General features: G+C 34.8%; 1 protein-coding gene across 2 annotated transcripts; it reads right to left on the reverse strand.

Annotated features, from left to right (window-relative positions):
* Window positions 1–24,386: 24,386 nt before the first annotated feature.
* Window positions 24,387–60,536, reverse strand: LOC120079428 (diphthine--ammonia ligase). 2 transcript variants are annotated; one of them, XM_039033601.1, is made up of 13 exons: window positions 60,372–60,536; window positions 59,410–59,623; window positions 59,164–59,235; window positions 58,614–58,693; window positions 57,675–57,868; window positions 57,555–57,587; window positions 46,386–46,468; window positions 46,221–46,293; window positions 30,867–31,221; window positions 30,361–30,692; window positions 28,661–28,992; window positions 26,803–27,133; window positions 24,387–24,940 (listed from the first exon to the last, which is right to left on the reverse strand). In XM_039033601.1, the coding sequence occupies exons 3-13, from the start codon at window positions 59,202–59,204 to the stop codon at window positions 24,731–24,733; spliced, it is 2,064 nt and encodes a 687-aa protein (XP_038889529.1). In that variant the 5' UTR covers window positions 59,205–59,235; window positions 59,410–59,623; window positions 60,372–60,536; the 3' UTR covers window positions 24,387–24,730. The 2 variants fall into 2 exon arrangements, with proteins under 2 accessions (XP_038889529.1, XP_038889528.1); XM_039033600.1 differs by having other exon boundaries at window positions 57,675–57,900.
* Between the last annotated feature and the right edge of the window lie 7,669 nt (window positions 60,537–68,205).

A 68,205-nucleotide genomic window follows, 5' to 3' on the forward strand; every position in this document is an offset into this window, starting at 1 on the left:
CCTTATAGATATATAGATTGAAGCTCCAATAGTACTTGAATAATTAATTAAACGTCTTTAATTCAATTACTCAACATCCATTAACTGTCGGTCACATCACTAAAGATCAAAAACTGCACTCTTCGAACTACAGATATATTTCTGTGTCCATTGGATATAACCAATCAATAGTGCGATGATCCTTCACAATTTGCTCGTAAGTATAGTTGGGCAAAATTATCATTTTGCCCCTGTAGTTACATCGAACTCCTTAAGTGTCATTGATCCCTTTAATAAACAATAAGTCATAATTTGATCCCTTTAATAAACAATAAGTCATAGTCCAACTATGACCAAACCCCTCTTGGACCGAGAGAGAGTGTGGCGCAACATTGTTCAAGCCTCAAAATCAACCCTTAAGGGAGCAATTAATCTACTTACCCCGACATCAAGGAAGGAGTGAATTTCGTCCTATGTAGCTGTATACCCAACTCCCCAATCAGATGAATTCCAGAAATGGTAGGTATAATGAGTCGTTGAACTGGCCACTCTCATGCATGCAAATCAAAGGACCACTCTCATAGGCAGGAGTTCACAACTCACTCAGGATTCAGGTCATGTCACCTATGGTTATCCTGGTAAAATGTAAGTCTCTACTATTAACGGTGTTATATAATGAGACTATTCATTTCGTGGTCCAGTCTTCTACAAACTCTTTTTATAAGATACCTCCACTCACATGTCTCCATATGAATGATCAAGATCAAGATCAGATCATTTATAGTACTTTATAACACTTTATAACAACTACAAAGCAGGTTGTATTTATAGTGTCACTAGGATAAGGTACCTAGTCTTATCCATCTACTATAGATCATTTAGGTTATCATTTAAATATGATCCACCTGTATATCTCTACATACATGTTTAAATTACATAAAATAACCTAAGACCTTGTTTATTAGATTGAGTGTATGCTCATGAAATAACAATTTGTTTATACAGAGTTTACAAATTACAAGAAAATAGAAGATATTTAGGACACCAATCCCAACAATCTCCCATTTGTCTTAAAGCTAAGAGAATGAAATGTACAATACAAATAAAGTACAAAATGTAATAAACTAAGGCATACACTATACCCAGTAACATCTCCCGCTTGCCCTAAACAATATGTTGCATATCTCATAGACATATACTTTCTAGATGACCCTCGAACACTTTAGCCGTGAGCCCCTTTGTAAATGAATCAACAATGTTATCTCCAAAGCAATCTTCTTGACAATCACATCACATCGTTGCACAATCTCTCGAATAAAGTGATATTTCCACTCAATGTGTTTGCCTCTTTGATGACTCCTAGGTTCCTCAAAATTTGCTTAAGCACTACTGTTATCACAATAAAGTGTGATGGGCAAAGATATATTTGGAACAACTTCCAAATCAGTAAGAAACTTTTTAAGCCAAACAGCCTCTTTAGTAGCTTCACAAGCAACTACATATTTCGCTTCCATAGTGAATCGGTGGTGCATCCTTGCTTGATGCTCCGTTAAATTATAGCTCCTCCATTCAAAGTAAACACTGACCCTAATAAGGATTTCTGAGAATCCCAATCAGTCTGAAAGTCAGAGTTCATGTATTCTATAAGGATCAAATCTTTATCTCCATACACAAACATATAGTCCCCCGTTCTCTGAAGGTACTTGAGGATTGTTTTGACCACTGTCCAGTGAGCTAATCCTGGATTGGATTGATATTTGCTCACAATCTTTACTATATAGAAAATATCAGGTCTCGAACATAAATTTGCATACATAAGGCTACCAACAGCCAATGTATAAGGAATTCATCTCATTGCCTCAACCTCTTAAGGAGTCTTAGAGAACTATTCATTAGACAATACAATTCCATGCCTGAAAGGTAATAAATCCTTCTTGGAATTGTGCATTGAATATCTGACAAGCATCTTGTCAATATATGATGCCTGAAACAAGGCTAACCTTTTGTTCTTACGATCCCCGATGATCTGGATCCCTAGAACAAAATACGCCTCTCCCAAATATTTCATTTAGAATTAGGCGACTAACCATTTCTTTACATCAGTCAGAAAACCTACATCATTCTCAGTGAGTAAGATATCATCCACATACAACACAGGCAAAGTTGTTGATGATTCTTTTGTAAACACAAGTCTCATCAACATTTTGATCAAAACCATAAGATTTGATCGAGTATCAAATCTTATATTCCAAGATTGAGATGCTTGTTTCAGTCCATAAATGGACCAATTAAGCTTGCAAACTTTTTTTTCTTGATCTTGTTCAATGAATCCTTCTGGTTGATTCATGTAGATGGTCTTTCCAAGATTGTAGTTCAAAAAAGCAGTCTTGACGTCCATTTTCTATATTTCACAGTCATAATATGTGGCTATCGACAAGAGAATTCTAATAGACTTTAACATGAAAATAGGCGAGAAAGTTTCTTCATAGTCCACTCCTTCAATCTGGGTATAACCCTTTGCCACAAGTCTAGCTTTAAAAATCTGTACCTTTCCATCTACACCTTTTTTTCTCTTGTAGATCCACTTACCAACTATAGGTTTTACCCCATCAGGTTGATCTACAAGCTCTCAGACAGAATTAAAGGACATAGACTCCATTTCTTGGCTTTAATTCATTCATCCTTGTCAACATCTTCCATTGCTTGTTGTTAAGATATCGGATCCTCAACACCATCATCGGTTATGATGTCTTGGGCTTATGTTAAACCCATGTATTGTACAGTGGGTTCATGAACCTCTCACTACATCAAGGCAATCTCAACTCTTGAGATGGATATGTATGACTAGATGAACCGACATAAAAAACTCTTGTTGATGTATCAACCTCTTCAACAACTCTTGTTAAAGTTTCAATAGATTCATTAGAAATTTCACTTAAAACTATGTTACTTTATGGTTTATGGTTCCTCATGTGGTCTTCTTCAAAGAAAGTAGCATTTGTTGATATAAACACTTTGTACTCACTCGGATCAAATAAGTACTCACCTCTCGTTTCCTGAGGATAGCCTACAAATATGCATACTCTTGAACGAGGTTCCAACTTTTTGGGGTTTATCATTAGCATGGGTTGGACATCCTCAAATTCTGAAGTGGTGTAAACTACCTTTACGACCTCTCCATAACTCAAAAGGTGTTTTAGAAGCACTCTTTGAGAGAACGTTGTTCAAGATGTAAATAGCAGTCTCTACTGCATATCCCCAAAATGAGACACAAAGTTGATCATGGCTCATCATAGACCAAACCATGTTCAACGGGGTTCTATTTCTCCTTTCTAATACACCATTTTGTTGAGGTATACTAGGGGCTAAGAGTTGGGACGTAATTTCATGTTCTATCATATAGTTCTGGAATCTTAAGTCCATATACTCTCCATCACGATCAGACTATAGTGTTTTTATCTTTTTACCTAACAAGTGACCGTCTTGTACTCCTTGAACTTTTCAACTACTTCAGACTTGTGTTGCATTAGGTATAGATACCATATCTAGATGAAAGAGATGAAATATCCATACCCTTCTCTTGCTCTTACATTCATCGGGCTGCAGAGATACGAATGTATAAGCTTCAAGGTCTCTTTGGCTCTATAACCTTTTCTAGTATAAGGTCATTTTGTCATTTTGCCTTCAAGGCACGACTCACATACAAGTAAAGAGTATTCTTCTAAACCATTTAGAAGTCTATTTTTCACCAATCTCTCAATCCTATTGATATTAATATGACCTAATCTTAGATGCCAAAGGTGGGCATTTTCATTAGGAGAAATCCTCAATCTTTTAGCAGTTGTTGTCGTATTAAACATTTCAGTATTTAGGACAGCTTTTGTAACTAACGGTCTTAGTACATACAAGTTATTTTTCATTGAACCAAAGCATAGCTCCATTCCATTCTTAAAAATAAACACTTTATTTCAAAGAATAATAGGAAATACTTTTTTTCAATAAAATAAGAAACAAAAATTAAGTTTCTCTTGATATTGGGAACTATATACACGTCATCCAATAACATATATCGTTTCTTGTTCAAAAATAACTTAAGCCTACCTACGAAAACAGCTAAAATGACCTCACCAGTACCAACTCTAAAAGTCATATCTACAGCTATCAATTGTCTCCAGGAATTAAATCCTTGATAGGAAGAACATACGTGATTGTAGCTCCTGAATCAACTATCTAGACAAAATCATCATTCTCTACTAAGCACGTCTCCAAGACAATTAAATCAAATTTATCTTCATCATAGTTCTTCTTTTTCAAGAAAGTAGTGGGATCAGCTCCTAAACCCATATCATAAATTCCAAGTTTCACCTTAGACGACGAACCTCGTTGATTAACTTCGCTAGATTTGGCAACATTTTCTTTCTCTATTTTTCCTTTGACATTCAATATGGATTGGAGTTTATTTAGAGGGCTAATATTACTAGTTTCGTCGTCATCAACCCCATTTTACTTAAATTATGAGAACTTTCACTCAAACAATTCTTATATTGATTGCATGATCTGATATGCGATGACCATGCTCTCAAATATTTTGACCAAGGCATCATGTATGCTTGCTAAAATGTAAACTCGAGCCTTATTATTGGCCTTCATCCAGATTTTGTATGCCTCACGAACATTTCATGTTGCATCAGGGGTTAGGACTTGAGGGAAATCCTCAGTCAAGACGAAGTTGAGATCGTTAACCACGAAAAAGGTTTTAATCGAATCTTTCCAAGTTGTATAATTAAATATGGTCAAACAAGTAAAGGAAAATGACAGAAAAATACAATTTGACATTTTGCTGAAATGAAACAAATTGATCTACATTAGATTTTAGTATACCTTTAAAACATCCAATCAATTTAGCAAAAAATGAATGAACCCCATTTAACATCTAATTTTTGTAATGATGCTTCAGCTACTTAAGACAAAATCCACCGAAGGGTAGTCAGTTGTCCCTTCACTCAACTGAGACACTCTCAACCAATTATTATATCAAAATAGCTCTTTATTCCTATAATAATTAGTCATCATTAATTTGGTCAAGAAATCATTAACTAGTTTAACAATTTTCGTAAGTGTTACCCTTTACTTTAGACCCTAAAGTTCCGCCCCAATAAGCTAACCGAAGGGAACAAACTGATTAGGACAAAAACTAAAACGATCCTATCCATTTATAGAGTTCGCCTTGATATTGACCTAATGCACAAACCACCTGAAGAGGGACGCTCCCAAGGCGCCTTGAGGCCGTGCAAGAAGATCTCACAGTGCAAACTAATGAAGGAGACCATAGGACATGTTGACATACATCCCTCCCCTACTTACCATAAATACTTTCTCTATTCACCTTGATATTGACCCATGCAAATGCCATCCAAAGAGGGATGCTCCCAAGGCACCTCAAGGCCAAGTATGAGTCTCACGGTGTAAATATTAAAGGAGAAACATGAGTGGAAGATTGACATATCGTATACATCTTTTTTCTCCCACTGAGTATTTTAAAAAACTTAAGGTTTATTTAACTTAAGAAAAATATGGCTAATTATTTTTACTAAGTTTGTCCAATAGTAACATTTACTTTGGATAGTTAAATAATTTTTATTAATGTTCATTAAACATTTTAACAAACTATAATAAAAAATTGCATGCTTGTAGCAAATCTATCTAATTCACCTTCCAGGTCAGTTTCCAAGTAGGGGTGTTCCATTTTCATCAGCTTAAATACTACAGCCTAGACAGAACTAGCCTTAGACAAAGGTCCCTTATAGATACATTTGCTACAATTTTAATATTTTATTAAAACCAATTTAATCCTATTAAATTGATTAAAAAGATTAAAATAATTTTTAATCATATTAGAAATATTGTGAACTTAGGTTAATCATATGTTAACTATTTTTTAAAAATGATTTTGACCTAAGTTTGCATGCAATTCTTATTGATTCCAGTGCTCGCCTTTTAGTAGGGGCCTTTAGATTTTTTATTAGAGTAGGGGTCCCGAGAGAGCGGAGCGTACCGCCCCGTCATATTCACGAGTCTGTTTATAGTCGCAACTGTTGTCATAGTTAACAAGGTTGAAACTTCCAAGAAAAAACTTCTAATTGGGAGGGCGATCCTCCCGGTGAACTGACCGTACCCCAAACCGACACAGGTGAACAAGTAGAGTATACTAGGGCACTTGAGAGAACCATGTCGAAGGAACTCGGCAAAATGACCCCGTAACTTCGAATTTCTATTTTCATTTAATTATAACTATCATAAAATAAATGAAACAAATTAAAANGAATTTCTATTTTCATTTAATTATAACTATCATAAAATAAATGAAACAAATTAAAACCATACATTGCATTTAATGACATACGTAGTAAAATTATAACATTTAATAAAATTGTCTAAAGTAGTGTCAAGCTTCATGCAATCTCAATTTCATTATTCAACATACATAACAATTATATACTAAAGTAATGAAATAAAAATAATAACATTCATACATACATCTGACTATATAGTATAACTCTTATAATATAAATGATACATGATAATGTTATTACGCACGCAAACATATATTATAATACTTATATTATATGATGCATGAGCATTCTATAAAATAAATCATCCAACTATATTATAACATTTATAATATTTATGATGCATTATTAAATGCATAACATATAGTAGAATTTTACTATATGACATACATTATGACATGTAAATATATAAAGTAAACCATACATCAAATGCATAATTTAAAGAATAATTATTGGACTGAGATTGAACTTCTAAACAATTAAATAAATTAATATAACATTTATATTAATTTAATTAATTAAAAAACTAATTATTACATCAAAAAATAGTTGAACCGGTTCAAACAGGTGAATCGGACCTTGAACAGCACGAATCGGACCGCCTAAAACTCAAACCTCCCATAAACCGATTTCTGAACTGCCATACTCACGAATCTCATGAAGTTTCCATCTAGAGCGTCGCAACGCTACAAAAAATCATCTCCGTCTACCGCATCGCAGCGTCACGACGCTACTGTACAGTCGCCTACTGTACAGATGCGAACTCCTTCGTTTCTGCTCCGGTACCAATCGAAAGACTGTGAGATCTGATGCGGAAGTGCAGATCGTGTCCCAAATTTGAAATTTCACAGTAATTAAAATACACAGGGAACTCATTATGCATATCATACATATTTTACAGCATGCTTTTAAATTAAAAAGGAAGATTAGGGTTAGAATTTTACTAACACTTGAAGAACCAAGATTTTCACAAATTACCTCTCAATTGGTCATGAACTCTTCGTACAGAAACAAACCTCAATGTGGATACCACCACAAATGATCTTCCTGTATTCTCCTTAGGGATGAGAACTACATAGAGAGTTGTGGACTTCTCTGTTGATATTGGGAAAGGGAGAAATATTAGAATAAGAAAAAATATTTATCGTTCTTGGAGAGTACCAAAAAACATACAAACCTTCTGTCTGTTTTTGGAAGGAAGAAGATGATCTCATAAAAATTTTCCACTCTCACGTTCTAGAAAGAGAGAAAAAACAAGGGAGTGAGTTATAACTCTCTCTTTTATTAAACTCAAATTAAATTAAAACTATTTAAATTTAATTAAAAATATATNTTCAAATTTACGTAAAGCTATTTTAATTTAATTAAATATATATAATTATATAATAACTACTTTATTATATAGTATATATATTATACTATATGTTAGATCTAATATAACATATAACCTATAGTTTGAATTCTCTCAATCATATATGACATTTAATATGTATCAAATTTATATTAAATGTAATTAATGAATCCAATCCATATAAGTATTTGAATCAAATTCAAATATTTAATTCGTCTTAAAGTAAAGTTTATATTATAATGTATCAAATATGTTATATTAATTATATCACATATAATTAATTTAAATTAATTATATCATATATATAATTAATCCCTCAATTAATTTGAACAATTCAAATTAATCCAAAATGAAATCTCAATAATCCTAGTTGAACTACAGAGGGGACCTTGGATCTGTAGATTGAAGCTCCAATAGTACTTGAATAATTAATTGAACTTCTTTAATTAAAGACCTCAACATTCATTAACTGTCGGTCACTCAACTAAAGATCTATAGTTGTACTCTTCACACTATAGATATATTTTTGTGCCCACTGGATATAATCAGTCTAACAGTGCGATGACCCTTCACAAGTTCGTAAGTACAGATGGGCCAAAATTACTATTTTGCCCATGTAATTACATCCAACCCTTTAAGTACCACTGATCCCTCTAATGAATAATAAGTCATAGTCCAACTATGACCAAACCCCTCTCGAGCCAAGAGAGGGAGTGACGTCACATTGTTCAAGTCCCAAAATCAACCCTTAAGGGACAATTTATCTACTTACTCCGACATCAGAGAATAAGTGAATTCTGTCTTGTGCAGTTGTTTTCCCAGTTCTCCAACCAGACAAATCACCAAAATAGTAGGTATATGAGTCGGTAAATTGACCACTTTGACACATTCAAATCAAAGGACCGCCTTCATTGGCAGGAGTTCACAATTCACTCAGAAATCAAGTCATGTCACCTATGGTCATTCTGGTGAAATGTGAGTCTCTACTATTAACGGCGTTATATAATAATAATATTTACTTCATTGACTGGTCTTATACAAACTCTTTGTATAGGATACCCTCGCTCACATGTCTCTACATGAACGATCAAGGTCAGATCATTTGTAGTACTTTACAACATTTTGTAACAACTACAAAATGGGTCGTATCCATAGTGTCACAAGGATAAAGCACCTAGTATTATCCATCTACTATGGACCATTTAGGTTATCATTTAAACATGATCCATCTGTATGTCTCTACATATATGTTTAAATTACATAAAATAACCTAGAATCTTTGTTTATTTGATTAAGCATATGCTCATAAAATAACAATTATTTTAATAATAACAATTTGTTTATACAGAGTTTACAAACTACCAGAATACAAGAGAGATTTAGGACACCAATCCCAATAGAATAATCATCTATGAAAGAGATGGAGTTTTCTTCATTGAACCACAAAGATCCGAATGTATGAGCTTTAAGGGTTCTTTGGCTCTATAACTTTTTCTGCTAAAAGGTCTTTTAGTCATTTTTCCTTCGAGACAAGATTCACATGGAGGTAATGTATCATCTTCTAACTTGTTTAGAAGTCCATTTTTTACCAATTTTTCGATCATATCAAGATTTATATGGCATAATCTCAAATGCCAAAGATACATATCATTGTTACTTAGAGTAATTCTTCTCTTTTTGTTTGAGTATTAGCAATTTTAAACATATCATGATTCAAAAGTTCTTTTGATTCAGTTGGTCTTAACACATATAAGTTGTCTTCTAGTTTAGCTGAACAAATAGTCACACCAATCTTCAGTTGGTCTTAACGGAGCACTCGAGGCTTCAAAGAATAAGAAAGGGCAAGAATACCCTCAAAGCCCTTGGTGTCGCGTGGTGAAGCAGTAAAAATTAGACAGTGTCATGACACTACCCTATAGCACTGATGCATATCGTGAATGATTTGAATCCTCAACGAAAGCAAGTAATTACTAGAGGTGTTAAAAAAAACGGTAACCGGACCAACTTGGACTAGCAAAACCAAACTATTGGATTGGGTTAAATATATTTTAGGTTGGCTTAGGTTGGAAAATTTTAAACAAACCTAATTTCATTCTTCTCTTAATCTCACTCTCATAGGCTCAGCCTCGCTCTCTTCATGTTCATGCATCAAGCCTTCAACCTTCAGCTCGTTCATCGACCAGCGACCACTGTCTCCCTTCAACCTCGTGTCGTCTCTTCTCTCCCTCAACCTTCTCATCTGTTCTCTCCCTCAACCTTCTCGCCGAACGCTTCAGCTCGCTCACCGACTACCAATCTAAGATGCCTCACCGCCCACCGCCCACCGCCATCTCCCTTCTTTATCTCCCGCAGATTTGACTCGTCTCCAACTCACCGGTCTCCGTCTCCCTCAGTTCTCTTCACTGTCTTCCACGACCCATGCTCTGTCTACCTCACGATCTCAGATTGTCACACTCACAAGTACATTTCAAGTTATTTGTTACTTTACAATATTAAAATCTTAATCAAAATCCCTTTTTGTGATGTCACAACATCAAAACATACTACCACAGAAGCTGAAAATATCACCATAACATTGAAAATTCACGCTTCTGTTTAGGAAGTACTTACATTTCAAATTTTGGTGCACACTTTTGTCTGTAAATTAGTTTTTATTAATATAATTAATTTTTTTCATCCTCACAATTTCTCAAGAATAGTTGATTCTCCAAAAGTCGTCACCATGGACATGGAGTCGGCTACGGCAGAATCACTGTTATCTAACTTCATGGTGAGTTGAATATTTTAAATTTTAATCTTTATTGTATTGTATTTGTGATATGTGTGGTTGAGTTTTCGAGTTTTTTAACTCTTCTTATTTTTGTTTTTCTATTAAATTATGTTTTGGTTATAGTAATATGAAACTGTATACTTCATTACTAATAAATTTTGGATATTAAAAACAACAAAGTATAGCTGAAAAATTTGCTAACTAAAGAAAATTTTGAAAAACTATTTCGAATTACACGATTTCTATTCCTAACTTACAAAAAAAAAATAATAATAAATAACAATGAATATAAATGAATAAATTGGCTCATCAGTGATGATCCTATTTTTATTTGGTTTTACTCCTTGAAATGGTCTTGTATGTCTTCTTTGTGTTAGATAGATCACGTTTTCACCTTCTACCAAATATGGATAGATACATGTGGTTGAATTTTTGAGTTAATTGAGTATTGAGTGGTTGGTTTTTTTATTGTATTGGTAGGTATAAGTGGGTTGTTGTTTATTAGTTTCATTTATTTTATAGATGGACAAAAGTACCAGTAATAATGAAATTGCTTCTCCTCCTCCTCTTAATATAAGTCAAACTCCTAAACATATACCATTTCTATCTCTCAAGTCCAAATAAAAGAGACCTAATAAACCAACTTCTATGTGGATCATTTAATAAAAATGGAAGCGAGTGCTAATGATGGAGCTAAGTGTAAGTGTAACTATTGTGGTAAGGATTACGCATGTGATACTAGTAGTTGTGGAACTAGCACTTTGTGGAAGCACAAGAAATAAATGTAAAAAGTATCCATATAGAGAAGAAAAAAGATAAACCAAATTAACTCTTGTACCCTCAAATGATGGAAAATGAGTCAATGCTAGTAATTTTTTTCTACATTGTTCAGCTAACAAGCATGTAAATTAGCATGTGCTAAGATGATAATTACAAATGAATTGTAGTTCTTATTCGTTGAGAGTGGGGGTTTTAGACATTTCTATCATATATCGTGTCCTAAGTTTGATGTTCCATCGAGAGTAACAATTGTTAGAGATATATGTCAACTTTATCTTGAAAAGAAAAAAAAAAAGTTGAAATCATTTCTAGTTAAAAGCGCTTAAAGAGTTTATCTTACTACTGACACTTAGATTTCGCTAGAAAATGTGAACTACATGGTAATCACTACACATTTTATTGATTCTGAATGGGTTTTTCATAAGAAGATGTTGAGCTTTTGTCAAGTTGCAATCATAAGGGAGAGACTATTAGGAAGGTGATTAAGAGTTGTTTGTTGAAGTGGGGGATTGATAAAATTTTTACCATCACCATCGATAATGTAAGCTCCAACAATGTGGTTATTTTTTATATTACGAGAAGACTCAAAAGTTAGAAATCTATTGTTTTAGATGGAGAACTATTATACATGAGGTGTTGTGCCCATATAATTAATCTTATTATAAATTATGGGCTGAATGATATGCATGATTCTGTTACTATTGTTCGTAATGTTGTGAGATATGTTCGACCATCACCTAAGAGAATGGAAAAATTTAAAGCTTGTGTGAAATAAAAAAAAAATTCAATGTAAGGCTCTTGTTTGTTTAGATGTGGCAACTAGATGGAATTCTAATTATTTAATGCTTGAACGTGCAATTAAATTTGAGAAAGCTTTTAGAATTTTAAAGGAAGTGAAAGAGGACTCAGATTTTGTTGATTATTTCGAGGAAGATGACCATGGAAATAAAAGATTGAGGCCCCAAGTGTATCTGATTGGTTGACTGTAAGTGCGTTTATTAAGTTTTTGAAAAGGTTTTATGAAACCACAACAAAGATAAGTGGATCATATGTGACTTCTAATATTGGTTTTAAGGAAATTAATAAAATTCAATTTCTTTTAATAAATGGAGCAACAATATCAACTCGGTTCTGAGTATGATGGCTTTGAATACGAAAACAAAGTTTTATAAGTATTGGGGTTCACTTGAAAAGATGAATAAACTGATGTTTGTGGCTATGGTGATTGGTTCTCGATACAAGTTAAAGTACTCGAATTATTGTCTTTCTAATATTTATGAGGGTGACGTTGTTAAGGATATGGTTGAGAGTGTAAAGATATATTTGTATCGTCTATATGACTTTTACAAATCACGTAATCCTTCCACTTGAGGTAGTCATAGTGATTCTCAACAATCAAACATGGTTACTATAAATGAAGATAATCATGGTGTGGAAGATTAAATAGATGATCCATGAATAAATTTTCAGAGATTGAAAGAAGAAGAAAGCTCATTGGAAGTGGAGAATGACTTGAGTTCTTATTTGTTTGACAATGAAGTAGAAGATAAAAGATGATTTTGATATTTTATACTAATGGAAACTGAATGGTTATAAATATCTCATTTTATCAAAAATTGTTCGAGATGTTTTGGCAGTTCTAATATCTATGGTGGCTTCTAAATCTGTCTTTAGTACAGGATGGAGAATTCTTGATTTCTTTCGAAGTTCTTTGACTCCTAAAACAATCGATGCCTTGATATGTACACAAAATTTGATTTGTGGCGGCTCGATGTTATTAGATCTCCCTCCACAACTTGAAGAGTTAGAGGCTTCTGAAAATATTGAGACAGGTAATTAATTGATTTTTTAATTGTAGATATCTAACATGTATTATGCTATATATATATAGTTTTGTTTGATCTTTTTTGTTGGAGGCCCATCATCCTCTATTGTTTTGAACTAATGAATTGGATTTGGAGCATATCGATGATTTTAATGGTAAGTTTTTCTACCATAACATACTATATGATTACTTATGTTATATATAATCCTTTTGGTTTAATATATTTGTATTTCTTTTTCAAGATTAAGAAGTGAAAGACCAAAAAATGAAAGACAATATTCACTCATTCATCAGGGTGCTACTTGGATATTTTTTTTTTCTAATAGGCTAATAGTTATTAGTGAGCTGGACTTTTTTGTTTCTATTTTGAATGAATTTGAATGTAGACTATGAATATTTTGAAAGTGGACTTTAAACTTGAACATTTGAATGATTTGAATTAGTTTCTTTCGGAGTTTATATGGACTTATGGTGGTTGTATTTTAAGGTAAATGCTAAAACTTTTGCATAGAATGCTTGTTGTTTGATCATGAAATTTCTAATAAACGATGTAATATATTTAGTTCACTTATGTAAATATGAAAGTTTATTGACTCGCAAAAATCAAATTCTTCGATGGAAAAGGAAGGAAAAATATTCTAAAAGAATTCTTTAAAAAAAAAAAAAAACTCAACCCGGTGACCCAAACTGGAAATATTGGGTTAGGTTGGGTTGGATTGACCCTTAGAAAATGAATAGATAGGGTTCACTTAAATTCAATCAAAATTTTCAGGTTGGTCCATAAAATGCCTCCAACCCGACCCATGTACAACCCTAGTAATCGCCTTGTGCCAATGAATTTTATTTTGGAAAAACTCCAACATTAGAGAAATAATACAGAATGAGGATAAACATTAAATTAACAGCCTATAAGCACGCTTCCATAATATATAGAGAAAAGAGAAGAAGAAAATACATACCCTTGATGAATTTCCTTCATATAATTCTTCTCCGAAGGTCACGAGTAACACAAAACTCTACACAATTGCTAGAATCACAACCCAACAAACAGAGAATACAAAGACACCACCAAATAAAATTCCTTGCTATTCTTCAAATAAGAATCAGAAGAAGTTGTGGGCTCTTCAAGTTTTTGTGAGGCAATTCGGAGAGTATATGGGGAGAGTTCTTGGAAGGAGGGAAAGTTGCAGAACAAAAAAATACATTACCTTTCTTGATCTGTAAAAGAAATTTCCCGGATTATTATGTGAGAGAGGGAAGGAGAGAGTTATTCAAAATAATTCCTCCATCACGTTGAATAACTCCCTTGCTCCCAAGGGAGTTATTCCTCTTTTTAATTAAACAAATACACTAAATCTAATTTAATTTAATGAAATAAATTTTAATTTAATTTAACTGTATATTAAATCATATTCAACATATAATTAAATTAATAAAATTAATTAATTAATATTTGATAATTAATAAATTAAGTATCACATATTTAATTTAATTTGTATCATATTTTAATGAGATTCTCTCACATAACCTATAGTTTAATATACAAATCTTATTCATATTAATTTTAACCTATAGTTTTATATGAATTATATTCATATGATTAATATTTGAATTCTATTCAAATATTTATCTCTCTCATCAAACTTTATATTATAATGTATCCATATACATTATGTTAATTGCATCTCATACAATTAATTCCTTTAATTAACTTAAATAATTCAAATTAATCCAAAATTGATTCTTACTTAACCTTAATGAGCTAGCAAAGAGACCTCATTGACCTACAGATTAGAAGCTTCAATGATATGAGATTAATTAATTAAACTCTTTAATCAAATTAGTCAATATTCATTAACTGCCAGACATTTCACTAAAAACTGATAGTTGCACTCTTCACACTGTAGATATATTTATGTGTCCATAGATATAACCAATCAACAGTAAGTTGATCCTTCACAAATTACTCTTAACTACAACTAAGTCAAATTATCACTTTACCCCTATAGTTACATCTAACTTCTTAAGTACTACCGATCCCACTAATAAATAATTAGCTATAGTTCAACTACAAACTAGACTCCTCTCTAGCCAGTGAGAGGGTGAGATTCCTCATTGTTTAAGACACATAATCAGTCTTTAAGGGAGCAATTCATCTACTTTCCCTCAAAACACGAATGAGCAAATTTCATCATGTTAAATTGTGTTTCCAGCTCCCACTCGGTCAAATCCACAAAATGATAGACTTATTGAATCGAAAAAACTGGCTACTCTCACCCATACATATCAAAGGATTGCCCTCATAGGCAAGAGTTCACAACTCACTCAGGATTAAGGTCAAGTTACCTATAATCATCCTAGTGAAATGTAAGTCTCTTCAAGTGACAATGTTATAAAGAGATCATTTCATGGTCCTTTCTTATACAAACTCTTTGTATAGGATATCTCACTCATATGTCTTCACATGAACGATCAGGATCAGATCATTTATAACGCTTTATAACAATTGTAACAATTATAAGGTGGGTCATATCCGTAGTATCATCAAGATAAGGTACTCAACCTTATCCATATACTACAAACCATTCATGTTATTACTTAATATAATTCACCTGTATGTCAACCACATACATGTTTAAGTTACATAAAATAACCTTGGATCTTAGTTTATTGTATTTGGGTTAATTTAGACTAAATTTCAAATAAAATAACACTTTATTTCATTAAATAAATAATTTGAATACACATAATTTACAAACTACAAAATACACGAGATTTAGGACATCAATCCCAATATATCGTAGCACCCATCTGGACTATGAAACTTTTTCCCAGCCCCTAGAACCGTGGCATTGTAATGCTCTTAACAGGCATTATATATACTTCTTATCATTTTAAAGTTAAAGAGAGGAGAGTTATTTGTCAATTTTTGGAGCTCTAAGCTCGACTTTGGTCACTTTTGGTCAAACCCCATGATATTTCTTTATATTTTGGTTTGTAATAAAGATTTTGGCATCAAGATTCAAAATTTGATGACCTACTAGACCCTAAACGTTGATTTAGAGGTTTGTCGGGCATTTCGTCAATGAATTTTGTAAGATTTTGATGGAATGTTTGTGAGTTTTCTGATTTCTTAATGTTTTCTACTTCTTGCTTGAATCCATGTGCAATGAATGTTCAATTAATGTCACAAATTAGTCGTCTCAAAACAATATGTTATACAATATGCTATGTATGATGCGTTCATAATGAAAGCATGCTTAATTTGAATAGTAAATAAGTGAAGTTATAGTTGTGTTTCAATATCTGGTGTTACCAAGGTCCCCAATAACAAAAGATAACAAAACCGAAAGAATAGAAAAATGTTAGGTTCGACTTGGCCAGTTTAATCTAATGTTATAATAAATCCAAGGGTTTAATGCAATTAAGTAGTAGTATGGCCGCTGTTTAGTTAATTTAGAAATTCACATCACATTACGAGCAATGATTAAAATATTGATGGTGATATCGATATTGATATTTTAATTTTATGGATATATCAGTGGATATATTGATAAAATGCCGAAATCAATGATATTTTTATAAGTCACGAAATTTATAAAATTTATTTAGATTAATAGTTAAGTTATTTTTCCTCTCAAACTAAGTTATGGATATTGTTATTTGTATTCTTATTCATATTGGATTAAATAGATGACATTTTTTATTTTTATTTTTTTTAGCATTTATAAAAGATATTGGAGATATTCATTGATATTTAATATTGATGTTGAACCCTTTGATTTAAGCATATATTGATATGTCGACGAATATTTTCATCCTTGATTACGAATTAATTTTCTATTAAGAGAGACTGACCAGCATTATTGGATCAATCGATTAGGCTCGTTAATTAGATAACCAAATTCCAATGATAAATCAATAAACTAATCCATAAATAGCCAAACAATCTTTTAATTGACGAAGGTGATCTCGTGCTATCCCTCTCTCTCTAATCTAATTTACTTTTCCCACTTTACTTTTTTGTATTTTAGTTATTCTATCAAACCAACTCCCCATTGGTTTTTATATAGACAAATTTATTTTGGAGAGATTTTATCGACTTTGGCTCCTGTGGTTCGACCCGACTAAAACTATTTAGTAGTGAAAATTCTTTATCAATATATATCAACATATTTGATCGATTGAAAGCCTCAACAACCTTCGAAGCATCAGCTTTCAATTAAAGTTAGATGGAAGGCGAAATGAGACTGATACTGAAGTGGAAGCTTTCTTTTTCAAGTGTTTCTTTTAACGTTTGACATAAGTAAGGTTATGATGGTAAATTTATATTTTTTTTTATCCAAACAGCGAAATGTGAGTTCTTTGTTAGGACTATTTGTGTTGTTATTCTATTAACAACTTACACATGATTTTACCATATGGAAATGAGCTCTCTTCAATTGCTTTGTGAGATAATGAGTTTTCCATTTGTTTCAAAGAACAAACCCATCATTCTTACCTGCCTTTTGCTGTTCTTATTATTCATTTATAACAATAAAAAGGTTTAGTCAATCAAAACATGTTTTATTTACAACTATATTATTGATAAGCTATGCATATTAGATAAATATTGGTTGAGTTCACATGACGTGATAAATAGATGATAGATTTATGTGATTTTCCTTTCATGTCTAATTGTTTGCTTGTTATTTTTATGGGTAAATTGCAAAATCCGATCCCAACATATGGTGGTAGTTGAAATTGCACTCTTAAACTTTCAATTATAAAAATTGAGCCTTCCAACTATCTTCACAAGGATATTGTTCACATTGGGCATTAATCTTTATGGTTTTGTTTTCAGTTTCATCCCAAAAGACCTAATACCATTGGAGATGGTTGTCATCCCTTATTAACTCATAATCATCCCCTTATTTAACCAATCTGGGATTTTGATCGCATTCCCCACAATCCTCCCCTCGAACAAATGATCACATAGTTTCCCTTCAAATAGTCCTCCATCCGTCTAACTCTTATCTAGGCTTACTTCTCTTCCCCCACCTATCCAATAGAGTTCAACCACATATCACACCATGACTACTTTCGAGACCCCACTACGTCTTTGTTCGGCACTTGAGGATTCTCCTATATGGTTAAATAAGGGGATGATCACGAGTTTATAAGGGAGGACAACCATCTCAAACGGTATGAGGCCTTTTGGGATGAAACCAAAAGAAAACTCATAAGAGTTTATGATTAAAGTAGACAATATCATACCATTATGGAGATATCTAACATGACAAAGAAAATGTTAAATTTCATGTTTAGTCACTAAACTTTGATATTCACTAATATACTAAAAAAACACTTAGTTGAACATTTTTTTAGAGGAAAACACGAAAAAAAAAAGGTGTTAAATAGCAAGTGTAGTCACTAAACTCCTTGAACTTTTAAAGTGGCATATACGTATTTGAATTTTAAATTTTATATTTATTAGATTTTTGGTATACTCAATTTTTTTAAAATTAACAAATCTAAAAAATATAACAATGAATTTTGTATCTAAATAGCATTAAATACTTTTTAAATTCTTTTTTTAATATCTGTGAATATCTAAGTCAACTTATACATATCTCAGGCTAATTTCATGGGACAACCCGTCTGATCCTATAACATTTAGATGTTAAGGAAACTTGAATTATATTAAATTCTATGCATGTAGCTATCATGGATTTAACTCATGATCCCTTAGTCCGTTAATTTTTTTTATGTTATGTAGCCATCATGGATTGAATTCATGGCTCCTTAATTCATTAGTTTTTTATTTATATTTTTACTATCAACGGGCCAACCCACGATAATCTCATAAAATCTAATGAGAGTTTGGCGAAAAGTTTGACAAAATATAATAAAATTAGGAATTTAAGGTATAATTTATTTAAGTGAAAGGAAAAAGGAGGCATGTGGCTCACTTGCTTGAGATTGTTTTATGGGTGTGGGGACATAACATGACATACAGAAGCAGTTGCACTGTCATATTTTTTGGCAGTGACCAGCTGGCCTGACACTTTTTTTGAGATTGGTGATTTTCTAATGAAGAAAAAAAAAAAGATCTTTTATTCCTTGTTTTTCCTTGGGAAAACCAAACATCATTGCCAATTTCCCATGTCATACCTTTCACTGTTTAAAATAATAGTTGATTTGAATACTATTTTGGCTCTCGTGGTATTGTTAAAACCAATTTCATTTTAATTTATCTAATTTTAATCTATTTACCTTCTTTAAATCTTAAATTTAGAACACGATTGTAGTTTTTTAAAAGATTATCATTTACTAGCTATCTCAATTTAAATTTTGAAAACAATTTTATAGTGTATTTCTTTACATGAAAATTGTTATCATTATTTAACTAATTTAGATAAAATTCAATGGCATTCAAACTTGAAGAACAAGAGGGAAGGCCTTTAAGTCGATCAAAGGTTCACCCAATGAGGCGTATGTGTGATACCTATGCTTGTAGTGGTATTGATCAAGAAAATCCAAATATTAAGTTTTGCATATACAATGGTTAACATTGTATATATGCATATACAAAATGTTTACAACATATATTTACTATTATATACTACATTTGTTGGTTGAGATCCATGCTTCACGGGAGCTTGAAAGTGATGATAGGTTTGAGTTTTTTTCATGTCCCTTGTCACTTATACACAAGGATGGAAATATTGTCTTCCAGTGGTATCCATTGTGGTGGATTCCAAAAACAACACATCATATTAGTAGTTTTTCCAAAATTTGAACGCAATTTTTGGTGACCCGAATTATCTAGTAGTTGTGTTTAACTATCACATAAATATGGCAAATGAGTTTGACAAGGTATGCAGTACAACAAATCATGGGATATGTGTTTACTATCTTAAGAAAAGAAAAAAAAAAAGTCTCATCACAAGGATAAAATAATTGAGAAACGTTTTATGAAATGTGCAAAAACGTATATTCAACCTAAATTTGAATATTATATGAGGCAGATGAAATATATTGTTCCTTCTATTAGGGAAAATTAAACGAGGTGACTCAGGCATTTTCTATTAAGAAGCAATATGTTTTGATAACAACAAATATATCAAAGAGGTTTATTCAAATATGAAAGACAAGTGAAATTCCAATTATGAACGTTATGACTTGACTCAATATGTTCGAGACCTACTTTAAGTAGGTCGAACAATGGATGTACGTGACTTTAAATCCAAAAGTTTCAATCATAATTCAAGTGTACTTATATTTCGTTGTATATACATAAAATCGCAGGTGCAGCAACATGAATGACTTTCAATTCAATGCAAATCAATTGAGGCAATTTGTAGTTAATATTGTTGATCATTGTTGCACCTATAGACAATGGAAGTTAGACCTAATCTCACGCCCCCATGCATGCACGGCCATAGTTCAAAAAGGGTTTACCTTAGAAATTAATATGTTGCTAGATGGTAGTTTCATTCAACAACATATAAGATTCTAGGATAAACCCTTTACGAGTTATGGCCGTGAACACATAGAGGCAAAGGATTAGATCTAATTTTTATCACCTATAAGTGCAACTGCGACATTTACTATGAACTACCTATTATGATTTTGAACTTTAAATTAAAAATAATTTATGTTGTACACTAGTGAATTTTTATGTATATCCAACTATATATAAATATACCTGAATTATGATTCACACCCCCAACACTTAAAGTCACTTATATTCATTGTTCAACCTGCTTTTAAGTGATTCCTGTAATTCACAATGAGCATATTGAGTCAAATCTTGATGTTGATAACTAGATTGAACATTCGACTTAAAAAACCACTATTACAAAAGGGCTCTCATGTACTCTAAGAGAGGGATTATGGGTAGTTCGCAAGCAACCCTCATATTTGAGTTCAAACTCTCTAACATATTCGTCGTCATCAAAACGTGCCACTTCCTAGAAGAAAACGTTCTTCTCTATGTTAAATTTATGCAGTTACTATGCCGAACTAGCACTAGTCCGCTCATCAAAACACCCTTTCAAAGCTAGATCATATACAACCTCCTTCAGATCATCCTTGCTAGTAAACACAATGTCCTCTGTAATCTCGTGTGTTTCGTCCATGTTATGGCTAAATAGTTAATGTAGGTTAAAATGATAACAAGAACTTACCAACTCCTCCTAAAACTTGGTACTCATAATCCCAAATAAAAAAACTCTTTTAGGGTCAATTAGGACCCGTTTGGATTAACTCGAGAAAAAAAAAATTCAAAAAACTCATTTTCACTACTTTTGATAATAACCATTTAAAATATATTTCAAAAACTATTTTAAGTAGTCGTCAAATATTCTAATTTTTTCTAAAATGACTTATTTTTTAAATTAAACAACTTCAAAATATTCCAAGTACACCTTTAGCCATATTTTGAAAATGGGCACATGTTGAAAATGGGCCTCATGCATACATTTTCTTTCAGAATTTCGATGAGATGGCCACCTATACACTCTTATTCGGAAAATTTACCTATCTCCTTAATTTGTTATCTTTTAGAACTTGTACAGTTATATCCTTTCAAATCTCTGAAATCCAATTCAAAATCTCTTGAGTGCTATGAAATATTTCAAAATTCAACCGTTTAAGTTACGAAATTTTGATTATAGGAGTACACAATTTGAAATCACTTTAAGATTTGAAATCATTTTCTTTCATGTAAGTAAAGGTAATGAAATTCATTTGAAATCTGTTAGAGATTTGAAATCCAACTAAATCATGATATCATTCTAATTTTCAAATCTAGGCCGTGTTTACTTCATAAACCTTGAGTCATAATATGGCTAAAAAAACCAACTGTAATCATACAGGGTTGTAACCAAAATAAGTGTTCATACAATTCAGATTGCTACTATTTACTCATCCATAATCATTTGAGCTATGTTCGTAATCAGAACTCGATTTTGATTGTTTACTTCGATGTTGAATGGGAATGTAATGTTGTATGATTACCATAATGCTTTTTCAAAAGAACAAAAAAAATTGAATGTAATTGTTCATGTCAGAAAAACTTCCCTCCCTCCAGTCAACTATTTTTCTTCATTGCAAGATTAGTCTCTGTGCTTCACAACACCCAAATTAAACATGAAAATTCTTTGTAACGACACAAAAAGCTTCTTAAGCATATTTCCGTTTTGTGTTCCTCATTTTCACCCACACTTAAAATTCATCGTGATACCATTTTTCCATTTGACCATTTTCAATTAGGCTGATAGATTAATTTTCCTAATTTTCAAAGGTTTGATGTTTTCGTAGCTGTTGAATACTATTCTTGAGGGCATGGGTGTGTTTTACGTTGTCTGCATTATATCGTTGGTAACTCGTTGGTTGGGGTATAGGGTTTAGATGTTTAGATGGCTGACAAATCATGTAATTGATGTTGTATTCCTGGACAGACTTGACCTTGTAAACTTGGGGAAAAACGACAGCACAAATGAGATGTAGAACTTGATTCGGAGTTGGAGATCTATGGATAGTAACAAAGATGTCAATAGTCTGTAAGCAAGAAAAATAGTCATGTAGAATTGACAATAAGTGTTGAGGCCAAGTTGCCAATTTGTCCACATGGGTAATTCAAACACAGAGATCAAGAATAAGCTTACCTACTCGCAGTTGAATATTTCTCGGAGGACTATCTTTTGGGGGTTGGTCGATGTTAATGTCTTCAGCAGTTCATTGTGGCATCACATCATGTTAAGGGAGGCCGAAGACAATAGGTCGAATGTGATCGATTTCAATTTCAAGTCCACTTTTGACACATTGACAAAGAAAGAAATCAAACTAGTTACCAGATCGTAACAATCTCCAGGGACAATGGTACAGAAGGATGTACCACCACAAGCTTCCTAAAGTATTTCAAAAATCTTGAGGAAATCCACTTGTCCATATTTGAGATGTGCAAGGAATGTGCCCTTCAGAACGATAATGATGTTGTGAAGGTCCCATTCATATATTATCTAGGGCTCGCAATGATGGGGAAGGACAAGAAGACAGTAGTTAGACTTATCATTGTTTAAGGATGGGGAAGACATCAAGCACTTCAACCATCTTGATTAAGGAACAACCACATGGAATAGGCTATTTAAGGGCCCTCTTCGAGAAACAACTTTTAAGAAAAAAAAAACAAAGGTTCATAAAGAGAAGGTCCAAACAAATAAAAACTACATTGTTAAATATAGTCTCCACAATTTTCCACTTCCTATGCAAGTATCGTATGATCCACGATTACAGGATTACATATTATAGAAGAAACCCTAATGTAAGGTTTAATGTTTGTATATTTGCAGGTTTGAGTACATGAGATTTTGTCCACCATTGATGATAAGGCTGCAACTTAATTAAGTCATGATGTAATCTCTAGTATCTCAACGTTGTCCGAATTTTACCTCTATATACATCTTTTTCAACAGATTTTGGAAGAACCTTCTAGAGAAACAAACCCTAACTCGATTTCTACCGTTCTAGAGAGTTTTGAGAGACTTTTTGGAGAGTCAAAGTGATTTCAAAGCTCGTGAATGTGAAGATCAGTACAAGAACGAGAATCAACACATGACATTAGTTTCTCTCTTTTCCTCTACATAGTAGTTCTTGTTAAGTCTAGGTTTTGTGTTAACTGAAAACGAGTGTCCAGACTTTCCTCCTTGGAGATCAATATAGTCAGTTGACCTTGACTTTATCTTGAATTAATTATATCAAGATCTGTGTTTCACTTTATTTGACTATATATATTTCTACCTTAAATTTGAAAACTTACTTCGATAAGTTTTCAATTTTCACTCTGCAAAATTCATATTCAGTAAATAATAATAATACAGAAAACCGTCCAAATAAATTCTTAATCAAACATCTTTAAGGAAAATCCCATAGCATTGATTGTGAAAAGTTCCATATTCCATCAAAAGAACAAACGTTTGAATCACACCTAAAAAGACTTCAATCACACCTACAAAGACTCCCGTGGTATGAAATGTCAAAAGCCAAGAATAATGCAACAGTAGAACACTGCTCGAATTGTGCTTCCAATGCATTTTACAGCAACGCCTTAAAGTTGTAATCTAAGTATCTCACGTGAAGTGCTCTAATTTAAGATCCTTTCAAACAGAAATTCATACTTCTAAAACAAAAAATATCAGTGGTACAAAATTCATTCACGAAATATTTTTCCCTCCGAAGAGAATTGGTACAGATTACAATAAATTTAATAATACAAATCAATCTAAGCTATATATCTATATCTTTTTAGGAGAAGAAACTGAAAGAAAAGATCTGTTACTATGGTCGTATGAAGAAACTTTCATATTACTTTCATTCATTGCTTTCCATAATTTATCATACCATCTTTATGCATTGTTTGCCATAACAATAGCATTTAAAAATAGTATGGCCCATATAATAAATTAATATATTATTAAATGACGTGTCAAATAAGAGAAACTATATTAGTATAGTACCAAGAATTTTCCCAAAAACTACATAGATAAAGAGTTTGTCATGCAAGGGAGTAGACATACCTCCATAACTAAGAATCCGCAAATTTCTTTCTTCACTTCAGTCGTGTAAACTTGGGGAGGAGATTAATAAGTTGAAGGCCAGAGAATAGAAGAGCAGCAGTTAGCAAGTTGGTCTCAGGATTTTTGAGCAAATAATTCACACGTCAATATATCATTCATGGATGTTGGTGTCCGTCCAGCACCTAAGACTGGGATGAGGTTGAAGAACCGATCAACATGGATTGTTGGATTCGATTCAGCAAGTTCATCGAAAGCACGAGACAATATGATTGATGCAGCCTCCAGAGTAATATTAAGGCTAGTTGGAAAGTAGAACCTTAGATTCTACAAAAACGATACAATATGTCAGAAACAGTAAATTATTTAAAAAATATTCGTGAGGGTTATCTGATGTGAAAGCAAATAGTGCAGCCAAATAACTATAGAGTATAACGTTATCTGATGTTCTATTGGTGACTACTTTATCTTTTGTTATCACCATTCAGAAATATATGTGGCTCTGCCTAAGAAATATGTTTCCCATATTTTCATTTTATAGAAAGAACCAAACTTTCGTTTAGAGAAAATGAACAGATACAAGGACATCCAAAAAAAAGCCCACAAAAGGAGGCCCCACTAAAGAAAGTAACTTCAGTATTGTATAATGAGACCTAATGAATAATTAAAAAAAAAAACTTTGCCACCAACGCCCAAGGGGATACATAGAACCTAATAGAAGACCAAGTATTGCAAGGGCCCCTCTCAACTCCTCAAAAGGTTATACTGTTTCTTTCCCTCCACAAAACTCCAAATGCAACAAAATGGTAACCCCAAACAAACCGAGTAAAATTGCAGCTCCAAAGGATACGATCCACATCTTCCTCTACCCTCCAATAAGGAAGCATTTTGTAACAACTCATTCAGTTCTAAAACAGAAAACAAGCTCTCAAGACTCTCTCTTTCCTAAGTTTCTTTACAACATTTACCAACCATAATTTGTAAACACTAAGTGTCATGTAATGTAACACTGCCTGACACCGTCTAGGAAACAAATTGGCAAAACAAGGACCAGAAATTTCTTAGGAAACAATCTTTGCTTGTATGAAGTGGTGCAGACTTACAATAGATATGCTATTGGGATAGTTCGTTCAGAGGGATTTGCTACTAGGGTGAGGGAGAAAGGTTAGAGGCAATTGGTTAGTGAGTTTCGACCTGAAAAAAAAAAAGGCTCAAATTTGGGAGGATAAATGTAGCAGCTCTGTCCAATCCAGACATTCTATGAAAATTTGTTTTCGCTTTATTGCCAAGAAAGAAAACACCGAAAGCTTCTAATGATAAATGTATCAATTTCCAAGAGCCTCTAGCAGTACATGCATTTCTTGGGACTTGGGTCCCTTCATTAGCGATACATAGGAATCTTCCAACTTATTTACTTCTAATAGCATTGTGACACCTACTTTAGTTAAGAAACTTCTCAACCTACTTAGCAAGCTAAAGCATGTTTCCGCGCCAATCTTTGGGGCAAAGCAAACAGTAATCCAACTGGCAAAAAAACTACTTTTCTTGGGACTTTGAGCCACCCACAAGGAAATCATGGGAATTTTCTCGAAAATCAATATTCTTGAGGACTTGAAAAGAAAGAAGCAGGGAAGTGTACTCAATAACATGGCTTGAGTAATCGTAGGCCTCCCTGAAATGGTAATAATTCCACCACTAATGTAATTTAGATTTGATTTTGTCCAACAAAGAAATACCATGAAGAATTCAGGAATTTCCTCTAATCATTTAGAGCTAATAATGTAACAAGATAAATACAAGAAAGAAAGTCTACGAGAAAGATATGAATAATTTAGTCTAATCAAATCCCCAGAACTTTAGACTTAAACTATTACAAGTTTTCCTTTTTCAGAAAATGGATAGGTTCCTAATTTTTCATTTACAAGAATACCCTTTTACAATAAGTTTAACAAAAATATAACATTTTTCCCTCCAAACTGAAATATGGAGAACCCAACTTACGGAATTCACTGCTAACTAAACCAATAATGCAGTCCCACAAGCCAAGGCCAGAACTCTCCTGTCCTGTATCACTTTTCTGATATATTTTTCTCCATTTCAATTTTCTGTCTATCCCAACGACTGACAGGCAAAGCAAGTCAACTTGAGGGTGTGAAAAAAATAAATGACATTTTTCCAGTTTAACTAACCTTTATATCTTCCCAACAGAATGCGCTATCCAAGAGAACTTCATTGAGAAGATAAATGCAGAATTTGGAAACTAACTCCAAGTGCTCCTCCATAATCTGATTTCCTAGCAAGCAAGAACAAATGTTCCGAGCAAGTTCATTTGTCATATACAATACAGCCGCGCATATCTTTCCATTAACAATGCATTTCTGAATGCAAGACTTGTGCCAGTGTTCATACTGGAAACCCCAGGATGTAGGGATCCGTAACTTCGGCGAGTCATGAAGAGTTCCTTCCGCTGTATCTAAATTCTCTTGAACATAAAGAATAGGCTTTACTTCAACAAGTGCTCTGCAAAGAAAATACTGAAAATCAAAAACAAAAATGAAAGAAACAAATTTAAAAAATGTCATAAGCCACCTACTCAATTTTGAAAACCAATAAATTAGACACAAACCGATGGTGCATCACAAGATTTTCAACATCTACAAGAACCAAAAATAATCGTTTAAAAGAATTCATCTTTCCTAATTTGTTATTTTAAAATGAGCATAGAGTATTTTTTTTTTTTTTTTTTGGATAAGAGAATTTCATTGATAAATGAAATACCGAAAATATCCAAGAGTATAAGGGAACCAAATCATACAGTGTACAAAAGGTGTTTCCAATTTGCAATAAGAAAAGTAAAACTATGGCACCTAAAATGAGCATAGAGTAATAAAATAAATAAATAAAGGTTAAAATATAATTTTGGTCCCTGTACTTTGATGGTTGTTTTATTTTGGTCCCTGTACTTTTAAATGTCCAATTTTGGTCCTTATACTTTCAATAAAGCTTAAAAATGGCACCCTCCCTATTAAATTGGAATAAAAAAATGAGGTGAGTTGGCAAAAAAATAATAAAAAAGGTGACATGAATAAAAAAAATCAATTATTATTATTCTTATTTTTTACTTTTCAATTTCTCTCCTCCTCCCATCCTCTCTTTCTTCTCCATCATCATCATCTTCTCAATCAAGCTCTCTCTTCCACTTCTTTCTCTGTTTCTTTCTGTTTCTTAAACAATCTTCGTTAAAACTACGAACTGCAATTGCTCAACTAGCAGAAACAATCTTCGTTCCCATGTCACAATCGCTCATTCCAGAATCGTTCATCTCAAAAAATCCAGCACGAATTTCGGCTGCTTCATGTTGCCAGTACGCCCACTGTAGACTCGTGAACCGATGGCAGCGACATCAGACTTCAAATTTCCGACAGAGGCAAACCACTCCCAAGAACATGGGCCAATAAAGTGAGAAATACTGACAAGATTGCGCAAAAGAAAACAATCGAAATTCAAAACTCTCGAGAAATATCGAAGATCCAAGTAGCTTTGAAATCGATGATGAACCAATCTGGCAGATGGGGATGATCGGTGAAAAACTTCCAAAATGGCAGGTCAGCGAGATCAAGAACTAGTTTGAGAAAGGGAATTTTGTGGAAGAAAATGTTGACGGTGGCCTCTCCACCTTCCGGCAAGGGGTCACCGGGGAGTTTGGGGAGTGGAATCGGGACCGGAGTTATGATGAGAAAGCTTGATGGAGAAGAAAAAGAGGATGGGAGAGGGAGAGAGAAATTTAAAAGTAAAACTAAGAATAATAATAATTGATTATTTTAATCATATTTCACATTTTTTATTAATTATTTTTCAACTCACCTCATTTTTTATTTCAATTTAATAGGCAAGGGCAATTTTTAAGCTTTATTGAAAGTACTTGGACTAAAATGAAACAACCATCAAAGTATAGGGACCAAAATGATATTTTAATCATAAATAAATAATCCAACATAAGCGCAAGTACGATGAAAATAAGACCTCACTACACATATAAAAGCTTACCCTTTAGGAAGATTGGGTACATGAATATACAGAAAAATGGTATCAAGCAGTTTTGACAAACTATCTTTATCGGAATGCCTCATTTCCTCAAGTACACCATGCAACTTGTCCTCTATTCTCTTTCTCTCCTCTGGTTGTATCCGAGTTGAACAATACGTGACAAATATAACAGAAGATGTAGACACTGAAGCTCTAAAACATTCAGACACTGCTTCACAATTTCTTAATGCTTGTTCCAGCTCATTTGTAGCACCTCCACTACAAAGTGTCATAGTGGGAGGGTGAAGCCCCAATTGTCCGGCCATGTAAAGGATTTCCTTATGCAAAGTTGCCTGGAAATGAACATGTAGTCAACTTCGAACTAGTTAGGAAGTAGAAATCATTTTGATTCTTCTATTTACAATAGCCACCTAAAAATAAAAACGTAACTATAGCTGGTATATGCATTAGACTCCCTATGGTAATTGCCAAACCTATACATTTTTCTTAAGTAAGATTAAACACGATTAAGGTTATAATCGCATGACTTGAAAAAATCATAGTCTGCATACACAATCAAAACAACAATTTCGTCATTTCCACTGTGCTTATATAAGATGGTGTGATATCATTAATTCAACAACGACAAGCAGACCCCAGTGAGTGGATACCACCAACGTTGACCACTGAGTGAATGGTGAGGGCAATGGCTGACAGCAGTAAGTGGCAGCTAGGATCAGGGTAATTGTTTAATTTGATTTTCTTACTGTGTCTTAATCCATATTAAGATTGTGTCATATTTCTAATTGGAAAAACTGACCTTATATAGAAGTCAGACCCATTACAAAATATATGGTAAAGAAATCATCATTCTATCACAATAATATAGTAAATATTACTAATATAAAAAGAAAAACCACATAATGCATATTTACAATAAATATGTATTAAAAGTTAAAACACAAAATCAACAGAAAGAACATAAAATGGACGACAAGGCATCCTCAAGAACACGAAGGAAGCTTATTACCTAAAAACACCAATTGGCACCAATAACAATAGAGTAATTACAAAAAGACTGACAAAAAGGCTTCTAAAGCTAGGTCAATCCTCTTCCCCAAAATAAACAGTTCAAGAAAATGCATTTTAAAATGTAAAGATTTTGCACAGAAGCTCTCTAGCTACTTTTAAACACCAGGAACTAATTTGACCACTATTTATGAGATCCTGTCCACCAACAAAATTTCTAACTCGTGTAAAAAGAATGCACAAAGGAATGCTTAGTGACATCTGTACTTTGCTATGTTTCTCTCTCTCTCTCTCTCTCTCTCTTTTTTTCTTTGTTTTTTTAAGGAACAATTTCATTGATGTATGAAATTACAAAAGGGGAGGGGAGAGAAGCCCTGGACCAAAGGAGTTAAAAGATATCTCCAATTGGTCAAAAGTGAATCAAAACTATATGAATGGGATAATTTTGCTATGTAAATCAATTAATTTCCTTGAACCTCTAATAAAAGGTTTAGTCAACAGATACGAAATTACTAGATGGTAATTTCTCAAAGTGAAATGATAAAATGAACATAGTAAGTAAACTTCATGAGATCAATAACAGACTTGTTTCCCAATTAATGTCATCTGCAGGGTCTGAATAAAATAACTCGAGTAAAACCATCTTTTGCCAAGTTAAGATGCAGTATTTTATGAAAGAGAGGAATTTTTACCTGGCTATATGGTCCAATGCAACTAGGAGCCCAAGATGAAATACTCTGCACATGAAGAACTCTTTTCGTTTGGTCATTTGCCACCAGAACTTCAATATATGCATTTCCCAATCTCACTTGCTGTAGAGGCAATTCAATTGTACTGCGTGATGGAACACCAAAAGGGCACTTCTCCTGTGTTATAAAACTGACGTATGTTTCGTTAGCCAAAGCAAACTCATTCATATCGGCAAGATAGAGATGAATATAGAGCACATTTTTCCATCCACAACCACATGCTAGAAGTTCTGATTCTACTTTCCTAAGAACAGTCTTCAGATTGTCCTGCAGACCTGCCAACCAAAAGATTGACCATGGTAAATCACAATAAATATAGGCTAAATTTGAAAATGTAAATATGACATTTTATACTTTAAAACTGTGCATCTTTTTCTATTTTTTATAAAAGAATAATAAGAATAAGAATAAAATAATTTAAAAAAAGGCGCTGTATATCTTTAATCAACCTGGAGAAGTATCACATGAATCTTGCAACCAGCAACAGATCGAAAATGTATTCTGCATCCTTGAACATAAAATTTGAAGTCTATCATCTGGAACATCATTAAGTATATGATTGACACTAGAGGCATCAGCAACCGATTGTAATGTGCTGAAATTTTGAAAGCAATCTCCTTGAATTTCAAATAGAAGACCCACTTTCTCATGGTCAACTAAATTGGTGTTGTCACATACACCAAGAGAAGAGGTTTCTTCCTTATACTTCAAATGAAAGGAAACAGGATGAAGGATCCCCACTGGTGCTATGGAATCTGATGAGTGCATCACAACTTTGAATTCCTCAAGCACAATCCTAGCCGTCTGGAAAATTCACAAGTTATTTGGTAGCCTTGAAACGTTATAAGCACATTAACTTGACCAAAATTTGAGAATGATTTACCATGATGAGAAGGCAGCTTATTCACCTAAACCTTTTATTTTATTTCTTTTTTTTTTTTTTGTTAAAAATGAGTGTCAGAGTTGGGACATTCTTGTAAATAGAAAATTAGGAAAATTGGATTTATTATATATTTTTTCGTCTTTCTTTCTCTCAGCTAACTTGATAAGGTACATTAGTGAAAACAAACAAAAGCATTGGGATTTGAAATTGCACCAGTAAAATTTGCCAACGACAACCACATGGTCCACGAGGAAGTCCTCCTTGAAATTGTTTACTAAATGGCCTCAATTGACCGGTCAAATGTGGTCAAGACTATTTTGTAACTAACAACTACTTTAAAGAACAAAGACTATTTTAAAGAAACAACTACTTTCATTGAGAAAGAATGAAGGAATACAAAGGTGTAAAAAAACCTCTAAAGAAAGGAACTCCAATTGAGTAAAATGTTCCCTAGTAGGTAATAACAAAAAAGTCCACAAAATCAAAGTCCAAAGAGAAACATGAAAACTTTCATTCATCAATGAAATGTTTCTATTTAAATAAATAAAAAAAAATAAAAAAAATAAAAAAAAAAAACATGAAACCTCACCAACGACCAAAGGTCTATTGAGTTATATGTCCTAAAACTCACCATTTGTAAACTTTAAACATATTTCTATTTTCAATAAAAATATTATTGAGATTATTTCTTTAAAATTATTATTGAACACATAAATTGCATTTATAGATTCCTAAATCCAATTAACTAACGAACCCATGGTCATAATATGAATACTTGAACATTATGTAGAGACATAAAAAGGATCAAGTTTAAGTCTATAGCCAAAACGGTCTATAAATATATGAATAAGGTTGGGTACCTTATCTTGGGGATATTATGGATGCAGCCCACTTTGTATAGTGATACAAACAATGTGATCCCATAGTTGTTCATGTGGAGACATGCGAGTGAGGGCATCTTATGCAGATGTTTTCATAAGACCGGATCACGAAATAGCAACTTTTACTATTAAAACTGACTATTTCAATTCAATGACTTAAGGTAACTTGATCTTAATCTTGAGCTAACTATGAACTTCTGTTTATTCGAAATTATCCTTTAATCTACATGGGTGAGAATGGCTTAACATCGCCGCTCATTAAGCCTCCCATTTTAGGGGTAAGATCGGATAGATAGCTAGGGACATATTCCTGCAAGACAGAATTCAATCCTACCCGTTTTAGGGTTAACAGATAGGTTGTTGCCTTAAGTACTGACTATTGGTCTTGAACAAAAGGGGCTCACCCTCTCTATGACTGAGAGGGACTTAGTTTAATAGTAGAACCATAAACCAATTGTTCATTAGAAGATCAGTTGAGACTTAAAGAGCAAGATGTATTATAGGGGTAAAATGGTATTTTTGACCTAGCTATAAATCGAAAAACCTGTGCAGGATTGACTTACTGATTATGTTTAAATCAGGTGGACAGAAATATATCTACGGTGAAGACAGTGCAACTACTGAGCTATAGTGGAGTGTCACGGTAGTTAACGAACATTGATCAATTCGGTTAAAAAAGTTTAATCAATTAATCTCAAATCGTTAAAACTCATGATTTGTAGGTCCATTAGGTCCCTCTACTAGCTCATAAAAGGATTAAACCTTAGAATAGTGTGTTGAGAGAATTTGAAATGTTCAAATTCAGTTTAGGGTTTTGATTATTATATTCGATATAATTAAGCATTTGATTAACGAAATAAACAGTTTTGGAAAGTAGGAAATATTTAAATGAGATCTAAATATTAGTAACATGTATAAGGATTCATGTTTTGGATTATGGTTTTAATTAATTTAATATTTGATATTAAATTATTTAAATAATTAATTAAATTTGTTTAATTAATTATTCATTTAAAATAAAGTATTTTAAATAAATTTGAACTTGATTTTTCAAATTCAAAATGAAGGTTTTTTTTAAAAAAAAAAAATATTTTGTTTTATTTGAAAATCAAAATTAAATTAAAAGAAAATCAATTTAAAATGGAAAGTGGATTTTTCCCACTTTTTCCATTTGGCTTCCACCTATTCCACTTAATTAGTGGAAGATTGAGTGTCAATCTCCTACTTTAATCAACTTGCATGCCAAATTACATAAATACATGTTAATTTGAAGAGAATTCATTCATGCAATCTGATTTTGAAAGTGAAAAATTCTGAAATATTTTTTCCTGAACTCCTACTCTCAAAACCACACCAAATCTCTCTCAATTTGGGTTCCACCACCCAATCTAAGATCTGGGATTAGTAGAGAAGACTCTTGTGGTGGTCTACTTCAAAGATTGAAGAAGAAAATCAGGGAGATTTGAAGCATTTTGGAGGATTCATCAAAGGTTGTATGTTTAAAACCCTATTTCCGTTATTTTATGAATATGCATGCCAATCCACTAAAATTAATGTAATTAGAGTGTTTAAGATTCAAATCTCTTCCGCATGTTGAATGTCAACTCCATCAAGGTCAACAAGGGCCCTTCCACACTCCTAAAAACTATTTTGTGGCTAACATGGAAGGAAAGAACCGAGAGAGGATTTTAAGATGAGTCCAACCTTTTTTTATTGTTTTTGTGATCTTGTATGGTTCATAGCCTTTAATTCGAAAAGCAAACATAATACTTATTGTAATTACTCATGAAAATACACTGGCATACAAAAAAAAAATGAGGCTACCTAAAAGAAAGGCCTCCAATCAAGCAAAATAGAGCTAAGAAAATAATAACAAAAAACCTTTGTGACCGAAGGCCACAAAGAAACATGGAATCTAGCTAGAGACCAAGCATCAAAAGGATTAAGCTTCTTCTTTTGAAAGATTATATTACTCTTCTCACCCGAAAGCCCCTACAAAATAGCACACCCCCCCTACTTGCCACAAAAACTTTCCTTCATCCTCGAAGGGAGGATGGAGAAGGGACTCTTTAATCATCTCTCTGCAATCGCAATGTCTAGCCAACTCAACACCAAACTTATCAAAGAAGCAAGTCCACACACATAGGCAAAGTCACAATTTCATGGGATAAGATCAAGGTCCTCTGCTACAATTATGCAAAGAATGCAACACCACGGCCCCATCAAATTAGGTATCTTCCTAACCACCTTGTCCAAGGTGTTCGCCCTACCATAGAGAACCGACTAGACGAAAGACTTCACCTTCTTGGAAAACTGTATTTACCACATAAAGGCAAAAACTAAATCTCACAAGGAGAAGAGCTAACCAAACAAAGGATGAAGGAACAGACAAGGAAAAGCACTCTGAATGACTAGGGCTCCAAAAGAAAAAGTTCTTTCCCTACAAAGTATCGAAACTCTCCTAGCAACGACAAGATAACTACAATATCCCTCGTTCCCAATCATAATGCGAATGACAGAACCCCAAAGTGGGGGCTAGTTACAGGCTCTCATGTGACATCCCAAATTTTAGGTAGTTTTAATCTAATTATCTCGAATTATTTGAAGATTATATTTTGAAATTTTGGAGTTGAAAATTGATTTAATGTGTTCAGTAAATTAATTCAAGTTGTTTGTGATAAAAGACTTAAATTTTGAGTTTAAATTGTAGAAGAGGGAATTTAGGGGCCGTTTGGGGCAAAGATTATCGTAAGATTATAATAACCACTTCTTGCTACAGTAAATACTCTTTCAAAACCTCCAATTAACTACAATAAACATTATTTTAAAACCCCATTTGCTACAATATTTACTAAGGCTACAATTTTTACTATTTTATATTCATCATTTTTTTATTCTTTGCTAAAGTATTTACTATTTTCTTATCAAACTAAAATAGTTTACACCTCAAGCATATACTATTATAACACAAACTAAAATAGTCTACACCCCAAACGCAAACTATTAAAACCCAACTATAATAACCTAGGAGTATAATAATCAACTCCTTACCCCAAATGCCCCTTTAAGGAGGAAAAGGAATATATACATATAAATATATATTTTATACTGATTTTAATAGTCAATTAGGATTTGGTTTTCACACACACATATTAGGGAAACAAAAAGAGGAAAAAGGTATCAGACTATCAATTTTTCCCCTTCAGCCATGTCGGTAATTTCTGCCTAGCCGAACTCTCGCCAAGCCACCGTCGACAGTAGATGGTCGTCGCCATCTACTATTGTCGCACCGATCTCCCAGTCAGATCTCTCCTCTCTCCCCTCCCTCCCTCTCCCTCTCCCTCTCTCATCTCGATTGTCCTTGGCATCGTCCATCCTAGCACTCCTTCTCTCTCGGTCTCCTCTCTCCCCTCCCTCCCCCCCGACTCTTACATTGTGAATAGCAACCTCACCTCTCCTCTCGAACAGCAGCCTCACCCTCCCTTTCCCCCCCTCTCTCATTGCAAACAGCAACCTCGCCCTCATCCCCTCCCCGCCACCGCCCCCCCCCTGCCCCTGCCCCTCCTTCTCCCTCTCCCTCTCTCTCTCCCATTGTGAACAACAACCACCATCATCCATAGCCACAGCCGTCCAATCAATAGATGTTTGATGAGTGGATTTGAGGCTTTAAAGGTAGATTAATGCGCGGTCTAACAAGATTTGGGAATGATTGGTGAGTTGTTAGCGAATTTTCCTTTGGGTTTTTGTTAATGCCCATAAGGTTTAAAGCATCAACTTGGATTTTTGGAAGTCGTTGGGAAATTGTCCAACAATTCAAGAGCAATTTTTGCACGGTTTTGGTGAGTATTAAGACTTTGGAAACCCTTTTTGGATTAGTTTTAAATCCTTAATTATGGTTGTGTAGATTGGTATCTCTATGCTAAGCTTGAAAGCAATTTTGAGCAAGCCACCATTCGGTAAGTATCGGAAATTGTTGGGATGATTGGTTTAAGCCCTAAATATCTAAGTCAATTTCAAAATGTATTTAGGGGTTGATTCAGACTTTTTTATTCAAGATAGAAAAGATTTTGGTTTGCTTATTACATTTTTGCTTATTACTTTTATTTCAGATCTTCTCTCTCTCCCCCTCTCCACTCCCTCTCCTCTCTCATTCGACGTTCTCCTTGGCGTCGTCCATCAGCACTCTCTCTCTCGGTCTCCCCTCTCTCCCCTCCTTTCCCCCTCTCTCTTGACTCTCACATTGTGATAGTGCTGCCCTCTCCTCCTCTCCCCCCTCTCTCTCATTGTGAACAGCAGCCTCACCCCCCTCTCCCCCTCTGCTATTGCAAACGGCAACCTGCCCCCATCCTTGCCCCGCCCCCGCCCCTCCCCCTCCCTCTCCTCTCCCTCTCCTCCCTCTCCCATTGTGAACAGCAACCACCATCGTCCATAGCCACAGCCGTCCCAATCAATAGATTGTTGACGATGGATTGAGGCTTTGAAGGTGGATTAATGCGCATCTAACAAGATTTGGAACAATTGGTGGGTTGTAGCAAATTTTCCTTTGGGTTTTTGTTTATGCCCATAAGTTTAAAGCATCAACTTGGATTTTGGAAGTCGTTCTGAAATTGTCCAAAAAGTTTCAGGAGCATTTTTGCACAGTTGTGAGTATTAAGACTTTGGAACCCTTTTTGGATTAGTTTTAAATCCTTAATTATGGTTGTGTAGATTGGTATCTCTATGCTAAGCTTGAAAGCAATTTTGGAGCAAGCCACCCATTGGGTAAGTATCGGAAATTGTTGGGATGAGTTGGTTTAAGCCCTAAATATCTAAGTCAATTTCAATATGTATTTAGGGGGTTGATTCAGGACTTTTTTATTCAAGATAGAAAAGATTTTGGTTTGCTTATTACATTTTGGCTTATTCTCGAGGTAAGTGACACTACTATTGGAACGTCTTTGAGCCAAGCACCCTAACTAAGATGATTATGTTACGCTGGATAAGTCTCATAAGCTTGCTATGAAATTGTTGAAATGTTTTGCTATGTTACATGAATGAAAAGACCGATATGAGCATGCTCACACCTATGAGCTATGATAATATGGTTATGATATGGGACCCACTAATTGTATTTCGCATGCTAGATAAGTTAGCTATAACAATATGATTACAATATGAGATCCACCGACTGTATTTCGCATTTTAGTTAAGTTAGTGACAGTTGACCTTTCTATCGGTAGCGATGTACATCCTACGATTATGTCCCTTTGGGTTCACTACCTATGCCCTATGACTATGTTCCTATGGATCACTACCTAACCTATGTCTATGTTCCTATGGGATCACTACCTATCCTATGTCTGTGTTCCTATGGGATCACCACCTATGCCTATGACTATGTTCCTCCTGGATCACTACCTATGTTAAGTGTGTCTTCGGATTTGCTACCTATGTATAGTTGTGTTTCTTCGGATCTACTACCTATGTTTAAGATGCTTAGTACATCCCCCTACGATAGGAAGAGTTAAATTGTTCCCTTAGATGACTATCCATGATAAATTAAAGTATGCATGTACCACTAGCATGAATGCATTTATTGGATATGAATGCAAAGTCTTACCCCAATAATGGGATCACTTATTGAATATTTTGATACTCACCATTTCTTATGGTATGTTTTTCAGGTAAAGACAAAGACAGACCGGCAAATGACAAGAAAAATTTGTGACCATGCCAATGGGACCAGACAAACACTTCCGCACATGTTTTTCATGTCTTTCATGTTTTGGTTATTAGCAGTCAAATACATGATATTTTTTTTTAACTATTTTTCTTGTTTTAAACTTATGTTGTTAAGGACCTCGATAAATTGTTTTATGTACTTTGAACAAATGAATTTATTCAATTTATTCATTTTTATTAAATTATGTTCTTACCATCTTGAAAAGAGTAAAGTTTGTGTTTTAAGATCAATTTGCATGTAGTAACGGCCTATTAGCATATCTTAGAAAATTGGTTGTTACACTCAAGTTTCTGGTGTAAACCAAAATTAAGAAGTTGAATAATAATTCTCATTAACCTCAAAATGAACCAGTAGCTCCTGTTTATAGGAAACAGCTGAAGGCTTTACAACATAACAAATAATCAACCTTCTACAACTGAATAACAGAAACCACTAATTAACAACTTAAACAGCTAGAAACAAACCCAAACAAAAGGAAGTCACTCAACAAAAAACAAAGGGGACGTTTGGGGCAAGAACTATCCTAAGACTATAATAACCACCTCTGGCTACAGTAAATACTATTTCAAACTCCCAATTAGCTACAGTCAACACTATTTTCAAAACCCACATTTGATACCGTATTTACTATTTACTACCGTTTTTACTATTTTACATTCATCATTTTTTAACTTTACTAATTAACAACCAGTCTTAAACGGCTAGAAACAAACCCAAACAAAAGGAAGTCACTCAACAAAAAACAAATGGGACGTTTAGGGCAAGCACTATCCTAAGACTATAATAACCACCTCTTGCTACAGTAAATACTATTTCAAACTCCCAATTAGCTACAGTCAACACTATTTTTAAAACCCCCATATGCTACCGTATTTACTATTTGCTACCGTTTTTACTATTTTACATTCATTATTTTTAAATTTTTTGCTACAGTGTGTACTATTTCCTTCTCGAACTAAAATAGTTTACACCTCAAACATATACTATTATAACCCAAACTAAAATAATCTATACCCCAAACACAAACTATTATAACTCAGCTATAATAACCTAGGATTATAATAACCAAGTCCATGCCCCAAACACCCCCAAACAGCTAATAGAGCTACACCAGTTTCCTATACCTAAGCCCCCAAAAATCCACAGGTTTCAAAACCTCTACCCATCAAACCAAATGGGATCGACACCCTCCCACAGAAAATTCCTCATCACTCCAAGACATTACTTACAAACACATGAATTTTAGAGAAGGAAAGTAAGGCGGAATCCCACTTTTTTTAAAAAGGAAACAAACCTCTTCATTAAGATAATGAATAGACAGTACAAAGAGAAAGGAAATACATGGAGAGACAAAGCAAAACAATAGGATCAGCAAGTGCACCCGAACATCTCAACTAGGTTGGCACCCCCTTAGCACTCTCATCACATCCAAAAAAGAAACAAACCAAGAACAAATTCCCAAAAACAACTTGGGATCAGAACAGAACCAAAGTATTACAATGAAAATCGAAAGCTAGCACAAAGACATAACGTCTAAATACAACCAATAGAAAATCTAGCCACATCCATCTAGATATTACAAAGAAGGAAAGATAAAGGCATTCCAATTAAGGTTGATGTCTTGTATGGAGAAATCTTCAAAAGCTTTGAAAAGAGAACACCATGATGAAGCATTGAAACGGGCGGTCTCAAATCTGAACGACCAAGGAGAGTCTTTTTCATGAAAGACTCTTTGGTTTCTTTCAAACCATAGCTCAGGTAACAAGACTTTAACTGCGTTAATCCAAATTAATCTCAGTTTCTCTTTGAGCTTAGGAGCGGTCAAAAGTTGGAGAACATTATCTTTAAAAACATTACCAAAAGCCCAGCTTAGATTGAAACAATTGAACAATTGTAGCCAACAATTTTCTGCATACGTGCAGCTGAAGAACAGGTGTTGTAAGTCTTCAGAATCTGCCAAGCAAAGAGAACAAACTTGTGGAGATAAACTGTAAGAGGGGAGTTTCAATTGCAATACGGTTGCACAATTGAGAAGCCCATATAACATTATCCAAATTGTGATGTTTCTCCTCCGTGGGCTTCTAGTTTTCCACAGTGCCAATTCCAACTGTTTCCCTATGGGAGAAGCCAAGGAGAGATGTTTGACAAGTGATTTTACCGAAAAAGTGTCATTTTCTTCTAATTCCCAAAATCTATTATCCGGATTCGAAGTGAGTGATTTTGTAGATAGCAGACCAATAAGGAGTTGAAAATCATCTATTTCTTCTTCTTTGAGTAGTCATCGAAAGTCGATGGACAAAGAGTCAAGTGCAAAATCCCAATATTCCTGGACAGCCCCATTTGGATTTAAAGAAATATTGTAGTGTCTTGGAAAGGAGGTTTTTAAAGGTGTTTTATCCAACCAAGGATCATGCCAGAAAGCAGTCCGTCTACCATTGCCAATTTTGTAGGCGGTCAATGATTCAACTTTTAACCATGTTCTTGGTATGCTAATCCAAGGACTACAAAGGCTGCAATTAGCTTTTCCATTGGTATGCCATCCAAACAAGCTTCTAGCATGGATACTTTTAACAACTTGGCTCCATAAGGAATTCTCGTCGTTGATAAGTTTCCACCCCCACATAGCCAAAAGACTTAGATTCTTAATTTTTCATATCTCCAATATCAAGCCCACCATCTTCTTGCGTTCGGGTAGCTATGTCCCATTTAACTAAATGGTTCAATTTACCTCCTGAATGTCCTTTCCAAAAGAACTTCCTCATTAGTCTTTCTACAATTAGGACCACCTTTTCTGGCATCAAGAAGATAGACCTATAACAAGTAGGGATATGCGATATACTTACAAAGAGTGGAACGACCTCCTTTGGAAAGGTTGTACCTCATCTATTTATCCAATTTGCCTTGAATTTTATCAATCACTTGTTGCCAAAATTCTACTTGTTTAGGGTAGCCTCCTAAAGGTAGACCAAGGTACATAAAAGATGGTGAATGACCTTGCAATTCACACTAGACGCCACTGAAAACAGCTTGTTATCATCAATATTTATGCCACATAAAGCAGATTTTTCCCAATTTACTTTTTGCCCTGAGCACCACTTAAAGAACTCAATTGTTTTCCTAAAATTTTCTAACATCTCAACATCATTTTTGCAAAAGATCAATATATCATTGGCGAATTGAAGGATGGATGCATGAACTCTATCTTTCCCAATAATAAAACCTTCAAATTTGCCTTTTTTCATGAAGCTTGTCCAAAAGTGCGCTTAATACCTCACAGACTAGTAGAAAAAGAAAAGGCGAGAGAGCGTCACCTTGTCTTATGCCCCTCAAAGCTTTGATTCCTCCCCTTGGCCTTTTGTTTATGAAGATTGAATATTTTGGGCTAGATACGCAGCCCATTATCCACAAAATCCATCTTGAATCAAAGTTCTTTTCAACAAGAATTTTTTCAAGAAAGGCCCAATCTACCCGATCAAATGCTTTCTCTAGATCAAGTTTTAAAATCCACCCCTTTTTTTTTCTTAGAACGGTAATCTACTACCACTTCATTGGCTATGAGAACCGGGTCTAGAATTTGTCTTTCCTCAATTAAAGCGCTTCGCAGTAGCAATTATACTTGGCATAACTTTCTTTAAGCGCTCAACTAGTACCTTTGCTACAATTTTAGCTTGCCATTTCTATAAAATTCCTCAAATAAGTCCATGAAGTTATCTTTGAAATAATCCCATAATTTTATACAAAATTCTGCTGTAAATCCGTCAGGTCCGGGTGCCTTGTTTTTTCCCAACTTCAAAGCAAATCTGATTTCATCGGGATTGAATATGGCTAATAGCAAGAGATTCTGGTTATGGGTAACCTTAGGCCACTGCAAATTGAGAAGGATAGCTCTAAAACCTGGAGATTTGGAGTACAAAGAGGAGTAGAATCCCAATATTAAGTCTTCAATTTCCTTAAAGGAGTGTGTTGATACTCCTTGATAGTTTATCAATTCTGAAATAAGATTCCTTCTTTTCTTTGCATCCAAGAAATAATGGAAAATTTTAGAATTTTCATCTCCGACACTCAGCCAATTTAGCTTGCTCTTCTATCTTTAATTCCTTTCATCAATTCAGTAAAGAGATAACATTTCAGCTTTCAAGGAGATTTTCATATCCCTTTCCTAAACAGAATTTTCTGGTTCTACTTCTAAGTCATATTTTTCAATTTCTTTCGGTAACTCTTCCTCTGATCTTTTCTTTTTATTCTCAAACTCGGCTCTTCGAGGCATCCTTCACTTTCCTTAAGAGAAAATAATGAAGCCAGCCCAACCTTGTTGATCCCCCAAGCTCAAAACCCTTTCCATAACTCTGCAACTTTCTTTGATGTCCAGCCAACTATTGCAAAATCTGAAGGGAGAAGGCCTCTACTCAAAGTAACCGGCTTCAAGCAAAATAGGAAAGTGGTCTGAGAAAGTGCGTGCTTGTCTTGATACTCTAGTGTTTGTAAATAACTCATCCCAGTTATTGGAGATTAAGAATTTATCAAGAAAGCGAACATGATACATCAATTCCTTCTCGTGACCATGTAAAACGACCGTTGCTAAGTGGGATTTCCATTGCCAAGTCAATGAACTTATTAAACTTCCGCATTCCTCTTGTTAATCTCCCCCGAGGAAAACGGTCTTGAATTCTCCTGGTGATACTAAAATCCCCTCCAATACACCGAGGTTCATCACAGTATTCTAAAAGTGAAAGTAATTCTGGCCAAAATATTTTCTCTCTATAGTCAGTAGGTCCGTAAACATTTGTGATCCAACATGATTTTTTGTAAACAGTCAAACATTTCACAGATAAAGAATAACCTCTTTTTAGCACTTCCGAGACTCAAATTTTTCCTTCATCCCACATAGTTAGAATGCCTCCTCATTTGCCAAATGCACCCACAAAGTCCCAACCGATGTCTTTTGAGCTCCATAACTCCTTAATAAAACTAACATCAAATGTATCTCTTTTAGTTTCTTGGATCAAGACCAAACCCAGGTTTATTTTCTTTAAGCTTCTTCTTAGAGCCAAGCTTTTGGAATCATTGCCTAGTCCTCTTGTGTTCCACGATAGAATCTTCATCCTACGACAATGTTGTATAGGAGCCTTTACACTGGAATTCAACAGAGGATCAAGTCGCAATTTTCCACTACTGATAGAAGTTTTTGTGGAATTTCCGTCTTGTCAATAGGTTGTAAGGGTGAGACGTTTGTAATATCAGTCGCAGGTCCTTCTGATTGAAATAAGCACGGCAAGGCATTATAATGATCATCATGAATTTCTTCCTCCTCTTGGAAAGCCTTTGAATCTGATCTTTCTAACTCTTCATTGCTGATGTTGGCTATAGAATCTCCATCTGAATCATAATTTTGGTTTTGATTAACGGCTTGTTGAACGGGGAGCCTCGCACGAAGGCTACGTTTGAGCCAGCAATTTTGAAATCAGAATAGGAGAAAGAACAAGATTTAGAATGAGAAATATCTGATATGGAGAGCATCTAGGAATTTGGACTTTAATGCAGCGTTCTTCAAGTAAATCCACGTTTACCATGGCTGTCCAAACATTGTGGAAGGTTGTCTTCTTCTGTATGAAATGCTTTTAGAAAGGTTTGAACAGGTGTGCTTTACTTTTGGATTTCAATGTGCAATCAGAAGATGGTGATACACTTTTCTTGGAGCAGGGAGCGATGGAATATCTTTCAAGGATTTCTTTAACCCTTCGTCAAATGATGATCAGGGAATGTGGTGATTAATGGGTGGAAAAGACCCTTGATCTTCTTTGGATATCATCTCACCTGGCAGTAAATTTTCCGTTGACTCAATTGGCGGGAAGTCGAACCAATTCCTTTTAGGTGACTCAGATTTCGAACGACCAGTTGAAGAGGGAGTTTCTACCGACGAGGCGGCTTTAGACATGTCTTTATGGAATGGAGAATGTTTATTGTCGGAGATAAGGTCGACTCCAACCGTTTTAGACTTTTGGCATTCCATCGAGAAAAGAGCATAGTATTTTTTTAAAATCCAACATTCGCGCCTTCAGATAAGGAGGTTGTCCGACTACTTTCTTGAGGTTGTAAATCCACGACTACCTCTCTCCTCATTAAATTGTTCGTGTTCACATCAGACCGGTTTAGGCTTATGGTGTGTTGTTCATCTAATAAAAGCTGAGTTAACTTTTCTTCCGGCGAGCAAGAAGCCCGAGTGTTACCTTATTTTGTCTTAAATCTGGATACTAGGGGATTTCTTGAGAAGTTGGTTGAAATTCCTGTTGCTTCGAGGAATGCCCATTCAGGACTCAACACTGATAATGCCACCCCTTCATCTTTCATAACTTGATTTAAACGAACCAAATCAAATGGGTTTGAGAAATCTTTAACAAATAATTCACCTTTAACTTTGTTTGGAGGGTCCATTGACTCTATATATCACCATAATTTAAAAAGATGCTTTCTCGACTTGCATCTGAAATTTCTATTGTTGCAGGCATAAAACCACAAAGATTCTTCTTAACTTGAATTTTTGCTTCAGCTACATTGAGCAGAATTGACGTTTCATTTTAAATTGATTCCAATCTTCCAAAATAGGCACTTATAGCTTCAAAACATATGCGTACACTAGCAATCTAAAGGTAGATTTCTAATAGACATCCATCTTCCATATCCTTCCACTGATTTCGGGTGACTATGTTCTAGTTTGTTCCGTTTTTCGAACTTCAAATGGAAATGTCCAAACTTTTGCCATTTTCCTGGGTACTCTATTAGAACTTCTAGAAATCCACAGTCCAATTTTATCAAGGCATTTTCCGCAAACAAAGGGTTCATTATGATGTTGGAGTTAAAACAAAACTTTAACACTTTGGAGATATCTAGCCATTTATTAAATTCAAATACTCTTGAAACGATCCATAGATTGCTAAAATCTTCCTTGAAAACTTCAGAACTCTCTTGTACCCAATAACCTGTCTTGCTCGGTTTTTCAGCTTCTAAAATTCTATCCCTTGTGAACACTCGTGGTCGTGCTCTGTTTTACCATCGGTAAAACAGAGCTTTCTGAAATTTTCTTTTTTCTTAACATGTCAACATAGCTAACATCTTGAGTCGAATTGTTTTGCCAAGATGTCTTCGTTTGATTCAAGATCGAGCTAGACTCAAATTTCAACTTCAAGAAATCCCTTAACATGTTAACGAAGGATTGCCAACCAAAAGTTGTATTACCCGGTGGGACATGGATGAAAAATCTTCCTCCAAATACTAGCTATACTACACATCTCATTAACCAACCCGAAGAATTGCTAGATAACCTTGTAACACCAAATTCATCTTTTCCATTTCTTACAAAGAAGCTCAAGATTAGGGAATTAGTCATTTACGATATGTTATCCATGAATGCTAATGGAGGCGGGAAGAGAGAGAAGAGAGGAGAGAGCATACTTACCCTTTTCCAAATCAGTTTTGCCTCTATTGAACTAAGGAGCAATCCCACTTAAAACCAATTGAGTGAGAATTAGACAACCCTCTTTTGAGAGGGAAAAAAAAAACTCCTTTTCCAAGAGGCCAGCCTTTTTCTAAATCTTTTTTTATTAGAACCAATGCTATATACTAATCACAAAAGATTTCTCTCCTCTCTACCCGTCTTTTTTTGGGGGGGAAAGGAAACAGAATGTTAGATGCTACTCTTTTTGAAATAATCCTACTCGTTTCTTTTTTTCTTTTTTTTTTTTTTTTTTTTGGGAAAGGAAACAGAATGTTAGAACATCCACCACCAACAAGAAAAGGAACGCCAACAAAGGGTCCCCCTGCCTAAAACCTTTCATAGCATGAATCCTATCACTCAGCCTACCATTGAGTAACACCCTTTGGATACTTTTCGCTCAGCCACCTAACTTTGGGTCGAGTCTATTTCTGGGCAGAGAAAATTGATGTAATTTGCAGTTGTCTTTTGACCTTCAAACGGCTACTTAACTTAGTTGACTGGTCAGTTAAAACCTTCAACATTTTTAGATGCTTTCTGCTGGCTTTTTCAGCCGTCAGTGGTTATAGAAGGCTGCTTTAACTTTCTGTTAGCTTTTCCAACCGTTAGAAAGTGATTATGGAAGGCTGTTTTAGACTTCAAATCCCCTATAAATGTTTGGGATTAGGTCATATGATGCATTATTACCAATAAAAAATTTCTTTCCTTGGTATTACAGCAAGCAATGTTTCTAACACAGAGAATTAAAATAGCTTAAACAAAAAATGGAAATAAACTACCATACCAACTGTTAACCAGCATTGCATAGGATAAAAACTCAGAACATACCTTAAAAAGAGGGCAATCAAGGGTCAACGTTTCATATTCCCCACCTTCACCACATACGTTGATCCCATATAATCTGTCCAAAGGAATGTAAAAAATAATAGTTCTGCACTGCTAAAGTTGCTTTCCAAACTACCATTCAAAAGCTAACATAACATTATTAAGTACCTGTTCAACTTATGTAAATCTGAACCCAAAGATGATAATTCTTTGCCCAAGTGCTTCACAGGATCCAATCCCATTGCTGCGACCTTAGTAGACCAGAGTAATTTCAAGCCATCAAAATAAATAGAAGAGATCTGTTTCACTTAATAATATATATTAAGTCAGTGAAGTTTCAGTGCATTATTAGAGAAAGTTCTTCCAGAGGTGCCTACGAAAGGTTTTTTGCTGGTAAAAACAATGTTTTCATGTTTTTGTACTTCAGTTTGCAGATGATCCTCTTTTACTTTGTGAAGATGATGACAGTAATGTTTAATAGATTAATTCAAACTGTTGAATTTTTTTTTTTTTAATGGGGCTGGGGCTGAAGGTAAATTGGGAGAAATCGGCTTTTCGTGGAATCAATATGTCAAGATACTTCCTAACAAGAACAAGATTTGAAATATATTGAGAGATAAAAGATGAAAATACAAGATAACCCAAGTATAAAGGAACTTGGAACCTCCCTCTTGAGTGTACTCACCCAAGCTTTAGATCTCTCCACAAGATAACCTCCTCTCCATTCACTTACCCTCCCTCTATTTATAACATGTAGTAACTACCCTTATACAATAACAACCTTTATTCAGTAACTACCTATCTATGTAATTACCCTTATACCCCTTAACTAACACCATACTAAATATCTAGTACCTAACATTATCCTGTCCTTTAAAGACACCTTGTCCTCAAGGTGTGCACCAAAAGAAATGGGTAACAACAGAGTTCACATAATCCAGCCCCAAAATTGCCATAAGCCACATGAAAAATTGCAGTAAAAAAAGAATGGGCTTTTTCCATGCAACTCCAACCCATAAGCCGTTGGCTTCTTCTCTCTCCATCTCGACCAACCATTTTCGGCATCTTTGGGCAAAAGTATGGTCTTCGCCCATATGCTGGTGAGTTTCCAACACCTTCATCCGTTTATTCCTCCGATGGATCTGATGGATCCATTGCCTCTTTGACCTTGTGGTTTTCATTGCTTTCTCTCTCCCTTTGTGTCCTCTCTTTTCTGCCAGCACGTTCCTTCTTCCTAGTCTCCCCCATGTTTTCTTCTTCATATTCCTCATTCGTTTTCCCCTTCCAATGGTTGCACTGTCACCTCCACTGCCTGCACCAAAGACTTCTTCAAGCCCGAGACATCAACAATCTTTGAATATCTTTCGGTCTCGCTTTCAGTCACAAACCTGACATTCTCCTCAACTTGCTGCAACATTTCTCTCGATCCATCTGCCTTATCTGCAGCATTGTTTCTTGATCACCGGATACCATACTATCTTGCCGGAATAACGTTGATTCCGAAATCTTTGCCAACATCTGTCAAGTTTCTTCAAAACCTCGTTGTTCCGCTTGGGCAATCAACTTCACCCCACTCGTAGTTAGATTAACCAATTCATTCTCAACTTCCGGTAACTTCTTCACTCTCTCTTTGATGCCTTCAATCTCACGATCCATAGCATCCATCCACTCTTCCAACATCGTTGCCATTGTATCCAATTTCCCAGATTTGATGGCTCTAATACAAATTTGTTAGGGTAATTCCTAACAAGAACAAGATCTGAAATATATTGAGATATAAAGATGAAAATACAAGATAACCCAAGTATAAAGGAACTTGGAACCAGTGTTGTTGAGGCGCAGCCAAGCGCTTGCCTTAGGCAAGAGGCGAGGCGATGGGAGGCCATACCGCCTTGCAAGTACCTCGGGCGAGCACTTTCAATGGGGCCCTCGCCTTTTGCGCCTTTCTGTCGCCTTGAACAAGGCGCTCGTTTTTTTTAAAAAAATGATTCTTCAAGTTTTCTAGTTTTCTGCTTTCTTCAAACTTTCTTCTTAATATCAAGAATCAAAATTTAAACAAGAAGTCAAGAAAAACCAAAGAAAGGAATAAGAAATGAAGAAAAAGAATAGCACAAGTAGTAGAAAAAAGTTGAAGAAGTCATCTTTTTGTTTACCCATCGGGCCATCCATCGGTTGCTTTTTAAAAATGAAGCAAAGGAAGAAGAAGAGGGGTCGAAAATCAGAAGGGAAGAAGAAATGTTCTTTTATTTTTTACATTTCCTTGAACAGAAATGAAGGGTTGGCTGCCAGCATTAAAGTAATGTTGGCTGCATGCCAACCATACTCCAAATGGCAAAATTTCTACCCGATTACTCAAAGAACTAATTTATACCTATTTAAAATCATTTCTATTTCAATTTCTTTTTCCATATATATATTTCTTGCTCATAATGTTTTAGTTAATTTTTATTTTAATTCTTAATAATTTTTTTAATATTTTAATATTTTAACATTTTAAAAATCTATGTATTTTCTTTTATCAATAATTGTAAAAATAATATTTATTTATTAATTTTTTTAAAGTGCGCCTTGCTTCAATCGGGCAACACTTTTTGGTCGTCTCTCGCCTTGAGGTGATTAAAGAGCTTGTCGCCTTAAAGTGCACCTTGTGCTTGAGAACACTACTTGGAACCTACCTCTTGAGTGTAAATTCATAGCATCCATCCACCCTTTGTGTCCTCTCTTTTCCACCGGCACGTTTCTTCTTCCTAGTCTCCTCCCTGTTTTCTTCTTCATCTTCCTCATTCGTTTTCCCCTTCCAATGGTTGCACCCATCGCCTCTACTTTGCACCAAAGACCTCTTCAAGCCCGAGACATCAACAATCTTTGAATATCTTTCGGTCTCGTTTTCAATCACAAACCCGACATTCTCCTCAACCTGCTACAACATTTCTCTCGATCCATCTGCCTTATACTGTAGCGTTGTCTCTTTTTTTTTTTTCGAACAAGAAACAAACCACTTCGTTAAGATAATGAAAGATGTTACAAGTGAAAGAAAGGAAACAAACACTAGAAAACAAAACAGAACAAAGGATCAGCAAATGCACCAGGACATCTCAACTAGGTTGACACCTCCGTAGCACTCTCATCATCTCCTAAAAATTAAAGCAAAAAGTCTAAAACAGAGAACAAATTTGACTAAACCATGCCTGAGACAAAGGCTTACACCAAATGAAAATCTGAAAATTAAACTATCGCCAAAATCTAAGCAATTACAAAATCAAGAAAGCGGGAAAATGAAGGCATTCCAATTGAGATTGATATCTTGAATGGAGAAATCTTTAAAATCTTTTGCGAGGGAGCACCAAGATGAGGCATTGATATGAGCGGTATCAAATTTAAAGGAGCAAAGAGATGCTTTGTCATGAAACACTCTTTGGTTCCTTTCAAACCATAATTCTGATAACAAGCTTTGACTGCATTGACCCAAAGTAATCACTGTGGCGTTGTCTCTTGATCATTGGATATCATACTATCTTGTCGGAATAACATTAATTCAGCTGAAATCTTTGCGACATCTGTAGAGTTTCTTCAAAACCTCATTATTGCTGTTCCGCTTGAGCATTCAACTTCTCCCTACTCGTAGTTAGATTAACCAGCATATTTTCAACTTCCGATAACTTCATCACTCTCTCTTTGATGCTTTCAATCTCATGATCCATAGCATCCATTCACTCTTCGAACATCGTTGCCATTGTATCCGATTTCCCAAATTTGATGGCTCTGGTACTGATTTGTTAGGATAATTCCTAACAAGAACAAGATCTGAAATACTGAGATATAAAGATGAAAATACAAGATAACCCAAGTATCAAGGAACTTGGAACCTCCCTCTTGAGTGCACTCACCCAACCCTACATCACTCCACAAGATAACCTCCTCTTCACTCACTTACCCTCCTTCTACAACTACCTTTATTCAGTAACTACCTATCTATCTAATTACCCTTATACCCCTTAACTAACACCATCATAAATATCAAGTACCTAACACAATATACATGAATCAAAGGACCAATGCTGTCAAAGCTCTACTTGTAATTTGGTTCAAAAGAATTCAAAGGGCGTTCCATGAAAAATCTCTGTAATGGTTGGGTTGCTTTAAAGTTGCAAGATTCAACGCCTCATCTTCGTGTACTCTTTCTAAGCTTTTTATAAACTTTTCTACCCAAGATATGTGTTTGAATTGGGAAGCATTGATCTTTTCTATTGATTTATGAATTTTAGGATGGATATCTTATGGTTTTTATCAATTCTATGTCTTCTTTTGAATATTTTGTTTCCTTGTATTTTGAGCATTAATCTCTTTTCATTAGTATCAATGAAAAGTTATGTTTCCTTTCAATAAAATTTAGATGAATCAAAGATTTAACAATTTTCCTCAAGACTAAATTGCAAGGTTGAAGTATTACTGTTTAACTATTTGGGTCTCCCACTAGGTGGTCATCCCAAAAAAGAATTATCCTGCCATCCGACTTTAAAGAAAAATCACAAAAAGATTGATAGATGGAAGAGGTTTTCTTTATCTAGAGGAGGGCATTTAACTCTTTGTTCATCTGTTTTGTCAAGTACTCCTCTTTACTACTTATTTGTGTTCCTTATGCCTACATCTGATAGTGGCTAGTGCCAAGTTGGAAAGAATGATGCGTTCAAGGGAAGTAAAATTAATCATCTAGTTAGGTGGAGTCTTGCTTCAAAGGCTCAAGTTGATGGGGCCTTGGACTGGGAGTGTTGAACAATAGGAATATGGCTTTGTTAGCAAAATGGGGATTGGAAAAAAAATAGAAGAACGTTTGAAGATATGTCTAATTCTCTTGATAGTTTTTGTAATTATGTACAACTTACTTCCTTTTTATGGTACCTTAAACGCAAGGATTTTTTTTGTATCTATCGCCTAGTGTCACGAGGCTAAACTCGATGGAAAATTTTTCACTTCAAGCCCATGCAGCCTAAGGAGAGCATTCTTTAATGCCCAAATTGTCATGCTCAGAACACCATTTCACTAATACCAACTATCACTTACTTGCCCACACTTGATACACAAGTAAGGAAAGAGAGAGAACGTCAAGAGATGGTGGCAATATCTTCTAGTTACCTTTATTCATAAAGCAAAGTTTACTGCACAACTACACTACAAACTCACTTTGAAGTGTTACAAGAATGCAAGGATTACGCACGTAGCAAGGATTGCCTTGAACAAGCCACAAGCTAATCCTTTTATAGGTGTAGGGAGAGAGCTAGATCGAGAGGTTAGTGGAGAAAGTGGGTAAGTGGGGTTGGACTTATATTACCAACCACCACATCCCTAAAAATCTAGAAACCCCTTCTCCGCATTCTGGTAACTACCCATTACCTCAAGCAACTACCCATGTTCTTTAGCATTACCTCAAGTAACTACTTATGTTCTCGATAATTACCCACTGCTTTGAGTAATTACCAACATTTCAGGTAACTAACTACTCGCACTCACCATTATCTAGGTAACTACCAGTATTCCGGATAACTACCCATTACCTCGAGCAACTACCCATTTTCTTGGATAACTACCCACTACCTCGAGTAACTACCTATGTTCTCAATAATTACCCAGTACTTGGAGTAACTACTCACTCGCCACTGTTTAGATAACTACCAATATTCCAGGCAACTACCAACTCCCCCCATTACTTAGGTAGCTACCCAAGATCTCGAGTAATTACCCACCTTGCAACCCTTGTATTTTTTTGAGTCATGTAACACTTCAAAGTGAGTTTGTAGTTGTAGGTATGCAGTAGGCTTGTTGCTTTATGAATAAAGGTAATGAGAAGAGCTCTCATCAAAACTAAATAGTTGAGAGCTCCCTTCAAAATGAGTTTAGTGACTATCTAAGTTCTTTCTTGAGTCTTGTCGGGTTGTTTCAAAACTAATGGCTCGGTATTCTTGTGCCAAGTTTTTTTTGGGGATAAGATACATTTCATTGATGAATGAAATATCAAAAGAGTACAATATGGAGAAAACACCAGATATTAAAAGATGCCCAAACAAGAGGGAAAGATTACAATCGAAAAAGGTAACAAGAAAATGAGATGAAGAGAAGATGTACAACCAAATTGGTAAGATAAATACAAAAAAAAAAAAACAGGGGCCCCAAAACAAAGCAGCAAGGAAGCACATGACGGAAAGCCCAAAAACCAAAAAAGGTGGAAGTCAATATGCACTCATGTTGATGATAGCCCTTCTCCAATCAAATCTTTAGCTTTTCTGACATATGAGATGGAGCTTTCAAGATTTCAAAGCTCTCTCAGCCCCCTTTTTTTCTTGGTTGATCGTTGGTTGAATTGTTTAAGAGTTGGGATCGCCTTAATGCATAGCCCAAGTTCTCTAAACCAAGGAGCCAATGATCAGATGTGGTGCAGGATTGAAAGAATCAGTACTTGATGGGTAAAATTCATACCAATCTTCTCCTGAGTTGTCTCCTTCTCTTGGGTGGAGGACGCTTCTTCCCACCATTAGCCAGGAATCTTGGAGCCGCTCTGATACCAATTTGGTGTAAACCAAAGACTAAATTTTATTGGAAATGAAAACCCTCCCTCCAAGGGGGGAGGTGATATATATTTATAGGAAAAGTTCATTACAAGCAGTTATAAAACAACTAACAATCTGTCCAACTAATTATTAACAAGCTGTCTATATTGTATTGAATGTCTCGAAGTGGTGGTAGGTCTTTTGGTTGGGCCGTAAGGGTAGGAAAATTGTCTAGAAGCTGCTGCACCCTGCTGGCTACGGGGATGGGCAGAATGGGTGAATTACTTTCCTTGATAAGAAAAGCCATAGAAAAGGCAGAGGCATGTGTAATGGCCTCTTTATTAGAAAGAATAGTAAATAAGTGTCCCTTTTTCTTAGTTTGAGGTGAGCTTGAAAAGGTTGAGATATTACTATTGAGTGGTAGGAGGAGAATCCGCTTCCCCATCCAATCAAATTCAAATGTATTATCACTTCCTTTATGAATCATTTGGTTGTCATATTGCCACGGTCTACCTAACAGAACATGGCAAGCATCCATGTCTAGGACATCACAAATTATTTGATCCTTGTGATAAAGGGACCGTGCAAAATTGGTTTACTAGGACTTCTCCGCCCTTTTTTAATCCAACTCACCTTATATGGGTTGGGATGAATATCAACTTTAAGTTTTAGAGCCTGAACCAACTTTTTATACACTAGATTTCCACTATTGCCTCCATCCACGATGACTGTGCATACTTTACCATTAATAGTTCTCTTTGTTCGAAAAAGTGCATGTCTCTGAGCATAAGAATCTAAAGAGGGTAAGTAAAGTACACTGTATCACACATGAAAGTTGATCCCCTTCATCCGATTGAGTTAATTGGAGATCATCCTCCTACTCTTCATCCTCTTGGCCGGACTTGGTCTTCTTGAATTGTCAAATTCCTACGTTGAGGACAATCGTTGGAGAGATGATCTTATTGACCACACCTAAAACATTTGCCAAGGTTAGGTCTATTGTAAGGATTCAAATTTTTAGAAGTATTAGAGTTGGTACTCCCTTTACTATCTTGCTCGAGTTTGGTTACACCAAGATCCCTTGGTTCAGAGGTAGGAGGATTAGCATCCGAGTGTCTTGTGGTTGTCTTTTCCCTAAAGTTGAAGCCTTGTCCCAAGTGTTCCTTCTAGAGGACCACCGTTTTTGTTTCTGCATTTTATCTTCCTCTATGGTGGATGCAACGAACAAAGCCTCAGATAAATAAGAAATGGGATGTAAATGGAGTTCCTCCTTGATTTCAATTCAAAGACCATCAATGTATTGAGCAAGTTGTTGATTCTCGTTCTCAACCAAATTATTTCTTGCACTAAGTCATGAAACTCCTCCGTGTAGTCTTCCACATTGCAAATACCTTGCTTACAATGTTGAAATTGATTGTAAAGCAATCTTTCATGGTGAACAGGTAAGAATCTTTTCTTCATTAATCAAAGCATTTTGGGCCAGCTTCGAATTGGGGCCTTGCCGTACAACTTTTTGTTAAATTGGATTTGATCCCTCCAAGCAGATGCCCCATTCTTCAATTTAAGGCTTATCAATTTCACCTTTTTATCATCCGGAGCTCCTACATAATCAAAGAAGTTCTCAACGCTCTTTACCCAATCAAGAAAGAGCTCTATATTCATTCTATCATTGTAAGTGGGTAGATCAATCTTCATCTTGTAGTCGGTTTCTTGTCTCCAATACTAATTATAATCAAAGAAGTTCTCAACGCTCTTTACCCAATCAAGAAAGAGCTCTATATTCATTCTACCATTGTAAGTAGGTAGATCAATCTTCATCTTGTAGTCAGTTTCTTGTCTCAATATTGATTTCCATGAAATTGTGGGTAGTTGTGAGGATCTTGATATTGTTCTTGGTAGAAATTTCTGTTGTAATCGCCTTCTTGAGGTGGTTCTTGATGTTCTTGGAAATAACCTCGATATGGAGGTCAAGGAAGTAGGTGGCTATGTTGCTGAGTAGCTAACGGAGGAAGGGTTTCCTCATCCTTAGATGAATTAGTTTTAGAACCCATAATAGGGTGTAGAGGTCCTTGATGAATCGGCCGGAGGTTAGGAAAAAATTGGTTTAAATCTGGAATTTAAGCCGAATTACCTAGTGGTGTCCCAAGTAGAGCCTCTCTTGAATGAATTCTTGTTAAATCTCGATCGGGAGCTGGAATTTGAGCCGAATTACCTAGTGGTGTCCCGAGTAGAGCCTCTCTTGAATGAATCCTTGTTAAATCTCGATTGGGAGCCAATTTGTAGTCCTTGTTGTTCTCTTGTTTGTTGGTCACGAGCTCCTCTATTTTCTTGATTTTCTTGATTGACATGATCAACCTCTTTTCCAATTTCAGTCGTGAGGAGTTCAATGGCCTACTGCATACCCAAGATAGTGGTGTTGATATTGTCGATTGAATTTTCTACTGCTGACAGTCGATGATCAGCAGCTTGGGGTGAAGAAGATGTTTCTGCATCATTGGGGTTGGAGTCATTGTTTTTGGGGGTTTTGGAGCCCATCAAGTCCCTTTCACAAGGTGCTCTGATACCAATTGATGAAAGCAAGAATCTTGAAGCAAATCTTGGAGAGAAATTTTATTAATTGTGAATGAGAAATGGAAACCAGTTTCTCTTAAATAGACCTAAGGGATAAGGGTTTGTTCACACCTAACTACCTAGTTAACTAACTAAACCTAGGCCCCCTTAAATAGACCCAAAGGGGAAGGTTGGATCACACCTAGACTAAAATTAATTCATGATTATTAAAGTCAATTTAACAAATGGATGTTTTTCCCAAAATGACCCTTTATCACTTTCCAAGGTATTCTTAAGCTTCTCGGTGCAAGACATTTATCTCAATTGGAGAGCTTTTACTTCACTAGATTAGATGCTACTTTATTTCTTGGTTTTTAAGAGCTTATTAAGTTGTATTATTTTCTCTTTATGTTAAACATTAACGATCTTCATCTTGTAATTTTTGGGACATGATGAGGGCGTTAGGGTGGTGTCAACCTAGTTGAGATGGTGGGTGCGCCTACTGATCCTCTTATCTCGCCTTTTTGCATTATTATGTCTCCTTGTAATCTGAGGGTTAAGACTTTTTTTCATTATATCAATGAAAAGTTTTTTTGTTTCCTTTTCCCAAAGGAAAAAAAACTTCCACAACTGTCACCAATAAATTTGAAAGATTCATGGGACCATCTATCAACGGAGAGATTTCTAATCTTAATCCAACCTCCATAAAAAGACAGCGTTTGATTTTTGTAAAAGGCTTCAATGCTCCATGGCTCGAATTTCACCATGAAGGATCCAACCTTATACCAATCACGGATTTTGCTTAATATTAACCCTTGCTCCCTATTTTCGACCGCCAAGATGGCCTTGTTGGCTTGTAGTGGGCTAATGGAACCAAAATCCGACACTTCCCTTTGCAAAGCTCTAAATATTTCAAACCAATTGTCATTTAAGTTTTGTTGAATGGTGATGAGATTTTTCTGGGTAGAATGCTGCAAGTTCATTCGATTTGGATGGTGAAGAAGAAGGTTGTTGTGTGAGGGGGATTTGTAGTTGATCACTAGTCTTCAGTAGAACATGGAGAGAATCTTTGTAGGAGGTAGATGATGACACCAAGTTGGGTTTTTGCTTGATGGTGGACTGTTTAGTTGGTGCATTAAGAAGAGAGAGGAAGCCATTCCACCCAACTTTCTTGTTGCCCCCTGGAAGGATAATTTTATTTAACCCTCTATTCACCCCAAGCTTGATGATCTCAGCAAAATGGCCTTTCCTATCAGAGATTTTTTCCACCCAAAGATCATACTCCATCAGTCTAGACTTGATGAAGAATTTTTGGTTCAGTGGCACTTCAACCAACAAAGCGAAAGTGTTGTGTAGCCATATGAGAGATTTCTTCTTAAAGAGAGAGAGTAAAGAATTTGCCCCTAGAAGCTTTGGTCATCTTGATGCCATGAGATACTTCAATGGTAAAGGTTTCCCATCTTTAGTGATGGATGTCGGGGGAGGAAGAAGATGTCGAGCCATCACTCCGAGCATCAGATTAGTTGGCCAGACAATGTGTTGAGAAAGGATAGGAGAGAGGAGAGAGGAGAGATGAGAGAAGAAAGGAGAGATGAGAGAAGGGAGAGCATTCTTGGGGCGAGATTAAAAAAGCTATTGAGAAAAGGTTCACGATAGAGGTATCAATCAATCCTTTTTTTAAGATAAAGTGCTAATTAATTTCAAAAAGGAAGTTGACGCTAAATTTACAGGCAAATGGATTCTTCTTGGCAAAACTATTTAGTTACCCACCACTATTTAGTTTTGAGGAGAGCTCTCAACTCTCTTCTCCATCTTGTAATCTTTTCAATGTCCCTATACAAATATCGACAGTTCCCATATAACCTCAAAAAAGAACTTGGATAGTCAGGTAGGCAGGGGAGAGAAAATGTTTAACTACTGGCTCAGGAATTAAATTCTGGGCATCCGAAAATGGATGCCTAGCCCTACTTACTTTAGATTTTAAGTGATAAAAAGGATTAAAGAAAAAAGATAATTCAAACTTCTAGAATAGAATACTGCTCTCGAACATCGTCCATGTTAAAAGAAGATAAGCAACTAAAGCATGCACTATCATTACAAAATGAATTTAGTTTTCAACCACATCTGTTCATAGCACAAAATAGGTTAATGATAAAAAATATTTTTATGACTAGTTAGACAGAGCATGCATGTACAATTTAATGCAAAACAACAAGAGAGGAAGAGAGAATTAATTATATTATACCTTCACCGTTATGGCCAAAATTCCATTGTTTATCTAGTTCAAAAGAAGAGGGGGAAGACTTCAATGAGTAGAATTCAAATGCTGCAAGTCCATTTAATAGCTTATATAGATGTTACATACCATTTCGTGCAGAAGCAAAGATTGATCCTGTTTCCACAAATATGCTAAAGAAACAAGTCCTAGCCTTGAACAAACACTCTCTACCCGCAGTCTTTGATAATCTGATGCAATGGCACCAGAGCATACTGCAGTGACACTAGGTAATTGCCTCTTCACTTCATTTAACAATATATACATATCTTCCACTTCATCACCTGGAGTTATTCTATAGTTAAGCTTCTCATGCCTAGAATAATCCACAAAATAATAACCATAAGAAAGAAGGGGAACCTAATGCATATATCTTTTCTTTGACAAAATACAAATTTTTTTTATTAATGAAACTTGAAAAGTAACAATTATGCTCCATGATACAAACTCCCAAAGGGTGAAAATAACAAAAATAAAAAACTAAGAGTGCAGAACTTCAATGGAAAACCAGCTTTTATACAATTAAATAGAAGTAATAAAATGCAATACACAGAAGGGAAGCCCAGAGCAAAGAGATTCAGAGGGAATAAAAAAAAACAACAAGCAATTACAAAAAGGGTTTCAGACAAAGGAAAAGCATTAAAATCCTAACTCCTAAGTTACCAAAACCCAAATTAAGGCATTAAACCTAACATAACCAAGGCCCAAACCACTCTCAAAGTATCCACTCTCTAAAAACACTCCAAATTCTCTCAAGCAAAATGGTCTTAAATTGCAATAATAATATTATTAAATAAATAAAGGTAACTCCTTGTCCAATAACTTCCCTTAGATAAAAAAAGGGGGTGAAATAACACTTCCTCCACCATGGACCAACAAGATCCTCCAAAGAGACATTTGCACAAAATATAATTGTCAATGCTTTTTCCCAACTTCTTAATGAAAAGTGAGACGTTTCTTATTCCAAAAAACATATGCATGCACCAAACTTATTCTTTACCAAAGAATTTCTTTTTTTAATAGGCTTGCCTTGTGGATCCTTGAATCCGCCTTCTAAATAATGGAATTCCCATGCATTCTGCGTAGCTAACAATAATTTGATGTCCAACCTGAAGATTTATAGTTAATAACCCAAATTAGCAATCATAGATTACAAGTCCTCAATTACTGTTCAAATGAAAATATGCATACAAACCCAAAGGAGTGAGGTAACTAATTTTGCATAAACCCAAAAGGAGTGAGGTAATTCGAGGCTCAACTCAAAGGAGTGAGGTAACTAATTATGGTTACTAGTTACTTTTTAAACTTATACCAATTATCCAAATTGCACATTTTCCTAACTTAAAATGCCTCTTACTAATTATTTCCAATTCCAACAAAAATAATCGCATCTCTTTTTGCACAGAGAACATTTTAGCATGTTCGACAGGGCTGTGGTTGAGAGTTGAAAAGTTCAAACATAAATAACCACTTTCCTGGTTAAGAACAATGATTGCTGATTGTCAAAAACCATTTACTTCAAAATTTTAAGTGAACGTGTCCATAATATTTTGCATAAGGAGAGGGCAGAAACACTTACAGTTTGATACATGTAACTATCAAGCTCATCCACAGAATCATCGGCAGGCATCAAATTAGCTAATGCTACAATCTAGGTCAAACATAGAACACACAACCAAGCAGCGGCATTAGTTTACAAGCAATAAAAAATCAATAAACATAAATTGAAAAAAGAAGTAAACATAACAGCCAATAAACAATGATCTCATAAACCAGACAAAAGAAGATGTCTTAAAAGAGGAGAAATCGAAAAAGAAAACAAAACCTCATGGCCATATTGAATAGACTTCATCATCGCAAAGCAACTGTCTTTGCCACCGCTCACCAATGCCACCACCTTCATCTCCAATCGCTGACTGAAAGAAATTTCTCTGTTTGTTTGTTGGGGTTTTAGGGAGGTCCTGGCACGGGTGAGATGAAGGAAAATTTGTTTCCCCTTCAACGGCTCTTTTAGGGGTTTTTGCACCCAAAAAGAAAATCTGTATTCAAAGTCAGATAAAATAAATGAATTAAACAAGACTATTCCATACCTATACCCATAACTTATAGAACCTTCATCTCCCATTTAAGCCTTCCACTATTTAATTTATGTTAAGTGCAGTAAGAAACACACAAACTGGTGTAGTATCCAGTAAATTCAAATTATAATGGGTGATTAGTTAATGTAAGCGAAAGAGCTTCAATTTTCAAGAAAATACTCAATGTTTCCTTCCCAATTATAATCTACAAACATAAATGTGGTTGAAGTTGTACTGTCAATCAAAACAACTCCACAAGCTAGGAATTAATACAGAATTGGATAAAGGAGCCTCCATTTCTAAGGATAACTTGCAAAAAAGGTATCCATTGATATGTGGTGTGCGCTTTGCAAGAAGGAAACAGCCCGCCATTTGTCCTGGAGGTATTTGGCTAGACTATTTCAGTTACAATACCAGTGACTTTTTGTTTCTAAGGGGAAAATTGGTATGAAACAGATTACTTCGACTGGTTCCAGATACATAAAAAATAATAGATATGCTGGAAAATTGGGTGGGGAGGTGCTTTGGAAGATTTGGAGAGCAAAAACGAGGCAACTTTCAGCAGAAATCAAAGAGAAATATAGATGATCAAAGCATCAATCAACAGACATATACAAGAAATCAAAAGGCAAAGGGTAGCAAAATCATAAGGCAAAGGGTAGCATTCAAACTGCAGATTGGTGAGAGAGAGAGAGACGGAAGGCCTTACCGCCGGCGCTGCTATCTACGGCGGTGCGAACGTAGGCGGCGGACGACGAAGTTGGACGAGCAACCAGTCGGAGGAATGGTTACCGGCGGCTGTTGTGAGGCGGTGTGGTGACTGAATCCTGCGTGATTAAGGTTGAAGGTGAAGAGCCGAAGGCTATAACTAGAGTTTTATTTTTTTATTTTTTATTTTTTTTTATACTCACACATATACACGTAATCAAACGTCAACCTTAGGTTTGACTTCCTTCCTTCTTCGTTCTAAATTAAGAGCCATTAATAATTCATTACTAGGGTAGGATAAATGTATTGAGTAGCGCTATTAGAAATATTAATTAAGTATAGAGTATCATTTTTAAAGAATTATAAATATAGTAAAATCTATAAATATAGCAAAAAGAAGTGTATACAACAAATGTTAGAACAACCCATTAATATATTTTTTATTTTCTTTGTAAAAGCCCAATGCCCAATTTATAAGGGTATCATTTCATGTAAATTTTCTCTGAGATTCCCCTTCTAAAACTCCCCCCATTCTGTTAAAGCTTAAGATGAAATCCAGTGTGTATTGTTACTCTTTTTGCAAGAGTTTTTTCTCAGGGATTTTATTAATGGCCTCTCATCTTCCCACCATAAATAACAAAGTAAAGGATATAACTACTGTCCATTTTCTCTCTATCATTTTATCTTTGTTATTTTGAGTTGGTAATAAAGTCCTATGTCCAACGATAAAGAAACTCTTTGATTCTTCATGTTCCACTCTTCCACTAAAAATTGAGTTTGGTGATTTTTTTCGATTGATTCTCTATGGCAGAAGGAATTGAAGATACCTCTAAAAGAGTGGATGACACTTTGTGCGAAAATGATCGATATCCCAAAATTATTTTACAGAACATATAATCAATAAAGAACGGAAACATAAACATTTGATATAATTTAGCATGTCACCACATAGAAAATGAAGAGGAAGAGGAGATTGGAAGATCACTCAGCTTTAAAGACTGAAACTCTTCACGTTCCTCGAAGTGACGAACTCTTCGAATTCCCTCCAAACTCTCGAACAACCAGAAAAACGCAGCAACAAATCTCCAATTCTCGAACACAACCATACGACAACCTCAGTATTCTCAAAGGGTAGAGAATCAATGAGAGTTTTGTGGGCTTCAAGATTAACTTGTAAGGGATAAAATTCTACAATTTGAAAGAGCAATGTACACCTAGTTATACTAGAATGCAAGGGAAAGATGAAAGATTCAATCCTTCCCACTTCCATATGTTAGTTGATGAGAGAATAATAGGGGAGGAAAAAAGTTATCAAATAACTCCCTTTCCTAATGACTAAATTATTTAATTTAATAAATTTGATTTTCTTTAGTGAATTAATTAATTAATTAATTACATAGACATAGACATAGACATATACATATATATATACATATGTACATATATATATATGTATGTGTATGTATATGTGTATATGTCATGTGTATATGTATATGTATGTGTATATTATTAAAGATCATATGTTATATCTAATATAACACATAACCTATAGTTTATATTATATCACATATAATATAACCTATAGTTTAATACTCTCACTTAATCTATAGTATTTAATATGGATCAAATTTATATTAATTTTAATATTTGAACCATATTCAAATATTCATTTTCTCTCATAAAACTTTGCATTATAATATCTCATATAAATAATTTTATATTAATTACATTTTATATAATTAATTTCCTTTATTAATTTGAACAATTCAAATTGATCAAAATTAATTCGATTATCTTTAATTCCAATTGAGCTAATGAGGGGACCTTATGAACCTATAGATTAAAGCTCCAATGGTACTTGATTAATTAATTAAATCAATAAATTTCTATATCCATTGGATATAACCAATCAACAGTGTGTTGACCCCTCACAAATTACTCGTAAGTACAGCTGGGCCAAAGCTAATGTTTTGCCCATGTAGTTACATCTAACTCCTTTAAGTACCACTGGTCCCTCTAATGAACAATAAGTTATAATCCAACTATAACCGAACCCCTCTCGGCCCAGGAGAAAATGTAGTGTCACATTGTTCAAGCCCCGAAATCAGCCCTTAAGAAAATCAATTCTCTACTTATCCTAACAGTAGGGAATGAGTGAATTTCTTATTGTGTAGTGTTCTTAACTCCCCAATTAGATGAATCCCTAAATTGGTAGGCATATTGAGTCGGTGAAACTGGTCACTCTCACCCATACAAATCAAAGGACCACCTTCATAGGCAAGAGTTCATAACTCACTCAGGATTCAGGTCGAGTCACCTATGGTCATCCTGATGAAATGTAAGTCTCTTCTAGCAACAGTGTTATATAGAGAGACTGTTCATTTTGTGGTCCGATCTTATACAAACTCCTTGTATAAAATACCCTTGCTCACATGTCTCAACATAAATGATCAGGATCAAATTATTTGTAGCACTTTACAACTATTGTAACAACTACAAAGTAGGTTATATTTATAATATCACCAGGATAAGGTACCCAGTCTTATCCATCCACTACAAATTATTTAGGTTACCACTTAAACATGATCCACCTGTATGTCTCCACATACATATTTAGGTTATAGAAGATAACTCTAGATCTTAGTTTATTGGTTTCTGTGAGTTAATGCAACTAGATATTGAATAAAATTACCTCATACATTATTAGATAAATAAAATATTGTGCAATACAATTACAAATTACAAAACCATGAAATTTAGGGCATCAACCCCAACAACCTCTTCATCTATGGGTTTCAATTCGAGTATTAAAATATCTATTATCAAACTTAATGATGACAATATTTTGTTGTGAAAGTTTTAGATCTCATCTGCCCTATAAGGATATGATTTAGAGAAATTTCTTGAGGAAGATCCACCCCCAAATTTATGATCTCCATTACTAGGACTTCAACTACTTCATCTTCCTCCTTCGCAAAAAAAAAAAACAATAAATCCTGAATATAAAAAATGGAAGTTGCAAGATTGTTTAATTTCTTCTTAGCTTCTTGGCTCTATATCCAAAGAAATATTAAATCAGATGATTAACTACAAATTGACCAAAGAGATTTGGTCTACACTGCTAGAAATTTACTTGGCGAGAAATCTTGTTCAATCCATTCAGTTCAAAAATAAACTTCAAAATATGAAGAAGGGATAGATGTCGTTGAAGGAGTATTTTATGAAAAATCAGCAATGTATTGATCCATTAGCATCAATGGATAAGCTTGTTTCTAAAGATGATCATATTTTACAGATTCTCTCTAGCTTAAGATCTAAATATGAATCTATGGTCTATATTATATTAGCACATATTTACTCCCTCACTATTCAAGATGTTTCATATTTGTTACTTACCTAAGAATCACGAACAGAAAGTAAAATTGTTAGCCCAAATAACACTTTACCTTCTATAAATCAGGCTTCTAATGTCTCCGAGAAAAAAAAGGATAATTCATCTAAGTAGAATAATTCCTATCTGTTTAATCAGAACCAATGAGGACAATGAGGAGGTCATGGAAATAGAGGAAGACGATCGAACAATTGGAACAGGAATGAACCATAGTTTCAAATTTGTACGAAGTTTGGATATACAACTTCGAAATGTTTTGTTCATTATGTTCCGTCTTACAACAATCAACAACCTCTAGGTTTTTCCTCCCCTAATTTTCTTCAATCTGTTAATTCATCTGGAATTCCACAGATGGTTGCTATGGTTGCATCCCATGACCTAAATATTGACAGCAACTGGTATCCTGATTTTGGTGCAACATGCCACTTGACAAATAACTTCAATAATCTATCTACTGGATTTGAGTATAGAGGGAAGTTAAGTGTATGCAGTAAATGGTTCAAGTTTGTCTATACTTCATTATGGATCTATACTCTTTCTTCTTCAAATCCTATTAAATGTCTTGTTCTAAAAAAATTCCCTCATATTCCATCTATAACCAAAAAACTTAATAAGTGTATCTCAATTTTTCCTTGATAATCATGTGTTTTTTTGAATTTCACTCAAATTTTTGTTATGTGAAGGATCAAGTTACTAGTTATGTGCTACTCCAAGGGACACTCTATGAAGGTCTTTACCAATTTAGTATTGCACCAATTCATGAATATGATAAATGTTCTATTGATACTAATATTACCCAACCAAGAGCGTTGAGTGTTGTTTCAAAATTTCCTTGTTCTTCTATTGGTAATGTGGATGTTTGGCATAGCCGTTTAGGTCATCCTCATTTTTCTGTGATTAAATTTTTGCTTCAATCTTCACATTTTTACCTATAATTGTTCTTGTATTTTGGTCCAACAATCATATTTATATATATAGAACAAACATTCATCAATCAAATAAACGATACATACATTAATCTTATATATTGATAGCTTACGAAAGTAAACTATTTTATACCCTTAAATTATAAATCTTTATTGGTCCGATAGCATGTTTTGAGATAAATAAACATTTAAATCTTATTAGAAATGAGTAAGAAAAGAAATGCAAAGTGTTAATCAAAAGTATGTTGTAAGTACACAAAAAATGTTGCAAGAATAAAATTTGCTGAAAATGATGCTGCAACACTACCTGAATTCTAAGCTATAGCATGGTAGTGTTTTCATACTTTGAATCGACATAAGGGCCCACCTTATCTTGGCACACCACCTGAGCAGTTGACTAAGATATGAGGTCACATCATCCACTTGCTGAAAAGACTTAAAGGAAAAACTGATTTTGTAGTATTGCTAAAACTCGAAATTGCAACATTGTCTGCATGCTATGAACCGACAAATTGATCATCATTGCACTGAGGTGTCAACTTTTCTTCTAGACATGTCAAACCACTTAGGCAACATAAGTGCATAAATTTTTCAAATCACAAATAGTCTACAACTTGTTTATGCTATAACATTAATCCTCTAGCATTGAAGAAAAACCATTAAGCTGCAAATGAAGAGATTTCTGCATCCTTTGAACCAGCATTATCCTACAGCAATGTCAAATCATTGGTCACCAAGTGGGTCCCATAGATTTTCCTAAAAGGACCTAAACTTTCCATCAAACAACCAAGAACCAAGAACCAAGGAGAAAAGGAGAAAACCTCTCAAGAAAAGAAGAGATTTATGCAAAACCTCGGAGGTGAAGGAACCCTATGAAAAAACCTTGAGCGGAAGAGATGGATCGTCCCAATTCACAAAATTTTATAGAATAGAAAATTTTACATAAGAAGAGAATAAAATTATGCAATTCACAAAATTACAACATGTTTTTGATAAAATACCAAGAACTAATTTGGTTTTGAAACTCTTACCTTTGATGACCATGAAGGAACTCTTATTCTAGAGTACCTAATAGCGGAAGCAGATCTTTCCAATTCATTGTGATAGAATTACCACATATATATTCAAAACATACTAATATGCATTCATAATGCTAAAGAGATCAAGAGATCATACCAGATGAAGATTTCTTCTTCACAGTGAGTAAAAAACCCAACCGTCTACCTCAAACAATCACCACTCGGACAGAAGGAAATGGAGAAGACACCACCACTCAAAGCCCTCAGTATTCTTGGAGTGAGAATCCAAAGTGTGAGCTTTGTTCGGATTTGGTAGAGGGAAGGAGGAAGAGAGACCGTACACAATGATCAACCAAGTGGGAGATGAGGTCGTCTATCGCATAGACAAGATGCTTGATCATTTAGGTGAAGTATACGATCTTGTAGGAAAAGAAAGCGATCATCTAAACGATTGTGTCGAAAAAATTAAGCGATCATGTAAACGATCGTGTAGGAAAAGGGTGAGCAATCGTCCAAACGATCGCGTAGGAAAAACTAAGCGATTGTCTATACGATCGTTTAGTAAATATCGGGAGCTAAACGATCGCTTAAGAAAGGGTAAATGATCGTTTAGTTAATAGCGCGCGATGGTGTAATCGGTAAGCGATCGCTTAGCAATATCGTATATGTAAGCGATCGTGCAGTCACTATCATATAGGCACTGATTTTCTAAACGATGNATCGTATATGTAAGCGATCGTGCAGTCACTATCATATAGGCACTGATTTTCTAAACGATGACACTATCTTTTTCACAATGTCCGCGCCTATGACTCTTGCACACCGTCAACTATTTATAATGCACTCATCCTTTATTTAGAACAGAAGAGACACCGTCCCATTTCCTTTATAACCTTCAATGAATGTGATCTTATCATATTCATAACATATAAATTAATATCATATATTAATTATAATATTTTTCTTTACTAGATATAAATCATATTTATATCCAATTTCCTCCAAATTAATGTATCTCATACATAAAGTTAATTATATCATATTCAATTAACTTGTTCAATTATATCATATATAATCGAACTCCTTCTTGTCAATTTGAACATTTCAAGCTACCAAGGGGACCTTATGGACCTATGACTCGATGCTCCAGCGGTGTATGAATAGCTAACTAAACTCTTTAATCACGATATCCACCATCCGTTAACTTCAAAGCATTCTATTAAAGACCGACAGTTGAACTCTTCTTGCCATAGATATATTTCTATGTCCATTGGATATAACCAATCATCAGTGCGATGACCCTTCACATATGCTCATAATTACAGCAGGCCAATTATCCGTTTTGCCCTTGTAATTACATCTTCCTCATTAAGTACCACTGATCCCTCTAATGAACAATACAACATAGTTCTACTATGTATGAATACCTCTCGGGCCATGAGAAGGTGCGTGGTGCCACATCGTTCAACCGCTAGGATCAGCCCTTAAGATAGAAATCTATCTACTTACCACTACTTTGGGGAAGGAGTGAACTCCATCTTGTGAAACTGAGTTCCCAACTCCCAAATCAGACGAATCTTCAAAATGGTAGGTTTGAGTCAGCGTTCTAGCCACTAGCACCCATGCAAATCAAAGGACCGCCCTCAATTGCAGGAGTTCCAAACTCACTCAGGATTGAGGTCATCCTGGTGAAGTGACGTCTCGGTCATGAACGTAGTTATATGACAAGACATTAAAACTTTGAGATCAAGTCTTATATAGACTCTTTGTATAGGACGCCCCCACTCGCATGTCCACTACACGAATGATCAGGATCAGATCATCTGTGACAAGTCACAATATTTGTAACAATCCACAAAGCAGGCCGCGTCCGTAGTATTACCAGGATAAGGTTTCCCTCCTATATCTATACTACAGACTATTTTTGTTGTCACTTAAGACATGATCCACTTGTATGTCACTACATACATGCTTAAGTTACATAAAGACAACCAGGGATCTTAAGTTTATTGGTTTGTGTAAAATAAAAAAACATCTAAATGTGCAAAGTCAAGTAATGAAGTAAATATCATTTATATTATACATCACAAGTGTTCGTACAAAGTTGTTTATAAACTATAGGACACGAGACTTTAGGGCACAAACCCCAACAATCTCCCACTTGTCCTAAAGCGGAGTGAGGAGTGCAAGTAAACAGTTACAAAACAATAAACGAAGGCATAAAAACCCAGTGCAACAAAATCTTCTACTTGCCCTAGTCCAACCACGGGTGGTCCCGTAGACCCATGCTCTGAAGGTGACCCTCAAACACTAGAGCCGCGAGAGCCTTCGTAAATGGATCAATAATGTTTGCTCCAGGGCGATCTTCATGACGATCACGTCTCCTCGATGCACTATCATGTGGATCGATTTTAACATGGCAACAGATGAGAAAGTCTCCTCATAGTCGACTCCCTCCACTTGAGTATAACCCTTTGCCACAAGTCGAGCCTTGAAGGT

Source organism: Benincasa hispida, chromosome 6 (assembly GCF_009727055.1).
Source record: "Benincasa hispida cultivar B227 chromosome 6, ASM972705v1, whole genome shotgun sequence".
NCBI classification, from domain to species: Eukaryota; Viridiplantae; Streptophyta; class Magnoliopsida; order Cucurbitales; family Cucurbitaceae; genus Benincasa; species Benincasa hispida.

What these genes read in the sequence shown, in the direction of transcription:
- LOC120079428 (XM_039033600.1), bottom strand. Translation starts at nt 59,487, where the DNA reads ATGAAGGTGGTGGCATTGGTGAGCGGTGGCAAAGACAGTTGCTTTGCG. An exon ending in TTTTGGCCATAACGGTGAAG is followed by an intron (nt 46,469 to 57,554) that starts GTATAATATAAT and finishes TGGTCTACTAAG; the next exon opens with GTCGCAGCAATGGGATTGGA. An exon ending in GATTTACATAAGTTGAACAG is followed by an intron (nt 46,294 to 46,385) that starts GTACTTAATAAT and finishes TCCTTTGGACAG; the next exon opens with ATTATATGGGATCAACGTAT.